At 43.8% G+C, this 63,519-nt stretch overlaps 2 protein-coding genes across 2 annotated transcripts; both read right to left on the minus strand.

Moving 5' to 3' along the window:
* Window positions 1–4,341: 4,341 nt before the first annotated feature.
* On the minus strand, window positions 4,342–21,702 carry LOC134405703 (vomeronasal type-2 receptor 26-like). The gene is made up of 5 exons (XM_063136947.1): window positions 21,457–21,702; window positions 19,852–20,706; window positions 14,150–14,377; window positions 6,106–6,127; window positions 4,342–5,252 (listed from the first exon to the last, which is right to left on the minus strand). The coding sequence occupies exons 1-5, from the start codon at window positions 21,700–21,702 to the stop codon at window positions 4,342–4,344; spliced, it is 2,262 nt and encodes a 753-aa protein (XP_062993017.1).
* Window positions 21,703–32,460: 10,758 nt separating this feature from the next.
* On the minus strand, window positions 32,461–45,358 carry LOC134405704 (vomeronasal type-2 receptor 26-like). Its single transcript, XM_063136948.1, has 6 exons — window positions 45,068–45,358; window positions 43,381–44,235; window positions 42,318–42,454; window positions 41,739–41,949; window positions 34,036–34,129; window positions 32,461–33,371 (listed from the first exon to the last, which is right to left on the minus strand). The coding sequence occupies exons 1-6, from the start codon at window positions 45,356–45,358 to the stop codon at window positions 32,461–32,463; spliced, it is 2,499 nt and encodes an 832-aa protein (XP_062993018.1).
* Between the last annotated feature and the right edge of the window lie 18,161 nt (window positions 45,359–63,519).

The following is a 63,519-nucleotide window of genomic DNA, read 5'->3' on the forward strand; positions in this document are numbered from 1 at the left end:
AGTCAGGAAGTTTTTCCTGATGTCCAGCCGGAATCTGGCTTCCTGTAACTTGAGCCCGTTATTCCGTGTCCTGTACTCTGGGAGGATCGAGAAGAGATCCTGGCCCTCCTCTGTGTGACAACCTTTTAAGTATGTGAAGAGTTCTCCCATGTCTCCCCTCAATCTTCTCTTCTCCAGGCTAAACATGCCCAGTTCTTTCAGTCTCTCTTCATATGGTTTTGTTTCCAGACCCCTGATCATCCTGGTGGCCCTCCTCTGAACACTCTCCAGCTTGTCTGTGTCCTTCTTGAATTGTGGAGCCCAGAACTGGACGCAATACTCTAGATGAGGCCTGACCAGGGCCGTATAGAGAGGAACCAGTACCTCATGTTATTTGGAAGCTATACTTCTATTAATGCAGCCCAAAATAGCATTTGCCTTTCTTGCAGCCATATCGCACTGTTGGCTCATAGTCAGCTTGTGACAACCTTAGCCCTCCTCCAGTCACCCGGCACCTCACCCATCTTCCATGATTTTGCAAAGATGATCGACAGCAGTTCTGAGCGTTCTTCTGCTAGCTCCTTCAATACTCTAGGATGGAGTTCATTGGGCCCTGGAGATCTGAACTCATTCAAGGAAATTAGGTGTTCCTTGACCATTTGTTTATCAATCTCAAACTGCAATCCTGCCCCCTCAACTTGTGCTTCACTCTTTCCAGGGGGGTCATAGACCCGCTTTTGGGAGAAGACTGAGACAAAGTAGGAATTGAGCACTTCAGCCTTTTCTTTGTCATCTGTTATCAATTTGCCACCCTCATTAAGCAGTTGAACCACCATTTCTTTCTTCTTTTACTACTCACATATATGAAGAAAGCCTTTTTAGTGCTTTTAGCATCCCTCGCTAATCTCAGCTCATTCTCAGCTTTAGCCTTCCTGACAACATTTCAGCACTTTTGTGCCACCTTTCTGTACTCTTCTTTTGTAGCCTGGCCTTCCTTCCACTTCCTATATGTATCCGTTTTTGTTTTCAGATCATCTCTAAGCTTTTTGTGGAGCCATATTGGTTTCCTCTGTTGTCTTCTATCTTTTCTCCTTATTGGAATTGTTTGTAATTGTGCCTTTAAAATTTCCTTTTTTAAATACTCCCATCCATCCTGCACTCCTTTTCTCATTAGGCTCATTTGCCACGGGACCTTACTTATCATAGTTCTGAGTTTATTAAAATCAGCTTTCCTAAAATCCAGAGTACGTGTACAGCTACACTCAACTTTTGCTTCCTTTATAATCAAGAATTCAAGTATGATATGGTCACTTTCCCCCAGAGTTCCTGTAACTGCCACTTTAACCACTAAGTCATCCCTATTGGTCAATATCAAGTCAAGTATTGCCGATCCTCTAGTCCCTTCCTCCACTTTCTGTAGGAGAAAGTTATCACCCACACATGTCAGGAATTTCTTGGAAGGGCTGCTTTTGGCAGAATTTGTCTCCCAACAGATATCAGGGTAATTGAAGTCCCCCATCACTACTACATCACACTTCCTTGAAACAGAGGCAATTTGTTTCTCAAAAGTTTCGTCCTCGTCTTCTCCTTGACTGGGTGGTCGGTAGTAGACTCCGATTATCGTGTTCTTTTTATTCCTTGCCCCATTTATTTTAATCCAGATGCTCTCGATGGGGTTCCTAGTCTGATCTGCCTGTATTTCTGTGCAGGGATAGGTATTTTTAACATATAGTTAGAGTGACCATATGAAAAGGAGGACAGGGCTCCTGTATCTTTAACAGTTGCATAGAAAAGGGAATTTCAGCAGGTGTCATTTGTATATATGGAGAACCTGGTGAAATTCTCTCTTCATCACAACAGTTAAAGTGCAGGAGCTGTACTAGAGTGACCTGGTTTAAAAGAGGGCAGGTGACCTGCAACTTTAACTGTTGGGATGAAGAGGAAATTTCCCTGGGTTCTCCATATATACAAATGACACCTGCTGAAATTGTCTTTACAATACAACTGTTAAAGATACAGGAGCCCTGTCCTCCTTCTCATATGGTCACCCTACATATAGTGCAACTCCGCCTCCCTTTCTATTTCTTCTGTTCTTTTTGAACAAGTTATATTCTTCAATTGCTATATTCCAGTCATGGGAGTCATTGCACCAAGTTTCAGTTATACCTATCAGGTCGTATTTGCCTTCATGTAATAAAAGTTCAAGTTCGTTCTGTTTGTTTCTTATACTCTGGGTATTAGTAAATAGACATTGAAGACCATGTGTTTTATAGTCTGGCTTTGTTCCTACATTGTTGTAGACACTATTTGGGGGCACTATTGGAGCTGTTCTCTGCACTGCGTTGCATGGGCCTTCATCCATTTTTGCCTTGAAGTTTACATCTCCCGCCCCCATAAGATTCAGTTTAAAGCCCTCCTGATCAAGTTCTTCATGCTGTGGCTAAACACATTTTTCCCAGCCCTTGTGAGGTGCAACCCAACCCTTGCCAGCAGTCCCTCTTACAAGTAGCATAGCCCGTGGTCCCAGAATCCAAAACGCTCATGTCAGCACCACCTTCGTAGTTAGTCATTCATATGGAGTATTCTTCTTTCCTTTTCTAATCATCTTCCAAGAACCGGGAGGATGGATGAGAAAACTACCTGGGCTCCAAAGTTCTTCAGTTTCCTTCCCAGAGCTTCAAAGTCTGAAATGATTTCTTCGTAGTTCCGCTTGGTGACATCATTTGTTCCCACATGGATGAGAAGAAAAAGGTATGTGTCCATGGGCTTTATGAGCTTTGGTAACCCTTCAGTCACATCTCTAATCTGTGCCCCAGGGAGACAGCATACCTGGCGTGTCCATGGGTCTTCACGACGTACTTGGGTTTCAATCCCATGCAGCAGTGAGTCTCCCACAACGACTACTCTTCTCTTCTTCTTGGTCAACCTACCTTCTGCCTCTTGTTCACTGTTACATGGTGTCTCCTGTAATTCTTCCTCTGCAAACTGTCCTCCAGTGGCATCCTCCAGTAGCTGAAAGCGGTTGCTTAACTCTAATGGTTCTACCAGTGCAGAATGCCTTCTAGTTCTTCTGCTCCTAACTGTCACTCTTTCCAGGGAGTTTCCTCTTCATTGGCTTTCCTCACCTCAGAATACTCCACTTCTGCTTCAGCTGGCTGTTGCTCTTCAATCTCATGTGCTTCTTGTTGCTGTTGCAGTTCCACCATTCTGTCTAAGAACTCCTCATCTTCTTATATTCCTTGGAGGGTGGACACTCGCCGCACAAGTCCTCTCACTTTTTCTCCCAAAAGTGCCACCAGCTTGCACTTGTTGCACTTGTACGCCATGCCAACCTCAGGCTGGAACACGAACATTGTACACACTTTGCAGGTCACCAGCACTAGGGACTCCTTTCCGTCCATATTGTCTATTTCTGTTTTGTTTTTCCTTTCTTGTTATAGTGGAATTGCCTGTGCTTTGTCCTATCCTCTCTGAAGGTACACAACTATATGAGTATGTCTTAAGAGAGAGAAAAAGATTTATTTTATTTTTATTTGTTTTTGTTTTGTGTTTTTTGGTTTTTTAATTTTTTCTTGGTTTTTCCCCTTTGCTTTTTTCTTAGAGAACTCCCCCTTGTCCTCCCCTGCCGAACTCCCCCTGTCAAACTCCTGTTTGCTGCCCCTGCTGGAGACTGAACGAGGAGCCTCACACACATAAACATAGGCTTTCCCCAAAGCAGCCGAGGAGTCCATTCCTTGGTCATTTCTGCCATGATGTCCTCTGTACGTGGTGCACGTGCAACATTCAGTGGAAGTTTTATGAAAGTCAATGTCATCAGAGTATGCCCAAACACAAGGTTACTGCTCATTCTCAGCTACTGCATTTCCTATGTCATTAGGGATGGAAGAACTGAGAAAAAGGTCTGACTCACTAAGCACAAACCACTAGGAAGTTATTCTCTGAATTCCACATTGAAATGGTGTGCATAGGCCCACCTTCATGCCAACATCACATATATCAGTCCAATAGAGTAGAAGAAAAATTAAAGCAACCAGAAGATTAGGACAGTGCAGGGACTAATTCTATCCTTTTAAAAACCTAAAGGTATCCAAGAAGCTGAAGCCTCTTCCTTGATATATTTCTTCTCTTTTCACTCCTTTTGAAACTGGAAAGAAGGTCCCCCCCCCCGTTGCTGAATTATAAACACATAAATATCTAATACATTATTATTTATTATTTCTTGAGTACATACACCTTGCTAAATGCTTAACAAACACAAAAGTAGAAACGGCATTGTCTATGGGCTTAACGTTTTTTAAAATAGTAAAAAAGACAATACCGAAGAAGAGGGGGGGAAGAAATTGGGGGAAGAAAGGGGAAAAGTCAGTACTTACGACCCTTCTTGCTTACTAGCTGGTCTCTGGTGTTCAGCTCAGGCCTCAGAACAATAATATAGAATTTGGGGAGAAAGATGCAACCTAATAAGCCAGCACTAGAGAACAAGATGGAGAAGATCTCCACGGCCACCATGTATTTCCCCTTGGTGCTTAGGTAGGTGGGAACAAAGGACACCCAAACACTGCAGAACACCAACATGCTGAAGGTGATCAGCTTGGCTTCATTGAAAGTATCGGGCAACTTTCTGGCAAAGAAAGCCACCGTGAAGCTGACAATAGCAAGAAAACTGATGTAGCCCAGGACAAGGTAGAACATGATGTCTGAGCCTTCGTTGCATTGCACTATGATCTGCCCAATCTGGGAGTGCATGTCAAACTCTGGGAAGGGGGGCGAGATTACAAACCACACTGCACAGATGCCAGCTTGAATAAGAGAAGGGAGAATGATGACTGATACTGCCAGTTTCTTCCCAAACCATTTTCTCATTCTGTTTCCGGGCTTTGTGGCCATGAAGGCCAAAACCACAGTGATGGTTTTGGCCAACACACAAGAAACTGCAATGGAGAAGACAATGCCAAACACAGTTTGCCTCAGAAGGCAGGTCACCATCCCAGGCCTCCCAATGAACAAGAAGGAGCAGAGGAAGCAGAGCAGCAGAGAGCAGAGCAGGGCACATGTGATGCTCCAGTTGTTGGCTTTGACGATGGGAGTATTTTGATGTTGAATGAAGCTCCACGACACCACAACTGTGATTACAGAAAGGAAAAGAGCCGAGGAAACAAGAACTGCCCCCAAAGGCTCCTCATAGGCTAAGTAACTTATGACTTTAGGAATACACTGGTCCTGTTTCTTGTTTGGATACTGATCTTCTGGGCACTTCTCACATTGGTCTGCATCTGAAAGTCATGAGAAAAGTCTCATTATTTTCTGGTTATACAATATTCCCAGTTCTTAGTTGACATTTACTAATTCGAATGGTGACAAACAAAACACATTATTGGGCTTAGACAACAAAGGTGTAGTATTCAATTTCACCTTCAACTAATTATTATTATTATTATTATTATTATTATTATTATTATTATTATTATTATTATTAAAATTTATATACCGCCCCATAGCCAAAGCTCTCTTGATGGTTTACAAAAGTTAAATTAATGGTTATGCTTTCCAATAAACAAAAACACAATCTCTCTCTCTCTCCCTCTCCCTCTCTCTCTCTCACACACACACACGTAAAAATGACACAATTACAGTAGACACACATTTTAAAGTTCTGGTACATTTTCCATGTAAATCGAGATTCCTTGACTTACCTATCATTTTTGAAATCATTGCTTTAGCACATTGAACACAATCATAGCAACAGATTTGTTGTCCCTGTTGGATCAACATGCTCTGTCCATGGCGGCAGCTCTTGACACAGGTAGAACTGGGCAGCATCTAATGGTAACCACAAGGAAGGACATTTGGCTAAGCTAGTTTGTCCTCATTGCTCTAATTCTCAACTACATCTTTTTTGCCCTGCAACATTGCAACACCTTGTGACCAGCATCTCAAAATGTGAAGATGTCAAGGATGTACCACCTGAGAAACACACACCACCATAATTCCTGATGATAATTCATCTCACCCACCTTGTCACTCACTCTCTTCCCCAAACACATAGGTGGACAACTGGCAAAAACTAGCTCTTGCCACTCACTCACTTGCTCTCTCTTTTCAGGTGGTGGTGAGGACTGGGCTTACTGGACCTAATTCTCACAGCCAACTAGAAGGAGAAGACAGGTGAGTTTACAAGCACTACTTTGCTGCTTCACCTGGTGGCTCTCGGGTAACTGAAAGGTGGTGATAATGGCAATACTATTGACAAAAAGGAGTCCCCATTCCCATAGCAAGAAGAGTAGGCCCACAAAACCCAAGTGATCCTCAGCTCTTGGTGTTGGCTGTGTAAGATCTAATCTCATGATTTTTATCTCTGAAACTAGAATTATCACTCCAGTTCCAATGATGGAGTGGACGATATGCAACCACCACTTCTGAGTTGCATATTGTCCATTCCATCATTACAGTTCTTCATCCCAATGATGTAGTTTATTCCATTGTCTGTGCCTCTGAATCCCAAATAACATGTTCTTCCTTGAGTGTACAGAAGGCCAATCCATACCAAGTCCATGCATGTATATTGCCATCATATAAAATGTGAATTGTTCGATTGTACATCAGAGCATTGAGTTTCTTCCCTTCTAAGAGCATACAGATGTTATCTATTCCATGCTAGAGCTTTGGGTATTATTAATCTTATCTGGGTGCACCTATGGGAAGTAGAGTAGGGGTGCAACTCTGATGCATCTCAGAGTTTATAATAGTCATGAGGGTTTTAAGGCAAAAAGATGGGTTATAAACATTTTAATAACTATTAAAATAACTCCTTTGCTGAGGTAACTGCACTGGCTGCCTATTTGCTATTGGGCGAAGTTTAAGGTTGCTTTTATTAGCGTCAAAGCCCTAAACAACTTGGGACCAGGATACTTGAGAGAGTGCGTTCTTCCTTTCCAACCTTCCTGGTCATTGAGTTCTTTAGAGAGCATGCTTCTGTTGGTTCCAGATGGATCTACGGCCCAGTTGGAGTTCACCAGGAGAAGAGCCTTCAGTGTGGTGGCCCCTTTTCTTTGGAATTCCATGCCTCTAGTGTTCAGGCAGGCACCAACACTTTGCTGCTTCTAGTACCTCCTGAAAACAGCTCTTATCCAGGAAGCATTCCATAACTGACCAGCCACCATTTTTATTGGTATTCAGTTTTGAAATGAACAATTTTAATATGCTGTTTTCATTTTTTTAAAATCTTTTTACTGTTTTTTATTTATTATTTCCACCACTCCAGAATATTTTTTTAAATATGGAATGTTATATAAATATTATAAGTAAGTAAAAAAACATATCCACTTGATAACAGCGTATGTGTGACTTTGGCTCTGCACTATTGAGCATCATTTAAGATGTGTGTGTGATGGGGGAAGGAAATAATGTGAAACATTTGAATTATACATTCTGAAGCACCTAGAAAGCATCACATTCCTATATATCTGAGATCCAAATACCTACAATTTAGCTGCTTCAAAAAATGATTGTAACTTCACAAGCATTTTAATATGAATGGACCTGATACCCACTTTGCAAACTAATCTGCAAATGGGGATACAATTATCCTTTATTTTTCACTCTGCTCCAAATTTTGTGTTGCAGTCCTCCAATCAAAACAGTGTGTACAGAAATGTATACATTCATGAAAACAGCATACAAAAAGTCATAGTGGGGAAATTTGTGTCAAATATGTGCACAAAATTTCTGAGAAAGTATTAGTGAAATAGATAGATTCATCCGTTCCTAATCCTAAGAAGCCGGACTGAGAACACCTCAAAATTAAAGAGAATTTGCCTTGTTTACCCTTGGCTTTGTGCTTGCTGCTTCGTTTGCACGATTGTTATGGGCTGCACTACATGGGTGCAGAGGGCAACCATGTGATTTGAATACTTCCCCTCTAAGTGTGCTCCATTCAGTTCCATTGAGACAGCACCATCTAGTGGTGGATGATCCCACTTTTTTTGGATATTATCACATTAAATGTGGTTCTTTTCATAGCGTGATTTTCAGGGAATAGCTCAGGAGACATCCTGGTGGTTGATGACATTGTGTAATTGACCCACAAACATCTCTGAGTGGCCATTCATGACCATGCAATAAATCACTCACTTAGAGGAGCCAGAAGTAGACATGAGCTAGCATTCCATTCTGTCTTTTTATCAACACATTATTTATTTATTTATTTATTTATTGCACTTATATACCACTCCCATAGCCAGGGCTCTCTGGGCAATTTACAGAAATTCTAAAATTAAGATTAAAACAAGTACACAAAATTTAAAATTCTAAAACACAGAACATACACACATAATGCATTAAAAACCATTAAAAAACTAAACATGTGGGTGATTAAGATGTGCCGCCATATGCCTGGGCAAAGAAGAAAGTCTTTACCTGGCGCCGGAAAGATAGCAGCTTTGGCGCCAGGTGAGCCTCGTCAGGGAGATCATTCCATAGTCTGTGGGCCACCACCGAAAAGGCCCTGTCCCTTGTTGCCACACTCCGAGCCTCTCTCAGAGTAGGCACCCGGAGTAGGACCTTAGATGTTGAACGTAGTGACCGGGTATATTCACGTCGGGAGAGGCGTTCCATCAGGTATTGGGGTCCCAAGATATGTAAGGCTTTATAGGTCAAAGGCAGCACCTTGAATTGGGCTTGAAAACATACAGGCAGCCAGTGCAAGCGGACCAGAGCAGGTGTTATATGGTCGAACCTTCTGGTTCCTGAAATCTGTCAGTGTATTCACTCTAAGTAAAAAGGATTTTACAGACCTGAATGGTAAGGGTTAACCAAGTTCCTGAAATGAAAAGAGCTAATTGCATCAGCCAGGGTGTGCTGATTAGCAGCACCTGGGATGTTGCTGGTCAGGTTGAAAATCCTGTGTATATATTCTGTAGGTAATGTTCATGTTGTGGTTGGGTAGTTGGTGGTGGATGGTTGTTAGAAAATATATTTATGATTAATTGGACCAGCAGACTCTGTGTCTTTCTTTGGACTGGAAGAAGGGAAGCGTGTATTCTGTCAGGTTATGGGCCCAGAGCTGACTTGAAAGCCCTGATTCTGTTTGAGTGGATCCACTGGTGAGAAGTGCTTAAGGCATCTTCTTGAGCTGTTGAAGGTTTTGTAACGAGGCCTGAGAACACCAGAAGATATGGAAGCTGAGGTAGCAGTTGCGGTGAGTGGAGGAATTCCTTTGAACAGACTAAATGAACATAACTACCTAATGTGGTGCATTAAAATGGAAATGTACCTCCGGAGGGAAGGTCTCTGGGATGCAGTCAGTAATCCTCCAGTAAACCCTACTGCAAGAGAGTTGAGAGCCGATGAAAAAGCTAAAGCATGTATAATTTTGGGTCTGGAAGACAGCCAACTTGTCTACATTCGTGGGTTAACAACATCCAGTGAATGCTGGAATGTTTTGCAACAGATTTATGTCTGTGACACTCCAGGCAGCAAGATTGCTTTAACCAGAAGGCTATACAAAGCTAGCTTGAAGCTGGGGGAAAGTTTATCTCAGCACTTGCAAAACATGAGAACTTTGTTTGCAGAACTGGAGGTAAGAGGAATGACTTTTTCAGAAGCAAACAAAGTATATATTATTCTAAGCTCCCTAGATGATTCTTGGAATATGGTTGTTGCCAGCTTAGAATCAATGCCAGAAAGAGAGCTTACTTTGCATTATCTTACTGGGAGGCTTCTCGAAGAGGAGCAGAAACGGACTGATAAAGTACAGGAATGTGCCCGTGCAAAAATAAGCTTGCGAGGAAAAAAAGACATGGAGGAGGCAGCGACCAGCGGAGGAGTAGAGAGAGCTCTGGCTGTAAAGCATTGCTACAGATGTGGATCAACACAGCATCTGAAAATAAATTGTACAGCTCAGCTGCAAGAAGGGGCTGAGAAACCCAGGAACCAGCGATTAACAAGAGGCAAACGTCAGCAGTTTGTTTCAGTGGTGAGAGCAGTTGATGAGCTGCAAAAGGAAACCTGGCTCCTAGACTCTGGATCCAGCCAGCATATCTCCAACAGAAAAGAAGATTTTGTGACTTTGAATCCAACTTCTAAAGACCATGTTAGTTTGGCAGATGGAAAGAAATCTGCAGTTCATGGTCAAGGGCAAGTGTTTGTGCCAAGCATGAGCAAAACATTTGATGGGGTATTACTGGTGCCAGGCTTAGAGTATAATCTTTTAAGTGTTTCCTCTCTTACACAGGATGGATATTCTGTGTTATTTAAAGGAATGTATTGCAAAGTAGAAAAAAATGGAATTCTCTGTGCGAAAGGTGTGTTAAAGGACAGGCTGTATGTCATGTTACCTAAAGAAAATATCTCTGATAATGTAAATACTGCAATGTATAACAAACCAGTGCGTGATAATTGTATACATTTACTTCACAGGAGGTTGGGTCATGCAAATTTCAGAGCTTTGGCCAAAATGCCTGAAATGTGTGAAGGGTTAAATATAAAACAGTGTGGCAAGTATTTGGATTGTGCTGCGTGCAAAGTATCAAAATCAAAGGCTTACCCTGTTAGTAAACAGAGTAATAGGTCAACGAAAAAAACATTTGAATTGGTGCATGCAGATTTAATTGGTCCTCTGTCACAAAGCCTAGGAGGGGCAAAATATGTGCTGGTAATAGTGGATGATTTTACAAGATATGGGTTCTGCTATTTGCTCAAATCCAAAAATGAAACGTTTGAGACATTTAAAAGCTGGGTTGCTTGGGTGGAGAGGAGGTTTTCTTACAAAGTGGCTCAGTTACAAACAGATAGAGGGGGAGAGTTTCTTGCAGGTGTTTTTCAAGGTTGGCTGAAGCGGCAAGGCATTTGGCATCGCAAAACAAACCCATACTCCCCCAGTGAGAATGGTGTGGCAGAACGGAGGAATGGTGTGTTACAAACCATGAAGGACTCACTGTTACAGGATTCAGGATTGTCAAGGCATTTCTGGGGGGAGGCTATCTTAATAGCGAATTATATACTGAATAGATTATGGAGTTCTGTCATGAACAACACTCCATATTATCTGCTGTTTGGAAAGAAAGCAGTGTTGTCTCATTTAAGAGTATTTGGTTGTTACGCATGGGTGCATATACCAAAGGGACAAAGAAGAAAGGGTCAGCCTAAGGCAAGGAAACTGAGATTCGTTGGATACCAACCTGGTTCTAAGGCATATAGATTTGCACTTAACAATGGGAAAGTTGTAATTTCCAGGTCAGCAGAGTTTGCAGAACAGGATGGTTGGGAGAGATTACATGCAAACACAGAGATAATCATGCCACTAAGTGATAGTGAGGAGACAGAACACAGTTTGCAGCGGTCACAAGAATCAGCAAAGAGTCCAGAAAAGAAAGCAGACATTCTAAGTCCTAAAGTAGAGAGAGAGGAGGGGCAAACTGAAATCTTTGTACCCAGACGTTCTGAAAGGGCAACAAAAGGCATACCTCCAGAGCGATTCACTGTGGGGGAAGTGAGAGTGTGTCATGTAAGTTATGAACCTCAATGTTTAGAGGATGTGTTGGAATTGCCAAAAGCTGAATCTAAAAAATGGTTTGAGGCAATGGATGAAGAAATGCATTCAATGGCAAAATACAAGGTCTTTACACCAACACAGTTGCCTAAAGATCAGAAAGCAGTTGGCTGCAGATGGGTATACAAAAAGAAAGTTCTAGTGTCTGGTAAAGTAAAATACAAGGCACGTTTAGTAGCACAGGAATTTACACAAAGAAAACACTTGAACTTTGATGAGACCTATGCACCTACTGTTAGGTCAGAGAGCGTAAGATTAGCTTTGAAATTGGCAGCATTAAAGAAATTTGAAGTCAATCATTTTGACATCACAACTGCTTACCTAAATGCAGAACTAAAGGAAAATATTTTCATGATGGAGGCTCCTGGGTATGAAAGTGGAAAAACAGGAATGGTGTATAAATTGAACAATGCCATCTATGGTCTAAAACAGTCAGCCAGAAATTGGAATCAATGTTTAGATGAAGTTTTACAATCCCAAGGTGTTAAAAGAAGCTTGTCAGATCCATGTGTGTATACCAAGGGAACAGGAGAAAAACAAATGATTTTGTTAGCTTTTGTAGATGATCTTTGTTTGATGGCGAGTAAAAAGGAACAAATTCAAGACTTTGAAAAGGAAATTGGTAAAGAATTTCAATTGAAAGATTTGGGAAATATTAAAAACTATCTTGGAGTTGAAATTGAAAGGGCACAAGATGGCAGTTTTCTGCTAAACCAAAAACAGAAAATTGAGCAATTATTAAAAGAATATAACATGGACACTTGCAAAAGTGTCCAAACTCCAATGGTAGTAGATTTTCAAAAGAATATAGGTGAAACATATTTTCAAGACCCAGACCTTTATCAATCTATCATTGGAAGTCTGTTGTACCTGGCACAATGGTCAAGACCAGACATATCCAATGCAGTAAGCATTCTGAGTAGATTGGTGGCAAAACCCACAACAAATGCATGGCAAGCTGTAAAAAGAATAATGAGGTATTTAAAAGGCACTCAGGACAAATGCTTAAAATTAAGTTCATCAGGAACACCAAATCTGGAGTGTTACGTGGATAGTGATTATGCTGGAGACAGAAGTGATAGAAAATCTACCACTGGCATTGTGGTAACATTTGCTGATTCCATAATTGGCTGGAAAGCAAGGAAACAAAATGCAATTTCTGTTTCTACTGCTGAGGCAGAATTTGCAGCATTATCTGAACTGTGTAACGAAATAGTGTGGTTCAAACAACTGTTGATAGATGTAAATGTGCCAATTGATAAACCAATAAAAGTAAATGAAGACAGCCAAACATGTATCCAGATGGCTAAAACTGAAACAATGCATGCCAGGAGTAAACATGTGGATATAAAATATTGTAATGTTAGACAATCTGTAAATAATGGACTGATAGATCTGGAATACTGTGAATCAGAAAATAATGTAGCAGATCTGATGACTAAACCATTATGTGCAAAAAGGCATCAAGAGTTAATTGAGAAACTGAATATGGTAAATCACAATATGTAAACTGTTTTGTGTATGTTCATTCAGGTCAGTAAAATGGAGGGGTGTCAATGTATTCACTCTAAGTAAAAAGGATTTTACAGACCTGAATGGTAAGGGTTAACCAAGCTCCTGAAATGAAGAGAGCTAATTGCATCAGCCAGGGTGTGCTGATTAGCAGCACCTGAGATGTTGCTGGTCAGGTTGAAAACCCTGTGTATATATTCTGTAGGTAATGTTCATGTTGTGGTTGGGTAGTTGATGTAGTCGGTGGTGGATGGTTGTTAGAAAATATATTTATGATTAATTGGACCAGCAGAGTCTGTGTCTTTCTTTGGACTGGAAGAAGGGAAGCGCGTACTCTGGCCGCTGCATTTTGCACGAGCTGCAGCTTCCGAACAGTCTTCAAAGGCAGCCCTATGTAGAGTGTATTGCAGTAATCTAACTTGGAGGTTACCAGAGCATGGACAACTGAAGCTAGGTTATCCCTGTCTAGATAGCAGCATAGCTGGGCCACCAACAAGAGTTTATAGAAGGCACTCTGTGCCACCAAGGTCGCTTGAGCCTCAAGTGACAATGATGGATCTAAAAGAACCCCCAAGCTACGAACCTGCTCCTTCAGGGTGAGTGCAATCCCATCCAGAACCGGTAGAACACCCCCCATCCTGTCACGAGAATCACTTACTAACAGCATCTCAGTCTTGTCTGGATTGAGTTTCAGTTTATTAGCCCTCATCCAGTCCATTGTCGCAGCCAGGCACCCGTTAAACACAACCACAGCCTCTCCTACTGAAGATGAAAAGGAGAAATAGAGCTGTGTGTCATCAGCATACTGATGACAGCACACTCCAAAGCTCCAGATGACCACACCCAGCGGCTTCATGTAAATGTTAAACAACATAAAAAGTAATTATGCTCCAGATAATTGTGAACTTAATAAATCACATTATTGGCTCTGTGTGTGTGTGTGTGTGTGTGTGTGTGTGTGTGTGTGTGTGTTGCCCAGGCTGAGGGGAGAGAATACCAAGCATACTTTGAGAAATAGGCATCTCTGACATATTGGAACATTATACAGGCTATGCTGATTGATGATGATGATGAAGGAAGAGGAGGAAGAGGTATGAAAGTAACACCCACCTGCTTAAACTTGGGGTTCCATGTAACAGCACTTGCATTGATTTTGAACTCTTTGCCTGCAGGAGCTTGAGGGTCCATCTCTCCAACTTGGACTCTCTGGAAGGATTGGTTGGGAAATGTGACTAGGTTGATGATATCAAATCCACTTGCAAGGTCCCACTTCTCATCGAAGGATATTTCTTCCTTTGCACTATTGTTAAATCTGATGTTCCTGAGAAAAGAGTGAAGCTAGATTGCAAGAAAATAAACAAAAAAAACAAATTAAGGACAGTCTTGGGGAAAGGGTTAGTATTCTGTCTTTGAAATTTTGCCTAGTTGTGTCCTGAGTAGGCATGTGCTCCGCTCCGATTAGGAGCGTAGAAGCAGTAGCGGATTGGCCTGCTCCGCCTTACTCAGAGGCGGAGTAGAAGCGGGCCGCAGACCCCTAGAAGCAAGGCGAAGAGAAGCGACCATTTTTCGGAGCTCCTAGTTCAGGCGGAGCGCTCCGATCGCCATCTTGAAAACATTTCGCCATAGGATTGCATTGCGGGAAATAATCGCGGATAACTACGTTGTTTTTGAAGCTATCGTTCTGGAAATTCTTGTGCACATAGAGTTATGGATGGGGGTCATTTTGGGGACTACTCTCACCTCTCTGCGTGGTGCAGGTCGCGTGCTAGAATTTTTTAAAAATCGGGTAAACAAACGGACAGCGCGGGTCAAACGGCGGTTTTCGCCCATAGGATTGCATTGCGGGAAAGAATCGGGGATAACTGGGTTGATTTTTAAGCTATCATTCTGGAAATTCTTGTGCACAGAGAGTCGTGGATGGGGGTCATTTTGAGACTACTCTCACCTCTCTGCGTGGTGCGGGTCGCGCGCTAGAATTTTTAAAAAAATTGGCGGGAAAAATACCTTTTTCAAAGGGCTGAGGGGCAGAGTCAGCTCCCGGTCATGATCACATGATCCCAAAGTTAGAGGAGGGCATAGGCAAAACGGGTAACTTGGGATTCTGGGAAACTTCTCTTTCTTAATCTGAACGGACTTTTCCCAGTGTTTTTTAACACAGTAGCCCCACCAAATGCACAAACACAACCTTCCCCACCCTAACTTTGGGGAACAACTGAAAAGATGTGGTGCAAGGGGATGAGCTCCCCTAGGGCATCTCATCGTGGACATGCCCCCACTCTCTCCTGTACTGGAAGGCCATCAGAGCCTTCCAAAGAGAGTAAAACGGTGGAGCAATGCCTATCATGAGTCGAAGTGAGCGTTTACTTCTTAGTGGTGGAGCAATGCCTATTATGAGTTGAAGTGAGCGTTTACCTCAGAGCTCTTGGTGAAGCAATGGCTGTCTTGAGTTGAACTGGCAGCTGCTTCCCTCTCCCCCGGGCACGTCCCCCTATTACTGGTAAAAGACAGATATAGCCTTTTTTAAAAAGTTCTTCTTGTTGTTTATTCAGCAACACTGCTGCTTTTAATTCCACCCCTCCTTCGTTTATTTATTTATTTATTTATTTATTCCATTTTATATGCATTACTGGCTTATCCTTGGCTCACTTCCTTATGCCCCCAGAAATGTCTGCTGCCTTCCCTCAATCCTCCCCTGCCCGCCTTGCAGGGATGTTGTGTGTGTCTGGCTTTGACTCAGGGGAGAAGTCCTTCCTGTGCTCAAGTTCCAAATCCATTTTTCAAGTGTGGAAGAAGATTCATATAGGTTGATCTCTACTCCCCAATTCATGGCATGTTGGGATTTCCTTTGAAATGGCCCCATTGAGAGGTCTGCAGGTTTAAGCCCCGCCAAAAAACAGGGGATGATGGGACTGCCTTGAGTCTCGGCATGCGGCGTATGTGTATCCCTGGATAAGCTGTCATGGTGGTGAGTTTGAGGTTTCTAACGTGCAAATTGACGGAGCTATGGAAAGGGGTGTGAATGGGGTGCCCGATTTTCAAAAATTCCCCAAAAATCAGGGGATGATGGGATTGCCTTGAAACTTGGCGTCCATGTGGACACATGGATAAGCTATCATGGTGCCGAGTTCTTGTGGAAATTCTTGTGCTCAGAGAGTCATGGATGGGGGTCATTTTGAGACTACTCTCAACTTTTTGCGTGGTGCGGGTCGCGCGCTAGAATTTTTTAAAAAATCGGCGGGAAAAATACCTTTTTCAAAGGGCTGAGGGGCAGAGTCAGCTCCCAGTCATGATCACATGATCCCAAAGTTGGAGGAGGGGATAGGCAAAACGGGTAACTTGGGATTCTGGGAAACTTCTCTTTCTTCATCTGAACGGACTTTTCCCAGTGTTTTTTAAAACAGTAGCCCCACCAAATGCACAAACACAACCTGAAATCATATACTAAGCCAATAATAAGAGATAGAAACACAGCACTGCTACCCACCCTAACTTTGGGGAACAACTGAAAAGATGTGGTGCAAGGGGATGAGCTCCCCTAGGGCATCTCATCGTGGACGTGCCCCCACTCTCTCCTGTACTTGGAGGGCCATCAGAGCCCTCCAAAGAGAGTAACCCGGTGGAACAATGCCTATCATGAGTCGAAGTGAGCGTTCTACTTCTCTTAGTGGTGGAGCAATGCCCATCATGAGTTGAAGTGAAAGTTCTACTTCTCGTGGTGAAGCAATGGCTTTCATGAGTCGAACTGGCAGCTTCTTCCCTCTCCCCCGGGCACGTCCACTCCCCTCTTACTGGTAAAAGACAGATATAGCCTTTTTTAAAAAGTTCTTCTTGTTGTTTATTCATCAACACTGCTGCTTTTAATTCCACCCCTCCTTTGTTTATTTATTGATTTATTCCATTTTATATGCATTACTGGCTTATCCTTGGCTCACTTCCTTATGCCCCCAGAAATGTCTGCTGCATGCCTGCCTGCCTTCCCTCCCTCCTCCCCTGCCCACCTCGCAGGGATGTTGTGTGTGTGTGGCATTGACTCAGGGGAGAAGTCCTTCCTGCACTCAATTAGACTTTTGGAAGTTCCAAATTTTGCAGCTTTAAGCCCCGCCAAAAAACAGGGGATGATGGGACTGCCTTGAGTCTCGGCGTGCGTATGTATCCCTGGATAAGCTTTCATGGTGGTGAGTTTGAGGTTTTTTTTAACTTGCAAATTGTCGGAGCTATGGAAAGGGGTGTTGGATTTTCATAAATTCCCCCAAAATCAGGGGATGATGGGACTGCTTTGAGTCTGGGCGTCCATGTGGACACATGGATAAGCTGTCCTGGTGCCGAGTTTGAGGTTTCTAACATGCAAATTTACAGAGCTATCCCAAGGGATGTGAATGGGGTGCCCGATTTTCAAAAATTCGCCAAAAGTCAGGGGATGATGGGATTGCCTTGAAACTTGGCGTGCGTGTGTATACCTCCATGAGGTGTCATGGTGCCAAACATGAGGTTTCTAACTTGAACAGAAAAAAAGTTGTATACTTTTTTAGCTGTCAATGCAACCCTTTGGGGGGGGAAAACGGAGCTCCGATCTGGATCCGGAGCTCCGATCTGGATCCGGAGCTCCGATCTGGATCCGGAGCTCCGAGCGGAGCGGAGCGGAAGTGGGCGGAGCGGGGGCGGGGCGAAGCGGGCCGCTCCGAAAATGGCGGATCTGGAAATGAAGCGGAGCGGGGGGTACGTGCACACCCCTAGTCCTGAGTATCATTTCTCAATGTATCAGTACTGCCTGGCATAAATCCACAAGATGACGTACTTTGCAGATACACCACTTTTATTACAAAAAAGTCTATCCAAGGCAGAAGGCAGTAAAATTAATGTTCCTAACCAGCGTTTGGGTTGCCTGACCCCGGGAGGGCCATTGTAGGTGACAGGGGAGGGGATGAGGAGACGTTCCTCAAGTCCTAGCATTGGTGGGGCTTTGTGGTGACACTGGCCAGAAGAGGGGCTGATGAGGCAATTTTAGCCTTTGGGGACCCTCATCCTGCCCTCTTTGAAGCATGGCTGCCGGCAGAGAAGCTCCCAGCAGAGCAATTCCTTTTCTGCTCCTGCTGCCAGGGGGAATGGCCTTCTCCTGGAGGCAGCAGTTTTTAGGTGTGGCAGAAGAGCAGCCAGAGCGTTGTTGCCCCTGTGTTTGGATCCCTACTCAGTGACCCCCTTAATTCAGCACTTATTGCGTGTCACATCAGGGTGTGCTTGGACACACCTGGCAAACCCTTGCAGCACGCCTATGTCTGGACACCAAGCCCACTTACCTACAGCACTTCTGCCTTGTTGGGATCCAGCTTAAGTTTGTTAATGCTCATCCAGTCTGTCAGGATCCGTGCTAGTGCGGAGTATTTGCAGGACCCAGGCCCACTGTCAGGAGCTGTTGTGCTGCAGAGTGCTTGCTGGACTTAGGCCCTTTGCCAGCAGTACTCCATGGGGGCTGATGTGGATCAGCTGGGAGCAGCTAGGGTAAGGGCTATAAGTCCAGCATTTCTGTTCTAGCTTTTGCCTCAGCAATGTGATCTTTTGGATCTGCTGTAGCCGGTTCCTGCAAGTTCAGGCCTTGCTGTGCCTGAACCTCTGTTTCATTGTGACCATGTCCCTTGCCTCTGGCCCTGCTGGAATCCTGCTGTTCTGAGACTCGGACCCCTGCTTGAACCCTGGTTTGCCTTTGGCCTCTGAAACCTGCTTCTTTCTAGACTTTGCCTCTGGCTCTGGCTCTGCTTGGACTTTGTGTAGCTGTGGCCTCAGAACCCTGCTATTCCTAGACTCTGCTTTTGTCTCTCACCCTGCTTAGACTTTGTGTACTCCTGGACTCTGAATCCTGCTCATGCCTGGACTTTGCTTTTGCCTTGGGCTCTGCCATACCTTGCTAGTATTATTAAAGTAAGACCTTTCCAGACTACCTGTCTTGTATGGGGCTCTGTTATGTTTTAGTTCTCCCGGATCCCAGCGGCCTAGCCCTAGAGTCTGGCTGCCCACGCCTCGGATCATTACACAGTCCATTGCTGAATGCAAGAACTTCGACAGCTTCACCTGACTTTCATGACATTGGGCATGTGCAGACAACACACTAAGCCACGGTCGGGCTGCTAGTGCTTTTGCAGCAAATGCTAGTGAATGTGTTTAAACCATGGTTATGTAAACACCAGGGTTAGTATTGGTTCACATGACATGCTAAGACATAGATCACATAGCATGCTAAGCCTTAATTTTTGGCTCAAAATGCATAACTAGCATGGCTTAGCATGTCAACTCAACTGGGTCAAAGAGATGTAGAGGTGTATGTCCACCACATACTAATGGCTCTGATGTCCAAATCACTGGATAACCAGCAGTTTTGCATAGATGTTAAAATGCATGAAAGACAAGATGGTCACCTGTGGGATGATCTAGAGCAAGTTTCAAGGGCACAAGGCACAAGCAACTGGGACAATGTCTTGGAACTGACCCTGCAACAACTATTTGAACCTCACTTCACCACCCTTCAACTCCCAGCTCACAGAATTGGTTCAGAAGAATACCATGGTTAATAGTACAATAAGCCATTGAGAAGGTTACACCCCCATTATCTGTTTCCTGCCCTTTTATTGTGGTGACAAAGGCTAAACCAGGCCTAAAGCTGGATTGGAATAGATTTAAATAATCATTTCATTTTCATCCAAGGAAGCCTGGAATTGGACAGTTCCCTTGATTTTTAAATAGATTTTTGCTCCCCCTCCCCTTGTTTTTAATGGTTCTACATTATTTTACGTTTTATGATTATGTTTCATTGCTGCAGCTACCTGCCATGGCTGAACGTTCAGAAGGCTCCATTTACCCCCATCTCCCATTGCTCTCTTCAGGGCTCTCGATGAATCCATGGCATGGAGAGCATGTGCTACAGCATAAACAGCATTGTAGATACTGTAGCTCCGGCCGGACATCCCCATTTCAAACCAAGGTCCAGGAAGTCTTCCCAGCTTCTCCTCCCCAGTGCAGCTTTTCTTGTTTGGCACATAAAGGTTATATTGTGGAAGCGAACAGAGAAACGCACTAATCCAGAACTGCTGGATGAAATAAATCGTTGACTGAAATGGATTGATGCTCTCAAGAAAGTCCTGAAATCCTGGCACCAGATTTGTATGGAATGTAAATGACAAGGTGCCGTTGAAAGTCCTTGTGGTGAGCATTGCCCCATTGGATACAGCAGTGAAATCCCATTGAGCAGTTATGATCCATACCCTTTCCAATGGGCGCTTATGAGAGAACTCAGCTGAGAACAAAACAATTCGTAAACCCTCCACAGACTGACCATCTCCATACACAAGGATCACATTGACGTCACTCAAAAAGAGGGTATTACTAATCGGCAACAATTTTTCTTTGATTATCTTATTTGGTAAATATGTTGTCACTGTTGGGATCACTTGAGTCCAAGCAATGCAGATAGTGTTTTGCAGGAGCCTTGGTCTCAGGGTCCGAAGGAATGTTTCTCCGCTGTCATCCTCCGAGACAATGAGGCCAATCCAGTTCCATCCAAAATGCTTGAGCAGCCCAACAATCCCGACATACTGAGGATCTTCATTTGGGACCATCCGGTAGAAGGAAGGGAACTGAATTTTTTCACTCAGCACTGGATCAAAGGAGCCATAGCTGAGCTAGTAGGAAAGATACAATGAGTGAGTGAATAAATGAATGAATGTGTGAGTGAATGGCATTCATTTTTTTCTCCTTTTTGGAAAGTGACACTGGACATGCGAGGGAAATGTGCTGGATTTTAAAAGCTCAGTCAACTAATTTGGCTGTTTTCATATTTGAGACCTAAACCATCATTTTTCCTGCATGTGGGAGCCACTTCTTTTGTGAATACTGTTTGGTCACTAAGCTTTACCACCTCTCAGATCCCTCCCCTTCATCGACCCTGTTCAGAGGACATGCTAAGCCACGGTGGTTAAGCATTTTTGAACTCAACATTATGGCTTAGCATGCTGGGGGATCCATGTCTTAGCGTGTCATGTGAACCAATACTAACCCTGGTTTAAACACATAACCAGTTTCAGTGGCTTCCCAACCCCAATTAACACTTGCTTCCTCTGTGCCACAAGAGTGTCAGCGAGTGAATGAGTCTTTGTGTGTGTGTCTGCCTGCCTGTGTGAGTTCCCTCATAAAATGAATCATTACATGCCTTGCATGCCAAAGGTCCCATATTTCATCAACCCCCATTCCCCAAACTTCAAGATATCTAACAGTGTCCTCTGTCTCCTCCCCCTTCCTTCCTTCTTTTTGGCCTCACATTGTTAAGAACACCAACACTCGCCAATTTTGTAAAGGCAACTTCAATACCTCTTCAAAAATTGAAATGAACCTCAAGCCCACAAAGGTAGCCTTCCTCTGCTCTTCACACATACCTGTGGAATCTTGAAGATATTTAAGACGTTGGCCATCTGGATGGATGTTTGGGAGTTGATCCCACCAAGGGCAGCCATGGGTTCCTCTCTCCTGTTACATTTGTAAGTAGAAGGATTCCTCAGTCCTCTGAATAGCAGATCCAGAGTGGTCCAGTAAGTCCTTATTGCATTGAAAAAATTGTCATAGATGTTGGCTCCCAGTGTAATGTTGGGTAATAACTTGGCGTCTTTATTGATCTCACCCATGGCAAAAACAAAAGCAAGGACATGCTGGTAGTTTTTAGGGATCATCCTGAAATAAGATTTTAATGTAGACTTTGATCATTACATCACGGAATCAAGTGTGTTACAACTTACATTATGATGTATCCATCTGTGGTGAGGGTGGGCAACTACTGGTCCTCCAAATGTGGGCCAAAATATACCACTCTTATCAGCCCAAGTCATTTGTAAGTGATCATGGGAGTTTTAGGGCAAAGCAATTAAAGTCCATAAGTTGCCCTCCCCTTGTCTAAGTAAATGAGATGTTGCTGCAATAATTAATCAATTAATTTTTATTAAAAAAAATAAACACAGCTTGCCATACTGGTAACCTTCTTAGGCAATGTAAACCGCACAGCCAGTAGGATGAATTGGCTCCCGTGTTTGGTTTGGATACAAAAAACCCAAGTTCTCCAAGCCTCTTTTCTTTTGTAAAGTTTACTAAGGCTTAATCTACACCTGGAAGCCTTTCAGGAGTGGGAAGGGATGGTCATTGGGATTTGCGCTTCTGGGATCATTCCTCAGGGGCCACACATCAGCGAGTTTTCACGGAAGTAAAGGAGGGCTACTCTGGGGTGCAATTGTTTTTTTAAACGTGGAGGCATTAGCGCAACAGTGCGGGTATGATCCTTCGCGAAGGTCCGTTTCAAAAAACACACACAATGAAGAAAGATGGAGAGAATGCTCTCCCTCTCACCCCTGATGCCCGTGGACTCTGCCTGCACAGCTCCTTGCCTGTTTCCTGAGCCCTGCTACTCATGGGGAAGACAGAGGACCAGAGGAGAGAGAGCCACACTGCCTGTGAACCCTGGGATTGTTCCAGGACCAGAAAAACCCCCCAGGACAAAAGCAATCCTAGATATCCCGGAAGAACTGACTGGTCATTCCCGGTTCATCCCAAGAACAGCTGTGCATCATTTGGACCTGAAGCGATTACCTTGAGTCCACCCCAGGATAAATGGCAGTTGTAGATTAGGCCTATGTGTGCTTGTGTATAATGCTACCTCTTGGGTTGTTGTGAGGATATATTGTTATTTCAAAGTTTCACGAAGAAGCATGGAATAATACAAAGAAAGAAGTGGCTAGAACACAACCCACATGGTGGCTGGCAGATTAAATCATTCTTCTTGCCCTTCTTTCTATCTAATGGTTGATCTGCCCAAGGGTTGAGCAAACCAAGGAGAAACATTTCTTTCCTTCTCTCCTTCTGCTCCTCTCCTGTCTCTCTTTAAGACTCAACTTCTTTCCACCTGCCTTTTTCTCCTTTACTCATCTCTCACTACACGTCCTTTCCTTTTTCTCTCTTCCCTCCTTGCTCTTTATTATTACAAGAGTTACAAATATAAGAATTCGGCAGAAATTTCTGCTCAACCTGTAAACACTCCCCCCCTCCAAAGTGCAGAAAACTCTGTTTGTACTTTGTGAAGTGACATGCTCGTGGGTGCTTAGATGGATAGGGATAAAATCAACTTGGTGTCTTTGTGTTTGTAACAACTTGCGCACAGGAAGCTTCCTTACACGAACTCAGAACATTGGTCCATTGAGCTCAATATTGACCTCATCTACACCATGCAGGATATTGCACTATGAAAGTGGTATATAAAAGATAGGATCAAAACTACTGCTTTATAGCGGTATTGAAGTGCACTGACAACTGTTGGGTCCCATGACACATACCAAATACCACTTTCATACCACTATGTAGTGCTTGGTGTGGCTCCTGCCTTTTATATACCACTTGCATGGTGTCGATGAGCCCATTGTCTATATGTTGACTCACAACTGCTTTCCAGGATTTCACAATGAAACCACACCCTTAGGTTTGGAATGGTTAAAGTACACAGAGCCTGACTGATTTTAAAAACTTTGCTGAGTGCCTCAAACCTGACATATTGAACCAACTCTATTATGAATCTGTGGTGTTATTTTTCTCATCTATACATCACATTACTGGCTGCCATCTGCCCCAAGAGGAGCTAATCCGATTTCAGGAAAATCCATATTTTAAAGGAATCATGTCAAAACTCATCTTCATGCCCAATATTTGCTAATGCTCACTGAATACAGACTGCTTAAACCCATGGAACCACAGAGCAATTGCAGCGTGCAAAGTGTGTCACTCAATGCATACAATGTGTAAATGGGAAGTAAAAAAAAAAGACCACTTGAATTCAAACATGAAACTCCACTGCCCAGTGCAAAACACGTAGCTTATCAATTCATGCATATGCAATGCAGACATTACTTGCTTGAAGTCAGTGGGTGGGTTAGCTGGCAGTGCCCTGTTTCCTACCAGCTAAAAGCAGTATAAAGGTAATAAGTAGGGATGTGCTCCGCTCCGATTAGGAGCGTAGAAGCAGTAGCGGATTGGCCTGCTCCGCCTTACCCAGAGGCGGAGTAGGAGCGGACCGCGGACCCCCTAGAAGCAAGGTGAAGAGAAGCGGCCATTTTTCGGAGCTCCGAGTTCAGGCGGAGCGCTCCGGTCGCCATCTTGAAAACATTTCGCCATAGGATTGCATTGCGGCAAATAATCGCGCATAACTACGTTGTTTTTGAAGCTATCATTCTGAAAATTCTTGTGCACAGAGAGTCGTGGATGGGGGTCATTTTGAGACCACTCTCACCTCTCTGCATCGTACGGGTCACGGGCTATATTTTTGTGAAAATCGGGTCAACCGCGCGGCTCAAACTGCGTTTCCGGCTTTTCGCCCATAGGATTGCATTGAGGGAAAGAATCGGGGATAACTGGGGGGGGGTTTAAGCTATCATTCTGAAAATTCTTGTGCACAGAGAGTCGTGGATGGGGGTCATTTTGAGACCACTCTCACCTCTCTGCATCGTACGGGTCACGGGCTATATTTTTGTGAAAATCGGGTCAACCGCGCGGCTCAAACTGCGTTTCCGGCTTTTCGCCCATAGGATTGCATTGAGGGAAAGAATCGGGGATAACTGGGGGGGGGGTTAAGCTATCATTCTGAAAATTCTTGTGCACAGAGAGTCGTGGATGGGGGTCATTTTGAGACCACTCTCAACTTTCTGCATCGTACGGGTCGCGGGCTATATTTTTGTGAAAATCGGGTCAACCGCGCGGCTCAAACTGCGTTTCCGGCTTTTCGCCCATAGGATTGCATTGAGGGAAAGAATCGGGGATAACTGGGGGGGGGTTAAGCTATCATTCTGAAAATTCTTGTGCACAGAGAGTCGTGGATGGGGGTCATTTTGAGACCACTCTCAACTTTCTGCATCGTACGGGTCGCGGGCTAGAAGTTTTTAAAAAATCGGCGGGAAAAATACCTTTTTCAAAGGGCTGAGGGGCAGAGTCAGCTCCCAGTCATGATGATCCCAAAGTTGGAGGAGGGCATAGGCAAAACAGGTAACTTGGGATTCTGGGAAACTTCTCTTTCTTCATCTGAACGGGCTTTTCCCCGTGTTTTTTAACACACCTCGCAGGGATGTTGTGTGTGGGGTGCCCGATTTTCAAAAATTCGCCAAAAATCAGGGGATGATGGGATTGCTTTGAAACTTGGCGTGCATGTGTATATCCCCATGAGGTGTCATGGTGCCAAACATGAGGTTTCTAACTTGAACAGAAAAAAAGTTGTATAATTTTTTAGCTTTCAATGCAAGCCTATGGGGGGGGAAACGGAGCTCCGGATCCGGAGCTCCGGGTGGAGCGGAGCGGAAGTGGGCGGAGCGGGGGCGGGGCGGAGCGGCCCGATCCGAAAAATGGCGGATCTGCAAGTGAAGCGGAGCGGGGGGTCCGTGCACACCCCTAGTAATAAGCCTGAATCTATGGCCCTTTCTACACCTAAGGATTATCCCAGGAAAATGGAGGGATCATCCCTGCTTGCTCCCAGGACCCCCTGTGTGTCATTTGGATGCACAGGGACGATCTGGGCATGTTCCCAGGAGGAAAAGGAAGGTGTAGAAATGGCCTATATCAGCATGACAAAAACAATAATGGGAGAGGGGAGGAAGAGGGAAATATGTATTTTGTTGAGATGACGATGATCATATAGTCCAGTAGAGCATTTCAAAGAAAAAGAAAAAGGAAAAGAAAGAACTACTCACGCGCCACCATAGGAGGAAACTGGATTTTCAACAAACCCAGGCGGAATCACTTTAACAAGTGTAAGAGATAGAAATTCACCACTGGTAATCTCATCTGTCTGACTATATGAATGACTTTGAGTTGTTGTCCGCCATCTACAGATGGTGGAGTTCAGACTCTTGCTAGAAGAGCCCATTGTCTATATGTTGACTCACAACTGCTTTCCAGGATTTCACAATGAAACCACACCCTTAGGTTTGGAATGGTGAAATTACATGGAGCCTGACTTATTTTAAAAACCTTGCTGAGTGCCTCTAGCCCATCATATTGAACCAACTCTATTATGTATGTATGGAAGTGGGTTTTTTATTATTATCTATGCATCACATTACTGGCTACCATCTGCCCTAGGAGGAGCAAATCTGATTTCAGGAAAATCCATATTTAAAAGGGATCATGTCAAAACCCGTCTTCTTGCCCAATATTTGCTAACACTCACTGAATACAGACTGCTTAAAGCCATGGAACCACAGAGCAATTGCAGTGTGCAAAGTGTGTCACTCAATGCATACAATGTGTAAATGGGAAGAAAACAGACCATTTTAATCCAAACATGAAACTCCACTGCCCAGTGCAAAACACATAGCTTATCAATTCATGCATATGCAATGCAGACATTATTTGCTTGAATTCAACGGGTGGATAAGTTGGCAATGCCCCATTTTTTACCAGCTAAAAGCAGTATAAAGGAAATTAGCCTGAATCTATATCAGCATGATAAAAACAAAAAAGTGTGAGTGGGGGAAGAGGGAATCACTTATTTTGTTGAGATGACAATGATCATTTGGCCCAGTAGAGCATTTCAAAATGAAAAGAAAATGAAAAGAAAGAACTACTTACAAGACAGTTGTAGAGGAAAATGGATTTTCAACAAACCCAATCAGAATCATTTTAGCAAGTGTAAGAGATACAAATTCACCAATGATAATCTCATCTGTCCGACTATATGAATGACTTTGAGTTGTTGTCTGCCATCTACAGATGGTGGAGTTCAGACTCTTGCTAGACGAATCCTGTAGCAGCAGTAAAATCAAAGTGAGTGCAAAAAAATCTTGCCCGAACTCCCGGCTGCAGATCTCCATGGCCACCTATTCACTTGCCCAACTAGCGTTTGTCCTGGTAAGAGTTACAGTCAACTTTACTGCAGAAGGATGAAGAGATTTCACCTATGCACCAATCGAGGCCTCTTTGTCTAACAGAAAATGTATCAAAGCTCAAGTGGACACAGTATCAAATTGACATTCCTGGCGAGGGTGGTGCATGTGATTTGGGATGAGGTCTTTATACACTGTGCACCAAATAAACACATCAAAGCTAAAATGGGCAGGTTCGGAATGGATTTCACACATGGCTTTTGGTTGCCAGTGGGGTTTTCAATAATAGCAGTGCTGATCACAGTAATTTCCTCTCTTTTTAAATGTTAATTACATGGCAAATCATTGTTGTTCCAATCTGCTCAGGTCTTGACACAAGCAAAGATAACATTTCTCTGTAATCCCACAATACCGCTGCTATTCTATAGGAAATCATACTTTAAAAAAGGATACTAATGTCTCTTGGATAGTTGGCCCTAACAGAGGAATTGGGACCTGACCAGTGGGAGGACAGAAAAGTCAACTTAATAAATCACATTATCAATCCACATGTGGCCAGCCTAATCTCCCATTTATTTATTTATTTATTTATTTTTACAACATTAATATACTGCTCCCATTTGAAAATTTAAGGGTGGTGTACAAGACAAAATAAGATAAAAACGGAATAAAACACTTCAAAATAGATTTTTTTTAAAGAAAATTTACAATGACCTATGGCTGGTGATTAAGGAAAGGCTTCTTGCAATAATGACGTTTTCAGGAGGCGCTGAAAGGAATACAAAGTTCCATAGTAAGGAGCCACCATGCTGAAGGCTCTTCTACTCATGGACTCCAATCAGAGGATGGGTCTTTGTGGAACCACTAGGAGCATGCCCTCGGATGACCTCAGTGACCAGGCAGGTTGATAGGGGAGAAGGTGTTCTCTCAAGTATGCAATCTATTAAAGAGTATATCAGGGATAGGGAATTGTGGGCCCTCCAAATGTTGTTGGACTTCATCAGTCCCAGAAAGCATGGTCAATGGTGCAGTCCCTCAACATCTGGAGAGACATATGTTGACTACCCTTGCAGCAAAAGACTGAACAAGGGGCCTCACACATGTGCTCTGGCACCGAGCCATGACTCCTTCCTCTGAACCAGTATGCGCCCTCACACACATAAACATAGGCTCTCCCCAAAGCAGCCAAGGAGTCCATCCCTTGGCCATTTCTGCCATGAAGTCCTCTGTATGTGGTGCAGGTGCAACATCCAGAGGAGGTTTTATGAAAGTCAATGTCATCAGAGGACGCCCTACCACAATGATACTGTTCATCTCAGCTGCTACGTTTCCTATGTCATTAGGCATGGAAGAGCTGAGAAACATATCTGACTCACTAAGCAGAACACACCAGGAAGTTATTCTCTGAGATCCACATTGAAATGGTGTGCATAGGCCCACCTTCATGCCAGCATCACATGTATCAATCCAATAGAGTAGAAGAAAAATAAAAGCAACCAGAAGATTAGGACAGTGCAGAGACATGTTCAATCCTTTTAAAAACCGAATGGCATCCAAGAAGCTGAAGCCTCTTCCTTGATATATTTCTTCTCTTTTCACTCCTTTAGAAACTGGAAAGAAGGTTTTGTTTTCCCCCTGTTGCTGAATTATAAACACACATAAAGAGCTAATAAATTATTATTTATTATTTCTTGAGTTCATACACCTTGCTAACTGCTTAACCAACAGAAAAGTAGAAATGGCATTGTCTATGGAATTAACATTTTTTTAAATAGTCAAAAAGACAATACAGAAGAAGAGGGGGGAAAGAAATTAGGGGAATAAAGGGGGAAAGTCAGTACTTTTGACCCTTTTTCCTTTCTAGCTGGTCAGCTCAATAATGTAGAATTTGAGGAGAAAGATGCAACTCAAGTCAGAGGGCCTGTTCAGACAACATACTAAGCCATGGTTAGGCCATTAACCCCTTTGCAGCAAATGGTTAGTTAGTGTGTTTAAACTGTGGTTGTGTAGCAACCATGCTTAGGAGTGGTTCACATGGCACACTAAAGCATGGTTCACATGACATGCTAAGCCATAACGTTTAGCTCAAAATGCTTAACCACTGTGGTTTAGCGTGCCATCTGAACAGGGTCAAAGCGAGCTTCAGGATGAAATTTGGGACACTTCTGTGAGCTCTGGTTTTTCTGATTCACTCTTATGTACCCAGGCTAAGTGCCATTGAGATTAGGGGTGTGCACGGACCCCCCGCTCCGCTTCACTTGCAGATCTGCCATTTTTCGGATCGGGCCGCTCCACCCCGCCCCCGCTCCTCCCACTTCCGCTCCGCTCCGCTCGGAGCTCCGGATCCGGATCGGAGCTCCAGATCCAGATCGGAGCTCCGGATCCGGATCGGAGCTCCGTTTCCCCCCCATAGGGTTGCATTGAAAGCTAAAAAAGTATGCAACTTTTTTTCTGTTCAAGTTAGAAACCTCACGTTTGGCACCATGACACCTCATGGGGGTATACACAAGCACGCCAAGTTTCAAAGCAATCCCATCATCCCCTGATTTTTGGGGAATTTTTGAAAATCGGGCACCCCATTCACACCCCTTTCCATAGCTCCGTCAATTTGCACGTTAGAAACCTCAAACACGCCACCATGAAAGCTTATCCAGGGATACATACGCATGCCGAGACTCAAGGCAGTCCCATCATTCCCTGATTTTGGGGGAATTTATGAAAATCCAACACCCCTTTCCATAGCTCCGTCAATTTTGCACGTTAAAAAAACCCCTCAAACTCACCACCATGACAGCTTATCCAAGGCAGTCCCATCATCCCCTGTTTTTTGGTGGGGCTTAAACCTGCAAAATTTGGAACTTCCAAGACTCCAAGTGAGCGCAGGAAGGACTTCTCCCCTGAGTCAAAGCCACACACACACAACATCCCTGCGAGGTGGGCAGGGGAGGAGGGAGGGAAGGCAGGCAGGCATGCAGCTGGCATTTCTGGGGGCATAAGGAAGTGAGCCAAGGATAAGCCAGTAATGCATATAAAATGGAATAAATAAATAAATAAACAAAGGAGGGGTGGAATTAAAAGCAGCAGTGTTGCTCAATAAACAGCAAGAAGAATTTTTTAAAAAAGGCTATATCTGTCTTTTACCAGCAATAGGGGGACGTGCCCGGGGGAGGGGGAAGCAGCTGCCAGTTCAACTCAAGACAGCCATTGCTTCACCAACAGCTCTGAGATTGAGAAGTAAATGCTCACTTCAACTCATAATAGGCATCGCTCCACCACTAAGAAGTAAACGCTCACTTCGACTCATGATAGGCATTGCTCCACCGTTTTACTCTCTTTGGAAGGCTCTAATGGCATTCCAGTGCAGGAGAGAGTGGGGGCACGTCCACGATGAGATGCCCTAGGGGAGCTCATCCCCTTGCACCACATCTTTTCAGTTGTTCCCCAAAGTTAGGGTGGGTAGCAGTGCTGTGTTTCTATCTCTTATTCTTGGCTTAGTATATGATTTCAGGTTGTGTTTGTGCATTTGGTGGGGCTACTGTGTTAAAAAACACTGGGAAAAGTCCATTCAGATGAAGAAAGAGAAGTTTCCCAGAATCCCAAGTTACCCGCTTTGCCTATGCCCTCCTCTAACTTTGGGATCATGTGATCATGACTGGGAGCTGACTCTGCCCCTCAGCCCTTTGAAAAAGGTATTTTTCCCGGCGATTTTTTAAAAAATTCTAGCGCGCGACCCGCACCACGCAGAGAGGTGAGAGTAGTCTCAAAATGACCCCCATCCACGACTCTCTGTGCACAAGAATTTTCAGAATGATAGCTTAAAAATCAACCCAGTTATCCCCGATTGTTTTCCGCAATGCAATCCTATGGGCGAAAACCTCCATTTGACCCGCGCTGTCCCTGTTTGTAATGTTTGTTTACCCGATTTTTTAAAAAATATAGCACGCGAACCACATGACACAGAGAGGTGAGAGTAGTCTCAAAATGACCCCCATCCACGACTGTCTAAGCACAAGAATTTTCAGAACGATAGCTTAAAGCCCCCCCCCCAGTTATCCCCGATTCTTTCCCGCAATGCAATCCTATGGGCGAAAAGCCGAAAATCACCGTTTGAGCCGCGCTGTTGACCTGATTTTAAAACAATTCTAGCACGTGACCGGCACGATGCAGAGAGGTGAGAGTAGTCTCAAAATGACCCCCATCCACGACTCTCTGTGCACAAGAATTTCCAGAACGATAGCTTCAAAAACAACGTAGTTATCCGCGATTATTTGCCGCAATGCAATCCTATGGGCGAAATGTTTTCAAGATGGCGACCAGAGCGCTCCGCCTGAACTAGGATCTCCGAAAAATGGTCGCTTCTCTTCACCTTGCTTCTAGGGGTCCGCGGTCTGCTCCTACTCCGCCTCTGGGTAAGGTGGAGCAGGCCAATCCGCTACTGCTTCTACGCTCCTAATCGGAGCGGATCACATGCCTAATTGAGATATCCTTCTTCCATGAATTTCTCTAAACTCCTTTGAAATTATTTTACAATGTGAAAAAACTCACAGAAAAATGGTTTTACAAAAATTCTTGGTCAAACGGGCAAGACTGCCTCATATATATACATGTATTCCTGGCGATTCACTATGGATGTTGGGATCCTTTGCACAATCCCTTTTGAGCTTGTGGAATGGCTAGAGAGAGGTCATCAAACCCTGTGTGGTTTCTGGACACTCAGTCAAGTACCTGGCTAGTTTTAATAATGGTGCTCTTCCTTCAAAATGGATGCCAGTCATTTATGCAACTTTCCAATTTTCCATGCAGCTTCCCCAAGAGATGCATCTGCATTCAAGCCAGGCCCCTCAATTCTACACAACACCATGGGACAGCTTAAACCTTGAAAGACGTGGGAAAGATTCCTCTCTGAAAATTTGGATACATGCTGCCAGTCAGTGTAGACACTTCTGAGCCAGATTCACCAATGGTCTGACTCAGCGTAATGCAGCTTTGTAAACCTGCACGTACATAGCAGTATTCCTCCATTAATTGTTGTAAACTGCCCAGAGAGCTTCGGCTGTGGGGCAGTATATAAATGTAATAAAATAAATAAATAAATAAATAAATACGAAATCAGCTATGGGGAAAGGGTAACGCAGGTACCCCCATTTTTTACCAAAAGGGTCACCAAGATGCTCTCTGCCATGCGGATAGTTTGTAAATGGTAATGAAATAGTTGGAGAACATTTAAATACAGCCCAACCACCACTAATATGTATGTGGAATCAAAGAAGATGCTTGAGAGCAGTTACTCCAGGAAGGGAAATACAGCAAGAATAAAATGTTCAAAGAGTCAAGCAAGAGAATTCAATTCTTTCACAGCTGCTCTACCTCTCAATATATAATAATATAGCATTTGGGGAACAGATTCAACCCAGTAACCCAGCCTCAGATGGGCAACATAAAGGTGAGCTTCTGCTATTGAGCAGTATAAAAATGCAATAAATAAATAAATAAATAAATGATGTCTATGGCTACAAAATAAGGTTTGAGATCACCACTTCAAAGCTGTTCATTCTTTTTCCTCACTAAATGCTGTCTAGTGTTTAACTCAGGTTGAAATATAATAACGTAACATTTGGGAAGAAAGATACAACCTAATAAGCCAGCACTAGAGGCCAAGATGGAGAAGATCTCCACGGCCACCATGTATTTCCCCTTGGTGCTTAGGTAGGTGGGCACAAAGGACACCCAAACACTGCAGAAGACCAACATGCTGAAGGTGATCAGCTTGGCTTCATTGAAAGTATCGGGCAGCTTTCTGGCAAAGAAAGCCACAGTGAAGCTGACAATAGCAAGAAAACTGATGTAGCCCAGGACAAGGTAGAACATGATGTCTGAGCCTTCATTGCATTGCACTATGATCTGCCCAATCTGGGAGTGCATGTCAAACTCTGGGAAGGGGGGAGAGATTACAAACCACACTGCACAGATGCCAGCTTGAATAAGAGAAGGGAGAATGATGACTGATACTGCCAGTTTCTTCCCAAACCACTTTCTCATTCTGTTTCCGGGCTTTGTGGCCATGAAGGCCAAAACCACAGTGATGGTTTTGGCCAACACACAAGAAACTGCAATGGAGAAGACAATGCCAAACACAGTTTGCCTCAGAAGGCAGGTCACCATCCCAGGCCTCCCAATGAACAAGAAGGAGCAGAGGAAGCAGAGCAGCAGAGAGCAGAGCAGGGCACACGTGATGCTCCAGTTGTTGGCTTTGACGATGGGAGTATTTTGATGTTGAATGAAGCTCCACGACACCACAACTGTGATTACAGAAAGAAAAAGAGCCGAGGAAACAAGAACTGCCCCCAAAGGCTCCCCATAGGATAAGTAACTTATGACTTTAGGAATACACTGGTCCTGGTTCTTGTTTGGATACTGATCTTCTGGGCACTTCTGACATTGGTCTGCATCTGAAAGTCATGAGAAAAGTCTCAGTGTTCCCTGTTCTTAGTTGACAACTACTAATTTTAATGGTGACAAACAAAACACATTATTGGGCATAGACAACAAAGCTGTAGTATTCAGTTTCACCTTCACCTGTTTATGGTTTTACATTCCAATACACACAATCACACACAGACAGACAGACACACACACACACATGTAAAAATGACAGAATTACGGTAGACACACATTTTAAAGTTCTGGTACATTTTCCATGTAAATCGAGATGCCTTCACTTACCTATCATTATTGAAATCATTTCTTTAGCACATTGAGAACAATCATAGCAACAGATTTGTTGTCCCAGCTGGATCAATATGCTCTGTCCAGGGTGGCAGCTCTTGACACAGGTAGAACTGGGCAGCATCTAATGGTAAATACAAGGAAGGACATTTGGGTAAGCTAGTGTTTCCCCACTGCTCTAATTCTCAACTACACCTTTTTTTGCACTGGAACTCTGCAACACTTTGTGACCAGCATCTCAAGATTTGAAGATGTCAAGGATGTGCCACCTGAGAAAGATCCATTACCATAATTCCTGGTGATAATTCATCTCACACACCTTGTCACTCACTCTCTTCCCCAAACACAAAGCTGGAGAACTGGTAAAAACTAGCTCTTGCCACTCACTCACTTGTTCTCTCGTTTTGGGTGGTGGTGAGTAGGGCTGTGCTCCGCTTCGCTTCAGGTCAGAGAAGTTATAGCGAGGCAGCCTGATTCGCCTCTGGAAAAGGCGGAGGCGTATCGGTTTGGGGGGCTGGGGATCGAGGTGAAGAGGATCACCTCGATCCGGAGCTCCAGAGGCCGGTACGTGGGGGTGGAAAGGGACTCATCTGGCACTGCCACCGCCGCAGTCCCTTTAGTGAAGGCGATGTAGCCAGGTAAGGGGGCAGAGAGGAGGGAGGCTTACTTTAATTGAGGCCCCGGTTGAAGCCAGAAGTGAAGGCCGCTGCCTCTTCCAGTGTCAAGCCGGGGCCTCAATTGAAGCCTTTGGTGGACAAAGGTAAGGGGCAGGGGGGTTGGCCTCCCTGGCACCGCCGGCATCCCTGCAGCAACGGCGGAGCCAGGTAAGGGGGCAGGGAGGAGGGAGTCTTAGAATCATAGAATAGCAGAGTTGCAAGACCCAAGATCCTTCTCGTTTGTAGTATTGCTAAGCCAAGTAAGCCATCTTGTATCTGTGCCTTTGGTTTCTATTTCCTAGATGTAGAACTTGGCATTTATCCCTATTAAACTTCATTCTGTTGTTTTCAGCCCAGCACTCCAGCCTATCAAGATCACTTTGAAGTTTGTTTCTGTCTTCCAGGGTATTAGCTATCCCACCCAATTTGGGTCATCTGCAAATTTGGTAAGCGTTCCCTGCACCTCCTCATCCAAATCATTAATAAAAATGTTAAAGAGCACTGGGCACCTGGACTGAGCCCTGCGGTACCCCACTCGTTGCCTCTCCTCAGTTTGAGAAGTTTCCATTGATAAGTACTCTTTGAGTCCGATTTTGTAGCCAACTGTGAATCCACCTAATAGTTGTTCCATCTAGCCCACTTTTAGCTAGCTTGTTAATCAGAATGTCATGTGGTACTTTGACAAAAGCTTTGCTGAAGTCAAGATATATGACATCCACAACATTCCCACAGTCCACAAGGGAGGTTATCCTATCAAAAAATGAGATCAAATTAGTCTGACAGGATTGGTTCCTGACAAATCCATGTTGGCTTCTAGTAATCACTGCATTGATTTCAAGGTGTTTACAGATTGACTTCTTTATAATCTGCTCCAGAATTTTCCCAGGGATGGATGTCAGACTGACTGTAGTTCCCAGGTTCCTCCTTTTTTCCCTTTTTGAAGATAGGGACAATGTTAGCCCTCCTCCAATCGGCTGGCACCTCACCCATTTTCCACGATTTTGCAAAGATAATAGACAAAGGTTCTGAGAGTTCTTCCGCTAGCTCCTTCATTACCCTAGGATGCAGTTCATCAGGCCCTGGACATTTGAACTCATTCAAGGAAATTAGGTGTTCTTTGACCATTTCTTCTTCAATCTCAAACTGCAATCCTGCCCCCTCAACTTCTGCGTCACTTTTTCCAGGGGGATCATAGACCCGCTTTTGGGAGAAGACTGAGGCAAAGTAGGAATTGAGCACTTCAGCCTTTTCTTTGTCATCTGTTATCAATTTGCCATCCTCATTAAGCAGTTGAACCACCATTTCTCTCCTCTGTCTTTTACTACTCGCGTATCTAAAGAAAGCCTTTTTAGTGCTTTTAGCATCCCTCACTAATCTCAGCTCATTCTCAGCTTTAGCCTTCCTGACGCCATTTTGGCACTTCTGCGCCACCTGTCTGTACTCTTCTTTTGTAGCCTGGCCTTCCTTCCACTTCCTATATGTATCCTCTTGTGTTTTCAGGTCATCTCTAAGCTTTTTGTGGAGCCACACTGGTTTCCTCTGTTGTCTTCTATCTTTTCTCCTTGTTGGAATTGTTTGTAACTGTGCCCTTAAAATTTCCTTTTTTAAATACTCCAGCCCATCCTGCACTCCTTTTCTCATTAGACTCACTTGCCACGGGACCTTACTTATCATAGTTCTGAGTTTATTAAAATCAGCTTTCCTAAAATCCAGAGTATGTGTATGGCTACACTCAGCTTTTGTCTCCTTTATAATCAAGAATTCAAGTATGACGTGGTCACTTTCCCCCAGAGTTCCCGTAACTGCCACTCTATCCACTAAGTCATCCCTATTGGTTAATATCAAGTCAAGGATTGCCGATCCTCTAGTTCCTTCCTCCACTTTCTGTAGGAGAAAGTTATCACCCACACATGTCAGGAATTTCTTGGAAGGGCCGCTTTTGGCAGAATTTGTCTCCCAACAAATATCAGGGTAATTGAAGTCCCCCATCACTACTACATCACACTTCCTTGAAACATTGGCAATTTGTTTCTCAGAAGTTTTGTCCTCGTCTTCTCCTTGATTGGGTGGTCGGTACTAGACTCTGATTATCATGTTCTTTTTATTCCTTGCCCCATTTATTTTAATCCAGATGCTCTCTATATTCCAGTCATGGGAGTCATCCCACCAAGTTTCAGTTATACCTATCAAGTCGTATTTGCCTTCATGTAATAAAAATTCAAGTTCATTCTGTTTGTTTCCCATAATCAGGGCATTAGTATATAGACATTGAAGACCATGTGTTTCGGGTGTGGTGAGGACTGGGCTTAATGGACCTAATTCTCACAGCCAACTAGAAGGAGAAGTCAGGTGTGTTTACAAGCACTACTTTGCTTGTTCATCCGGTGTGTCTCGGGTAACTGAAAGGTGGTGATAATGGCAATACTATTGATGAAAAGGAGTCGCCATTCCCATGGCAAGAAGAGTAGGCCCACAAAACCCAAGTGATTCTCAACTGTTGGTGATGGCTTTGTAAGATTTAATCTCATGACTTTTATCTCTGAAGTTGAATCATCACTCCGATTCCAAAGCTTCTTCATTTATCACCCATACCACCACTTCTGAGTTGCATATTGTCCACTCCATCATTACAGTTCATTATCCCAGTGATGCAGTTTATTCCATTGTCTGTGCCTCTGAATCCCAAATAGCATGTTCTTCCTTGAGTGTACAGAAGGCCAAGTCCATGCATGTATATTGCCTACATATAAAATGTGAATTGTTCGATTGTACATCAGAGTGTTGAGTTTCTTCCCTTCTAAGTGCATACAGATGTTATCTATTCCATGCAAGAGCGTTGGGTACTATTAATCATAGCTGGGTGAACCTATGGGAAGTAGATTAGGGATCCAATGCTGATGAAGAGTTTCTAATAGTCATGAGGGTGTTGGGGCCACAGGATGAATTATAAATATTTTAATAACTATTAAAATAACTCCTTTGCTGAGGGAACTGCACTGGCTGCCTATCTGCTATTGGGCCAAGTTTAAGGGTTCTTTTTATTAGCATCAAAGCCCTAAACAACTTGGGACCAGGGTACTTGAGAGAGTGTGTTCTTCCTTTCCAACCCGCCTGGTCATTGAGGTCATTAGAGAGCATGCTTCTGTTGGTTCCACATGGATCTATGGCCCAGTTGGAGTTCACCAGCAGAAGAGCCTTCAGTGTGGTGGCCCCTTTTCTTTGGAATTCCATGCCTCTAGGGTTCAGGCAGGCACCAACACTTTACTGCTTCTGGTGCCTCCTGAAAACAGCTCTTTTCCAGGAAGCATTCCATAACTGACCAGCCACCATTTTTATTGGTATTGTTTTGAAATAAACAATTTTAATATGCTGTTTTCATCTTTTTAAAATCTTCTTACTGTTTTTTATTTAATATTTTCACCACTCCGGAAACTTTTTTAGATATGGAACGGTATATAAATATTGTAAATTAATAAAAAACATATCCACTTGATAACAGTGTATGTGTGACTTTGGCTCAGCACTATTGAGCATCGTTTAAGATGTGTGTGTGTGACGGGGGAAGGAAATAATGTGAATCATTTGAATTATGCATTCTGAAGCACCTAGAAAGCATCACATTCCTATATATCTGAGATCCAAATACCTACAATTTAGCTGCTTCAAAAAATGATTGTAACTTCACAAGCATTTTAATATGAATGGACCTAATACCCACTTTGCAAACTAATCTGCAAATGGGGATACAATTATCCTTTATTTTTCACTCTGCTCCAAATTTTGTGTTGCAGTCCTCCAATCAAATCAGTGTGTACAGAAATGTATACATTCATGAAAACAGCATACAAAAAGTCATAGTGGGGAAATTTGTGTCAAATATGTGCACAAAATGCCTGAGAAAGTGTTAGTATTGCAGGAAATGAAATAGATAGATTCATCCGTTCCTAATCCTAACAAGTCAGATTGAGAAGACCTCAACATTAAAGGCAAATTGCATTGCTTACCCTTGGCTTTGTGCTTGCTGCTTCTTTTGCATGATTGTTATGGGCTGCACTACATGGGTGCAGAGGGTAACCATGTGATTTGAATACTACCCTTCTAAGTGTGCTCCATTCAGTTCCATTGAGACAGCACCATCTAGTGGTGGATGATCCCACTTTTTTGGCTATTATCACATTAAATGTGGTTCTTTTCACAGCAGGATTTTCAGGGAATAGCTCGGGAGACATCCTGATGGTTGATGACATTGTGTAATTGATCCTCAAACATCCCTGAGTGTCCAATCATGAGCGTGTAATAAATCACTCACTTAGAGGAGCCCAAAGAAGACATGAGCTCACATTCCATTCTGTCTTTTCATCCACACATAAAAAGTAATTATGCTCCAGATAATTTTGAACTTAATAAATCACATTAGTGTGTATGTGTGTGCGTGTGTGTGTGTGTGTGTGTGTGTGTGTGTGTGTGTGTGTGCTTTGCCCAGGGTGAGGGGAGAGAATAACAAGCATACTTTGAGAAATAGGCATCTCTGACATATTTGAACATTATACAGGCTATGCTGATTGATAATGATGATGGAGGAAGAGGAGGAAGGTGTATGAAAGTAACACCCACCTGCTTAAACTTGGGGTTCCATGTAACAGCACTTGCATTAATTTTGAATTCTTTGCCTGCAGATGATTGTGGGTTACCAGAGCATGGACAACTGAAGCCAGGTTATCCATGTCTAGATAGCGGCATAGCTGGGCCACCAACAAGAGTTTATAGAAGGCACTCTCTGCGACCGAGGTTGCTTGAGCCTCAAGTGACAATGATGGATCTAAAAGAACCCCCAAGCTATGAACCTGCTCCTTCAGGGTGAGTGCAATCCCATCCATAACCGGTAGAACACCCCCCGTCCTGTCAGCGGAATCACCTACTAACAGCATCTCAGTCTTGTTTGGATTGAGTTTCAGTTTATTAGCCCTCATCCAGTCCATTGTCGCAGCCAGGCACCGGTTCACCACATCCACAGCCTCTCCTGCTGAAGATGAAAAGGAGAAATAGAGCTGTGTGTCATCAGCATACTGATGACAGCACACTCCAAAGCTCCAGATGACCACACCCAGCGGCTTCATGTAAATGTTAAACAACATGGGGGACAAAACCGACCCCTGCGGGACCCCATACTTGAGAGTCCACAGGGCCGAGTAATGTTCCCCAGCACCATCTTCTGTATCGGACCCACCAAATAGGAGCGGAACCACTGCAAAGCAGTACCTCCCACTCCCAGCTCAGTGAGTCGTCCCAGAAGGATACCATGGTCAATGGTATCAAAAGCCGCTGAGAGGTCGAGGAGAATCAACAGAGTCACACTCCCTCTCCTGTCTTTCTCCCAACATAGGTCATCATACAGGGCGACCAAGGCTGTTTCCGTGCCAAAACCAGGCCTGAAGCCTGCCTGAAATGGATCCAAATAATCAGTCTCATCCAAGAGTGTCTGGAGCTGGCCCACAACCACCTGCTCAAGGACCTTGCCCAGAAATGGAACATTTGCCACGGGCCTATAGTTATTAGGATTTTCCGGGGTCAAGGAAGTTTTCTTCAGGAGTGGTCTCACTACCGCCTCTTTCAGGGGCCACTCCCTCTCACAGAGAGGCATTAATCACTTCCTTGGCCCAGCCAGCTGTTCCATCCCTACTAGCTTTTATTAGCCAAGAGGGGCAAGGATCCAGTACGGAGGTGGTCGCACGGACCTGTCCAAGCACCTTGTCAACATCCTCGAGCTGTAGCAACTGAAACTCATCCAAGAAAACAGGACAAGCCTGCGCTCTGGATACCTCACTAGATGCAACTGCTATAACACTGGAGTCTAAGTCCTGACAGATGACAAAGATTTTGTCCTGGAAGTGCCTGGTCCTCAGAGAGTTCTACAATACCCTTGGGGCCTGCATCTAATAGCCCCTGAAGAACTCTGAAAAGTTCCGCTGGGCGGCAGATTGATGATGTTATAGTGGCTGCAAGATATTGCCTTTTTGCTGCCCTTGCTGCCTTTGAATATGCTGTATTGTACGCACTTACCAGGAGTTGATTACATCCATTCATGGAGCTCGCTTCCATCTGTCCTCAAGCCGTCTCCTATTTTGATTCATCGCTCTCAGCTCTGGGGTATACCACGGAGCCGTACGAGCTGTACTCAGGAGAGGGTGCTCGGGAGCAATCCTGTCAACCATCCGGGTCATTTCTGCATTCCACAGGTCTACCAGGGAGTTGACAGGACAGACAGCCCTATCAGCCGGAAAACTCCCCAGAGCCCTTTGGAAACCAATTGGATCCAATAGTCTCCAGGGTTGGACCATCTTAATGGGTCCCCCACCCTTGCAGAGGGGAAAAGCCACTGTAAGTCTAAACCTCAGCAAGCAGTGATCTGACCATGACACGGGGACAGATGTGAAGTCCCCCACTTTCAGATCACCATCTCCCAGTCCAGTTGCAAAACCCAAGTCTAGAGTATGCCCTGCTACATGCGTTGGTCTAATGGAATATTGGGAGAGCCCCATGGTTGTCATGGAGACCATGAAATCCTGAGCTGCCCCGAATAAGATGCCCTCAGCGTGAATGTTGACATCCCCCAGAACCAACAGTCTGGGGGCTCTCAACAGCACATCTGAGACCACCTCCGTCAGCTCAGCCAGGGGGCCTGTTGAGCAGCAGGGTGGGCAGTACACCAACAGGATCCCTAATCTCTCCCGTTGGCCCAACATAAGGTGCAAACACTCCAGACCAGTAGTCACATGGACAGGGAGCCTGTAGAGGGAGGTGGAGATCCTATAGACCACAGCAACCCCCCCTCCCCTGTCCTCAGGTCTTCCTTGATGCTGAACCATATACCCCGGTGGGCATAGCTGGGAAAGACTAACTCCTCCCTGTTCACCCACCCAGGTCTCGGTTATACATGCCAGATCAGCTGCCTCATCTACAATAAGGTCGTGGATGAGGGAGGTCTTGTTATGCACTGATCTGGCATTTAAAAGCAGCATCTGGAGGCCCGAGGGCTGGCTGATAGGGCAACCAACAAACCTGCAGGTGCGAGGAGGGCCGGAACATGGGACAACCATTAACTGTCTGCTCCGTGTTCCCCTAAACTGGCAAGTCCTTCTCACAACGCCATATCTCCCACTGCCCATCACTACACTAACAGGCGCCCACTCAGATTCCCCCACTTGGCTCAGTATCCTCCCTCCCAGGCACATAGCATAAACCCCACAAAGAAGCAAAGGAGACAGAGAGAAAATAGAAGAGCAGCAACAGGCAGGCAGGCGATATCCGTTTTCCTGAGTGGTGGGAAGCATACTTTGAGAAATAGGCATCTCTGACATATTTGAACATTATACAGGGTACTCTGATTGATGATGATGATGAAGAAGAAGGAAGAGGTGTGAAAGTAACACCCACCTGCTTAAACTTGGGGTTCCATGTAACAGCACTTGCATTGATTTTGAACTTTTTGCCTGCAGGAGCTTGAGGGTCCATCTCTCCAACTCGGACTCTCTGGAAGGATTGGTTGGGAAATGTGACCAGGTTGATGATATCAAATCCACTTGCAAGCTGCCATTTCTCATTGAAAGATATTTCTTCCTTTGCACTATTGTTAAATCTGATGTTCCTGAGGAAAGAGTGAAGCTAGATTGCAAGAAAACAAACAAACAAAAATACAAATTAAGGCCAATCTTGGGGAAAGGGTGAGCATTCTGTCTTTGAAATTTTGCCAAATTGTGTCCTGAGTACCATTTGTCAATGTATCAGTACTGCATAAATCCACAAGATGATGTACTTTGCAGATACGCCACTTTGTTTTTTAAAGTCTATCCAAAGGCAGAAGGAAGATCAACAGTAAAATTAATGTTTCTAGCCTGCATTTGGGTTGCTTGACCATGGGAGGGCCATTGCAGTTAAGGGGCAAGGGGATGAGGAGGCCCTCCTTGAGATGTTCCTCAAGCCCTAACATTGGTGGGGCCTTGTGGTGTCACTCACCAGAGGAGGGGCTGATGAGGCAATATTAGCCTTCGGGGATCCTCATCCTGGCCTCTTTGGATCATGGCTGCCGTGACAGAGTCTCTCAGCAGAGCGATTCCATTTTTGCTCCTGCTGCCAGGAGCAATGGTGCTCTCCTGGAGGTAACAGTTTTTAGGTGTGGCAGCAGAGCAGGCAGAGGGTTGTTCCCCCCAATGTTTGGATCCCTACTCAATGACCCCCTCAATTCATCACTTATTGCTTTTGACATCAAGGTGTGCCTGGATCCCTTAAGCATACCTATGTCTGGACACCAAGCCCACTTACCTACAGCACTTCTGTCTCATTGGGATCTAGCTTTAGTTTGTTAATCCTCATTCAGTCCATTACTTAATCCAAGAACTTCCACGGCTTCACCTGACTTTCGTGGAATTGGGCCTGTGCAGAAAATACACTAATCCATGGTCAGGCTGCTAGTACTTTTGCAGCAAACACTAGTGAATGTGTTTAAAGCATTTTTATGTAACCACCAGGGTTATTATTGGTTCATAAGCCATTCTAAGACACAGCTCACATAGCATGCTAAGAGACGTAGAGGTGCATGTCCTCCACATACTAATGGTTCTGATCTCCAAATCCCTTCCCATAGATATTAAAATGCATGGGGGACAAGATAGTTACCCATGGGATGATCTAGAGCAAGTTTCAAGTGTACAAGGAGAACGCAACCTGGACAACCTTTTGGAAGTGACCCTGCAACAACTTTCTGGACCATATTTCACCACGCTTCAACTCCCAGCTCACAGAATTCGTTCAGAAGGATACCATGGTTGATTGTATAATAAGCCATTGAGAAGGTTACACTCCCATTACCTCTTTCCAGCCCTTTTATTATGGTGACGAAGGCTGAACCAAACCTGAAGCTGGATTTAAACGGTTTTAGATAATCATTACATTTTCATTCAATGGAGCCTGGAATTGGACAGTCCCCTTGATTTTTAAATAGCCTTTTGGTTTCCCCCCTTGTTTTTAATGGTTCTACATTATTTTAGGTCGTATGATTATGTTTGATAGCTTCAGCTACCTGCCATGGCTGAACTTTCAGGAAGCTCCATTTCTCCCCCTCTCCCCTTGCTTTCTTCAGGGCTCTCGATGAATCCATGGCATGGAGAGCATGTGCTACAGCATAAACAGCATTGTAGATACTGTAACTCCGGCCAGACATTCCCATTTCAAACTGAGGTCCAGGGAGTCTTCCCAGCTTCTCCTCCCCAGTGCAGCTTTCCTTGTTTGGCACATAAAGATTATATTGTGGGAGCGAACAGAGAAACGCACTAATCCAGAACTGCTGGATGAAATAAATAGTTGATTGAAATGGATTGATGCTCTCAAGAAAGTCCTGAAATCCTGGCACCAGATTTGTATGGAATGTAAATGACAAGGTGCCATTGAAAGTCCTTGTGGTGAGCATTGCCCCATTGGATACAGCAGTAAAATCCCATTGAGCAGTTATGATCCATACTCTTTCCAATGGGCGCTTATGAGAGAACTCAGCTGAGTACAAAACCATTCGAAAACCCTCCACAGACTGACCATCCCCATACACAAGGATCACATTGATGTCACTCAAAAAGAGGGTATTACTAATCGGCAACAATTTTTCTTGGAGTATCTTATTTGGTAAAAATGGTGTCACTGTTGGGATCACTTGAGTCCAAGCAATGCAGATAGTGTTCTGCAGGAGCCTTGGTCTGAGGGTCCGAAGGAAAGTTTCTCCGCTGTCATCCTCTGAGACAAGGAGGCCAATCCAATTCCATCCAAAATGTTTGAGCAGCCCAGCAATCCCGACATACTGAATTTCTTCATTTGCGACCATCCGGTAGAAAGAAGGGAACTGAATTTTGTCACTCAACACTGGATCAAAGGAGCCATAGCTGAGCTAGTGGGAAAGATACCATATCTGATTGATTGAATGAATGAATGAGTGAATGGTATTCATTTTTTTCTTCAATGGAAAGTGACACTGCACATCCGAATGGAATATGCTGGATTTTAGAAGCTCAGTCAACTAATTTGGCCGTTTTGATAAATCATCATTTTTCCTGTGTGTGGGAGTGGTGATGTACAAACCACTTCTTTTGTGAATTCTGACTTGTCACAAAGCTTTACCACCTTAGAGATCCATCCCCTTCATTGACCCTGTTCAGATGACATGCTAAGCCACAGTGGTTAAGCATTTTTGAGCTAAACATTATGGCTTAGCTTGCTAGGTTATGTATGTGTTAGCATGTTGTGTGAACCAATACTAACCCTGGTTTAAACACATACCCATGGTTTAAACAAGTTCACTAGCATTTGCTGAGGAAATCTAGAGTCCACCTGTGTGATTGCACTTATGAAGAAGAGAAAGTTCTTTGCATGTAGAAGGTGCCTAGTTTCAGTGGCTTCCAACCCCAATTAACACTTGCTTCCTCTGTGCCACAAGAGTGTAGGTGAGTGAGTGCACCTTTGTGTGTGTCTGCTGGCCTGTGTGAGCATGAGTTCATTCATTAAATGAATTATTACATGCCTTGCATTCCAAAGGTCCCACATTTAATCAACTCCCATTTCCCAGACTTCAAGATATCTGAAGGTGTCATTTTTCTTTCTTTCTTCCCCCCCCCCCCGTTGTTGAGAACACCAACATTAGGTTGGAAGCCTCAATACTTCTTTAAAAATTCAAATGAGCCTCAAGCCCACAAAGGTAGCCTTCCTCTGCTCTATACACATACCTGTGGAATCTTGAACATATTTAAGATGTTGGCCATCTGGATGGACGTTTGGGAGTTGAGCCCACCAAGAGCAGCCATGGGTTCCTCTCTCCTGTTACATTTGTAGGTAGAAGGATTCCTCAGTCCTCTGAATAGCAGATCCAGAGTGGTCCAGTAAGTCCTTATTGCATTGAAAGCATTGTCATAGATTTTGGCTCCCAGTGTGATGTTGGGTAATAACTTGGCATCTTTATTGATCTCACTCATGGCAAAAACAAAAGCAAGGACATGCTGGTAGTTTTTAGGGATCATCCTGCAATAAGATTTTAATGTAGACTTCGATCCTTACATCACAGAATCAAGTGTGTTACAGCTACATTATGAAGTATCCATCTGTGATGAGGGTGGGTAACTACTGGTCCTCCAAACGTGGGCCAAAACATACCACTCTGATCAGCCCTGTTCAATTGTAAGTGATCATGGGAGTTTTAGGGCCAAGCAATTAGAAGTCCATAAGTTGCCCATCCCTGATCTAAGTAAATGAGATGTTGCTGCAATAATTAATGATTTAAAAAAACCAACACTACTTAGCTAGGGTGACCATATGAAAAGGAGGACAGTGCTCCTGTATCTTTAACAGTTGTATTGAAAAGGGAATTTCAGCAGATGTCATTGGTATATATGAAGAACCTGGTGAAATTCCCTCTTCATCACCATAGTTAAAGCTGAAGGAAATATACTAGGGTGACCAGATTTAAAAGAGGGCAGGGCACCTGAAGCTTTAACTGTGGTGTTGGAGGAAATTTCACCAGGTTCTTCATATATGCAAATGACACCTGCTGAAATTCCCTTTTTAATACAACTATTAAAGATAGAGGAGCCCTGTCCTCCTTTTCATATGGTCACCCTAGGTTAGCCTTACTGATGATACAAAGATAACCGTCTTAGGCAATTTAAATAGCACAGCCAGTAGGATGAAGTGGCTCCCATGTTTGGTTTGGATATGAAAAACCTAAGTTCTCCAAACCCCTGTTCATTTGTAGCCTGGAGAAGAGAAGATTGAGGGGAGACATGATAGCACTCTTCAAATACTTAAAAGGTTGTCACACAGAGGAGGGCCAGGATGTCTTCTCGATCCTCCCAGAGTGCAGAACACGGAATAACATGCTCAAGTTAAAGGAAGCCAGATTCCAGCTGGACATCAGGAAAAACTTCTTGACTGTTAGAGCAGTACGACAATGGAATCAGTTACCTAAGGAGGTTGTGGGCTCTCCCACACTAGAGGCCTTCAAGAGGCAGCTGGACAACCATCTGTCAGGGATGCTTTCGGGTGGATTCCTGCATTGAGCAGGGGGTTGGACTTGATGGGCTTGTAGGTCCCTTCCAACTCTGCTATTCTATGATTCTAATGTACACCTGGAGGTCTTCCAGGAGTACAGAGGGATGATCACTGGGTTTTCCGCTTCCAGGATCATGCCTCAGGGGTCAGACACCAGTGAGTTTTCCCAGAAGTAAAGCAGAGCCATTCTGGGGTGCAATTGATTTTTTACAAGCAGAGGCATTTGCACAACAGCACTGGAATGATCCTGCGTGAAGGTACATTTAAAAAACACACACACACCAAACTTGGTGCTGGAAAGCACTGAGAGCCCTGACAAAGATGGCAAAAATGCTCTCCCCCTCACACCTGATGCCCATGGACTCCTTGCCCGTTTCCTGAGCCCCACTACTCATGCGGAAGAGGGAGGACACCAGGAGGCAGAGCCACACCGCCTGTGAACCTTGGGATTGTCCCAGGACCAGAAAAAAACCAGGACAAAAGCAATCCCAGATATCATGGAAGAACCGAGTGGTCATTCTCGGTTCACTCCAAGATCAGCTGTGCCTCATTTGGACCCACAGCAATGACCTTGAGTCCACCCCGGGATAAATGGCAGGTGTATTTTAGGCCTAAGAGTGCTTGTGTAAAATGCTACCTCTTGGGTTGTTGTGAAGATATATTGTTATTTCAAAGTTTTCCAAAGAAGCATGGAATACAAAGAAAGAAGAGGCTAGAACACAACCCGCATGGTGGATGGCAGATTGAACCGTTCTTCCTGCCCTTTTTTCTACCTAAGGGTTGAGCAAACCATGGGGGAACATTTCTTTCCCTCTCTCCTTCTGCTGCTCTCCTGTCTCTCCTTGGGACTCACCTTCTTTCCACTGGTCTTTTTCTCCTTTACCCCTCTCACACTTTAACCACCTCCTTTCCTCTTTCTCTCTTGCTATTTACTGTGTAATCTGTACAGCACCATGTACATCGATGGTGCTATATAAATAAATAATAATAATAATAATAATAATAATAATAATAATAATAATAATAATAATCTCTTCCCCTCTTGCTCTTTATAATTACAAGAACAATACAAGAAATTGGCAACAATTTCTGCCCCACCTGTAAGACTGCCCACCCACCCACCGCCGTGCAGAAAACTCTGTACTTTGTGAAGTGACATGCTCGTGGGTGTTTAGATGGATAGGGATAAAATCAGCTTGGTGTCTTTGTGTTTGTAACACCTTGCACACAGGAAGCTTCCTTACACGAACTCAGAGTATTGGTCTATTGAGCTCAATATTGGCCTCATCTACACCATGCAGGATATTGCACTATGAAAGTGGTATATAAAGGGCTGGAGTCACACTACTGCTTTAGAGTGGCATTGAAGTGCACTGACAACTGTTGGGAGCCGTTGACACATACCATATACCACTTTCATACCACTATGTACTGCTTGGTGTGGCTCCTGCCTTTTACATATCACTTCTATAGTGCAATATCCTGCACGGTGCTGATGAGCCCATTGTTTATATGTTGACTCACAGCTGCTCTCCAGGATTTCACATTGAAACCACACTGCTACGTTTGGAAGGGTGAAAGTACACGGAGCCTGACGGATTTTAAATTTTTTGCTGAGTGCCTCAAGCCCGTCATATTGAACCAACTCAACTATGTATGTATGGAAGTGGTTTTTTTTCCATCTATGCTTCACATTACTGGCTACCATCTGCCCCAGGAGGAGCTAATCCGATTCCACGAAAATCCGTATTTAAAAGGAATCATGTCAAAACTTGTCTTCTGGCCCAATATTTGCTAACACTCACTGAATACAGACTGTTTAAAGCCATGGAACCACAGAGCAATTGAACTGTGCAAAGTGTATCACTCAATGCGTACGATGTGTACCTGGGAAGAAAACAGACCACTTGAATTCAAACATGAAACTCCACTGCCCAGTGCAAAACACATAGCTTATCAATTCATGCATATGCAATGCAGACATTATTTGCTTGAATTCAGCGAGTGGGTTATCTGGCAGTGCCCTGTTTCCTAACAGCTAAAAGCAGTATAAAGGAAATTAGACTGAATCTATATCAGCATGACAAAAACAAAAATGAGGGAGTGAAGGAAGAGGAAATCACTTATTTTGTTGAGCTGACAATGATCATTTGGCGCAGTGGAGCATTTAAAAAGAAAAAGGGAAAAAAAGAACTACTTACAAGCCATCTTTGGGAGAAACTGGTTTTTCAACAAACCCAGGTGGAATCACCTTAGGAAGTACAAGAGATACAAATTCACCAATGGTAATCTCATCTGCCTGACTATTTGAATGACTTTGAGTATTTGTCTGCCATCTACAGATGGTGGAGTTCAGACTCTTGCTAGAAGAATCATCTAGCAGCAGCAAAATCAAAGTGAGTGCAAAAAAATCTTGCCCAAACTCCCGGCTGCAGATCTCCATGGCCACCTATTCACTCACCCAACTAGCCTTTGTCCTGTTAAGAGTTACAGTCCACTTTACTACAGAAGGATGAAGAGATTTCACCTATGCACCAATCGAGGCCTCTTTGTCTAACAGAAAATGTATCAAAACTCAAGTGCACACAATATCAAACTGACATTCCAGGCGAGGGTAGTGCATGTTGTTTGGGATGAAGTCTTTATACACTGTGCACCAAATAAACACATCAAACTTAAAATGGTCATGTCTGGAATTGATTTCACACATGGCTTTTGTTTGCCAATGGGGTTTTCAAAAATTGCAGTGCTGATCACAGTAATTTCCTTTTTTTAAAAAAATGTTAATTATATGGCAAATCATTGTTGTTCCAATCTGCTCAGGTCCAATCTGGATAGTTGGCCTAACAGAGGAATTCGGACCTGACCAGTGGGAGGAAAGAAAAGTCCACTTTATATTGCTATCCTTGTTGACTATGGACTAACCTTTCTAGAGAACAGAGAGCCCAGGATTGTTTATTCTAACTAGCAATGGCTCAGGAAAAAGCATCTCACTTAGGGTGACCATATGAAAAGGAGGACAGGACTTCTGTATCCTTAACAGTTGTGTTGAAAAGGGAATTTCCACGGGTATCATTTGTATTAGGGCTGTGCATTGCTTTGGGTCCAAATCCTGAATCCGAGGTGAATTAGGATGATTCGCATTGTTTTGAAACAGATCTGAAGAGAAATAAAACATGTCCACATCAGTCCAAAGTGGATCAGCATCTTCTGAATCATTTTGGATGGATTCAGATTGATTTGGACACTTTCCCAAGCGCAGACAGACATCAAAAATTGGCACGATAGGGCTTCAATAGTGCTTCATCTGTACAAAGCGTGAAGCATCTCAGTTCAACCACTGATTTTGAGGATTTTTTTAAAAATTGATGTTTTAAATTTAAGTTTTTGCAAATACACTGTCATTGTTAAAGATAAAGAGAGGAAACGTAGCACCATGATAGGTCCTAAGTTGTCCTGCTTAGGCTGTAGGATGCTCTACGTGCAGATCAGGTATATACAGGGGGACAATCAATCCAGGCCGAGATCAGAGCACATGCAGTCAATCAGTCAAGAGGGTCAGGCAAAAACTAGAATAGCCACAGTAACAGGTAAAGATCAGTACGTTACACAGTCCAGAGGAAGAGTTGGTAGGCAGTCCAAAAGGTCAGTAAACCGGGTATCAGGAAGCACGGTTCAAGGTAGGATGGACCAAAGTTGTTCCAAAACTGGCTGATTCCAAATGCCGGCTTTTAAGCCCAAAGCCTGTTGGACCCCACCCAGAGCTCAGCTGCAGTAATCAAAGTTCTCCTTTCAGAGCCCTACTGAAGAGACCTTTTCTGCAGGCAAGTACTCTGTCACACATGAGTCTTACTAGCCTGTCGCTTGAGGCGACGTCGCTCCCCGGGGGTCAGAGGGGTGTTCAGCCTCTGCCTCAGAGGCAGAGTCCCTTTCTCCTGGCAGCGATGGTCCTGCAACTACCTCCCATGAGGGCTCTGGCTCCTGTGGATCTGATGGTGGTCTTTGGTCTGGGGCTTCAGCTTCTTCTCTAAGGAGCACTCCTCAAGTAGGGGCATGACATAAGTAGGGCTTTAGGCATGCCAAGATTGAAGCATATTGGTTCATCCCTTGTTTTTTTGGGAGGATTTTTAAAGTTCCAACTCAAACCTCATTGGGGTCTAGCACCTTGAGAAGTAACCACGTTTCCCCAAAACGAAATGAAATTACAGATACAGGCATAAAAATTAGCACCATAATAGGGCTTCAGTAGGGCTTCAAGCCATTCCAACTTTGAAGCAGATGGGTTCAACCCTTGTATTTTGATGGAATTCTTATAAATGTGTGCTTTATTGTATACTGCTTGTGCACAACACACAGCAGACACACACACACACACAAAGTAGAAGACAATGAGAGTCTCAGCAAGACAGGGGATTAAGGAGATGCTTTGCAATCCCTTTTTCCTATTAGAAACAGGCAGGCGGCTATTATTATTATTATTATTATTATTATTATTATTATTATTATTATTATTATTTGTGCTTACCAGGGAGTAAGTTAACTCTGAAGGACCCTGAAACTATCTTCCTCCTAGCCTCCTATTAAGGGGATGCCAAAGCATCTTCTTGGCTCGCCGCTCTGACCATGTTACTCCGCTTCTATGTCTTCATTGGCTTCCAATTCACTTCAGAATCCAATATAAACTTCTCCTGTTAATCTTCAAAGCTTTTCACGGTCTAGCTCCTTCCTATCTCTCCTCTCTCATCTCACACTATTGCCCCGCTCGTGCTCTTCGCTCCTCTGATGCCATGTTTCTCGCCTGCCCAAGGGCCTCTACTTCCCTTGCTCGGCTTCGTCCATTCTCTTCTGCTGCCCCTTACGCCTGGAACGCTCTTCCAGAACATTTGAGAACTACAAGTTCAACCGCAGCTTTTAAAGCTCAACTAAAAACTTTTCTTTTTCCTAAAGCTTTTAAAACTTGATGTTGTGCAGACTTCTACTGTTACTTTCTACTGTTAGTTTTACCCTACCCTGTGCCTGTTTACCCTACCCTGCACAACTTGATGTTGTGCAGACTTCTACTGTTACTTTCTACTGTTAGTTTTACCCTACCCTGTGCCTGTTTACCCTACCCTGTACCTGTTTGCATTCTCTTCCCCTCCTTATTGTTTTACTATGATTTTATTAGATTGTAAGCCTATGCGGCAGGGTCTTGCTATTTACTGTTTTACTCTGTACAGCACCATGTACACTGATGGTGCTATATAAATAAATAAATAAATAATAATAATAATAATAATAATAATAATAATAATAATCTCTAACTGACTATATTTTGAACCATTCAGGACCAGTTTGTTTGCTTTCTGCCAGCCTCTCTGGGCCATCCTGTCTCTCTGACCTCCTGGTGCCTGGGAGATGTAGATGGGCTGGGTGGGTCAACCCCACAAGCCTAAGGCATACTTGCTCCCAGTGCTTCATGGGCATAGCTGACTGCTGCCTCTCCTCCTCTGTGCCTGCCTCACAGGGCTGTTGTTTGCTTTCTGTTGGGATCTCTGTGCCCACCCACATAGCTTCCTCGCTGCCTGGTGTGTGTTTCTGGCTTTGAATCGAGACAATCCTTGGCTCACTTACTCATGCCCGCATAGCTACCTGCTACCTACCACCTGCCTGCCTGTGCACTTCCCCAATATTACTGCATGGTCCTGCCTTGTAGGGCTGGTTTGACTCAATTTCTGAGGCATATGGCTCCCAGCCAGGTAATGTGTGTATTGCAGGCAGGCAGCTTTCCCTGTTTCTTGTCTGAATGGGTACAGTCTCAGGGATGTATTAGCTTCAGAACACACCAAAGAAGACTCAAGTAGGGGAGATTTGCACTCCAAAAACATAGAGAGATGAGGGAAGGAATAGTGCCAACTTCATTACAGACCTTAAATTGAGCTTTGCTTTGAGTGGTTGCTCTGTTTCTGGAAAAATTGCATTTTTAGCAGTGGATTGTAGAAATTCCACTGGACAGATGTATCTGAAATTGGCACCAATTTCATCCAGGGCATCAGTAAGGCCACCAACTTTCATATTTCTATGTTAAAAAATATTTTTTTTTAGATGTTTATTTTTCCCAATGCAAGTCTATGGGAACTTGAAAAAAAGAATGATTTTGCGATCCAAATCTCAATTCAGATTTAGATCCAAGGCGAGGCGGACTGAGTCCAAATTGATGCGAAGCGAATTGGGGTGTGTGTGCACAGCCCTAATTTGTATGCATGCAGCATTCCCTCTTCATCACAATGGTTAAAGATACAGGAGCCCTGAACTCTTTTTCATATGGCCAGCTTTCTCACCCATGTATTTATTTATTTACGTTATTTATATACTGCCCCCAATTGAATTTTTTGGGAGCGCTGTACAAGATAAATTAATATAAAAACAGAATAAAACACTTTTAAAATAGATTTTTTTAAAAGCAAAATTTACAGTGAACTATGGCCGGTGATTAAGGAAAAGCTTCCTGGAATAATGATGTTTTCAGGAGGCGCTGAAAGGAATAAAAAGTTGGTGCCTGCCTGACCTCCAGAGGCAGGGAGTTCCATAGGAGGGGGGCCACAATGCTGAAGGCTCTTCCCCTGGTGGACTCCAATCAAAGGATGGGTCTTTGTGGAATCACCAGGAGCATGCCCTCAGATGACCTCATTGACCAGGCAGGTTGGTAGGGGAGAAGGTGATCCCTCAGGTATGCAATCTATTAAAGAGTAGATCAGGGATAGGGAATCATGGGCCCTCCAGATTTGTTGGACTCCATCAACCACAAAAAGCATGGTCAATGCTGCAGTCCCTCAACATCTGGAGAGACATATGTTGACTACCCTTGCAGCAAATGCTGGAGACTGAAAAAGGGGCCTCAAACTTGTGCTCTGCCACTGAGCCATGACTCCTTACCCTGAGCCAGTATGTGCCCTCACACACATAGATTAGCTCTCCCCAAAGCAGCCAAGGAGTCCATCCCTTTGTCATTTCTTCCATGACGTCCTCTGTATGTGGTGCAGGTGAAAGCCAATGTCATCAAAGGATGCCCTACTACAAGGTTACTGCTCATTCTCAGCTATTGCAATTCCTATGTCATTAGGGATGGAACAGCTGAGAAACAGATCTTACTCACTAAGCACAAACCACTAGGAAGTTATTCTCTGAATTCCACGTTGAAATGGTGTGCATAGGCCCACCTTCATGCCAATATCACATGTATCAGTCCAATAGAGTAGAAGAAAAATCAAAGCAACCAGAACATTAGGACAGTGCAGGGTCCTATTCTATCCGGTCTAAAACCTAATGGCATCCAAGAAACTGAAGCCTCTTCCTTGATATATTTCTTCTCTTTTGACTCCTTTTGAAACTGGAAAGAAGGTTTTGTTTTTTTCCTGTTGCTGAATTATAAACACACATAACGAGCTAATAAATTATTATTTATTGTTTCTTGAGTACATACACCTTGCTAAATGCTTAACATAAAAGTAGAAATGGCATTGCCTATGGACTTAACTTTTTTTTTAAATAGTCAAAAAGACAGTACAGAAGAAGAGGGGAAAGAAATTAGGGGAAGAAGGGGAAAAAGTCAGTACTTACGACCCTTCTTGCTTACTAGCTGGTCTCTGGTGTTCAGCTCAGGCCTCAGCACAATAATATAGAATTTGGGGAGAAAGATGCAACCTAATAAGCCAGCACTAGAGAACAAGATGGAGAAGATCTCCACGGCCACCATGTATTTCCCCTTGGTGCTTAGGTAGGTGGGCACAAAGGACACCCAAACACTACAGAAGACCAACATGCTGAAGGTGATCAGCTTGGCTTCATTGAAAGTATCGGGCAACTTTCTGGCAAAGAAAGCCACCGTGAAGCTGACGATAGCAAGAAAACTGATGTAGCCCAGGACAAGGTAGAACATGATGTCTGAGCCTTCGTTGCATTGCACATTGATCTGCCCAATCTGGGAGTGCATGTCAAACTCTGGGAAGGGGGGAGAGATTACCAACCACACTGCACAGATGCCAGCTTGAATAAGAGAAGGGAGAATGATGACTGATACTGCCAGCCTCTTCCCAACCCATTTTCTCATTCTGTTTCCAGGCTTTGTGGCCATGAAGGCCAAAACCACAGTGATGGTTTTGGCCAAAACACAAGAAACTGCAATGGAGAAGACAATGCCAAACACAGTCTGCCTCAGAAGGCAGGTCACCTTCCCAGGCCTTCCTATGAACAAGAAGGAGCAGAGAAAGCAGAGCAGCAGAGAGCAGAGCAGGGCACACGTGATGCTCCAGTTGTTGGCTTTGACGATGGGAGTATTTTGATGTTGAATGAAGCTCCACGACACCACAACTGTGATTACAGAAAGGAAAAGAGCCGAGGAAACAAGAATTGCCCCCAAAGGCTCCTCATAGGATAAGTAACTTATGTCTTTAGGAATACACTGGTCCTGGTTCTTGTTTGGATACTGATCTTCTGGGCACTTCTCACATTGGTCTGCATCTGAAAGTCATGAGAAAAGTCTCAGTACTCCCTGTTCTTAGTTGACAACTACTAATTTTAATGGTGACAAACAAAACACATTATTGGGCTTAGACAACAAAGCTGTAGTATTCAGTTTCACCTTCACCTATTTATGGTTTTACATTGCAATACACACAATCACACTGTGTGGTTTACAAAAGTTAAAGTAATGGTTATTCTTTCCAATAAACACAAACACAATCACACACACACACACACACACACACACGTAAAAATGACTGAGTTACAGTAGACACACATTTTTAAAGTTCTGGTACGTTTTCCATGTAAATCGAGATTCCTTCACTTACCTATCATTATTGAAATCATTGCTTTAGCACATTGAATACAATCATAGCAACAGATTTGTTGTCCCTGTTGGATCAACATGCTCTGTCCAGGGCGGCAGCTCTCGACACAGGTCGAACTGGGCAGCATCTAATGGTAAACACAAGGAAGGACATTTGGCTAAGCTAGTTTGTCTTCATTGCTCTAATTCTCAACTACATCTTTTTTTGCCCTGCAACATTGCAACAACTTGTGACTGGCATCTCAAGTGGTGAAGATGTCAAGGATGTACCCCCCGAGAAACACCCATCACCATAAATCCTGGTGATAATTCATCTCACACACCTTGTCACTCACTCTCTTCCCCAAACACAGAAACGGTCCACTGGTAAAAACTAGTTCTTGCCACTCACTCACTTGCTCTCTTGTTTCGGATGGTGGTGAAGACTGGGCTTACTGGACCTAATTCTCACACCCACCTAGAAGGAGAAGACAGGTGAGTTTACAAGCACTACTTTGCTGGTTCTCCTGGTGGCTCTCAGGTAACTGAAAGGTGGTGATAATGGCAATACTATTGACAAAAAGGATTCGCCATTCCCATGGCAAGGAGTGTAGGCCCACAAACCCCAAGTGATCCTTGACTCTTCGTGTTGGCTGCGTAAGATCTAATCTCATGATTTTTATCTCTGAAGTTTGAAACATCCAATCCATCGTTACAGTTCATTACCCCAGTGATGCAGTTTATTCCATTGTCTGTGCCTCTGAGTCACAACTAACATGTTCTTTCTTGAGTGTACAGAAGGCTAAGCCATACAAAGTCCATGCATGTATATTGCCTTCATATGAAATGTGAATTGTTCGATTGTATATCAGAATGTTGTGCTTCTTTTCTTCTAAGTGCATACAGATGTTATCTATTCTATGCTAGAGCTTTGGGTACTATTAATTGTAGTTGTGTGCACCTATGGGAAGTAGATTAGGGATCCAACTCTGATGCATCTCAGACTATTATAGTCATGAGGGTGTTAAAGCCAAAGGATGGGTTATAAATATTTTAATAACTATTAAAACAACTCCACACTGGCTGCCTATTTGCTATTGGGCCAGGTTTAAGGTTTTGGTACTAGTGACAATGCCCTAAACAACTTGGGACCAGGATACTTGAGAGAGTGCCCTCCTCCTTTCCAACCTGCCTGCTCTTTGAGGACATTAGAGAGCATGCTTCTGGTAGTTCCACATGGATCTATGGCCCAGTTGGATTTCACTAGGAGAAGAGCTTTCAGTGTGGTGGCCGGAATCTATTTTAGATATGCAACGGAATATAAATATTGTAAATAAACAAACAACATATCCACTTGATAACAGTGTATGTGTGACTTTGGCTCTGCATTATTGAACATTGTTTAAGATGTGTGTGTGATGGGGAAAGGAACTAATGTGAAACATTTGAATTATACATTCTGAAGCAGCTACAAAGCTCTAAATGCAGAGCCTGAAGAAAAGATTTATATGAAGCAGCCACCTGGTTTTGAGAAACAGCCAGATAAGGTTTGGTTACTGAAAAAAGCTTTTTATGGTCTGAAACAAAGTGCCAGATGCTGGAACAATTGCCTAAATTCCACATTGGTGAGTGAAATGGGATTCAAAGAAAGCATTGCAGACCCATGCCTGTACACCAAGGGTACAGGTGCTGGCATTTGTTGATGATCTACTTTTAGCAGGTAGTTCCACAGGCCACATTCAAAAGCTCACAAGCCAACTGGAAAGTTTTTATAAGTTGAAATCTTTGGGTGAAGTCAATCATTATTTGGGTATAGAAATAACAAAAACTGATGATGGAAGTTATTTACTCAATCAAAAGCAAAAAATTGAAAACCTGCTAGATTTCTGTGGAATGCAAGATTGTAAAGATGTACAGAGTCCTATGGCCACAGATTTTCACCAAACTATAGGAAATGAGAATTTCAATGACCCTGAGTTATACCACTCAGTGATTGGAAGTTTGTTATACCTGAGTCAATGATCAAGACCAGATATAGCATGTGCAGTGGGTGTTCTAAGCCAACATGTGTCTAAGCCAACAACTACTGCTTGGCAAGGTGTGAAAAGAGTGTTGAGATATCTATAGGCTACTGAGAAACTCTGTTTATGATTAGAGTCTGCAGAAAACCAAATACTTGAGTGTTTTGTAGATAGCGATTGGGCAGGAAGCCTGGAAGACAGGAAGTCCACCAGCGGTTTAGTAATCAAGTTTGGGAACTCACAAGTTGGAAGTCAAGGTAACAAACTTTTGTGGCGACTTCTTCATGTGAAGCTGAATTTGCTGCTTTATCAGAGTTATGTGGTGAAGTGACCTGGTTTGTACAGTTGTTAAAGGATTTAACAATACCATTTTCTTTACCAGTGAAAGTGCATGAAGATTCCCAATCCTGTATTGCTTTAGCTCAATCTGATATGTTAAAATCCAAGACCAAACATGTTGCAATTAAATATTATAATGTTAAAGAGCACATCAGTCAAGGTTTCATCAAGTTGGTGTATTGTGAGTCAAACCAAAATGTAGCAGATTTGTTTACAAAGCCTTTGGTCATACAACATCATACAGAATTAATTGGTAAACTAGGTTTTGAGTTTTGCAAAGCATGAATGTATTTGTATCTATTGTATCATGTAGTTTTCTGTTGTTAAAGTTTGAAAGGGTGTCAGGGCTGAAAATTTATCTCCAGAAAGACAAGCCCTGGAAGAAAACTAGACTTGGCACAGAGCTTCATGCAGGTGTTGCTCCTCTGTGCTGGAACTGTGGAGGTCGAAGATAAGGAAAGAATTTCTCGCCTCATTCCTTAATTGAATTATTGGATGATGAAACTGTGTCATAATACTGTCTATGAAATGTATATATATATATATATATATATATATATAACGAACAAGTAGCAACGGTAAGAACAGACCACGGAACAACGGACTGGTTTAAGATTGGGAAAGGAGTACGGCAGGGTTGTATACTCTCACCTTATCTATTCAACTTGTATGCAGAACACATCATGCGACGTGCTGGGCTTGACGAATCCAAGGCTGGAGTTAAAATTGCAGGAAGAAACATTAACAATCTCAGATATGCAGATGACACCACTTTGATGGCTGAAAGTGAGGAGGAGCTGAGGAGACTTATGACAAAGGTGAAAGAAGAAAGTGCAAAAGCCGGGTTGCAGTTAAACCTCAAAAAAACCAAGATTATGGCAACTAGCTTGATTGACTGGCAAATAGAGGGAGAAAACGTGGAAGCAGTGACAGACTTTGTATTTCTGGGCGCAAAGATTACTGCAGACGCTGACTGCAGCCAGGAAATCAGAAGACGTTTACTTCTTGGGAGGAGAGCAATGACAAATCTTGATAAAATAGTTAAGAGCAGAGACACCACACTGACAACAAAGGTCCGCATAGTTAAAGCAATGGTATTCCCCGTAGTAACCTATGGCTGCGAGAGCTGGACCATAAGGAAAGCTGAGCGAAGGAAGATAGATGCTTTTGAACTGTGGTGTTGGAGGAAAATTCTGAGAGTGCCTTGGACTGCAAGAAGATCAAACCAGTCCATACTCCAGGAAATAAAGCCAGACTGCTCACTTGAGGGAATGATATTAAAGGCAAAACTGAAGTACTTTGGCCACATAATGAGAAGACAGGATACCTTGGAGAAGAGGCTGATGCTAGGGAAAGTGGAAGGCAAAAGGAAGAGGGGCCGACCAAGGGCAAGATGGAAGGATGATATTCTGGAGGTGACAGACTTGACCTTGGGGGAGCAGGGGGGTGGCGACAGCCGACAGAAAGCTCTGGCGTGGCCTGGTCCATGAAGTCACGAAGAGTCGGAAACAACTGAACGAATAAACAACAAATATATATATATATATATATATATATATATATATATATATATGCACATATGGAATATTTTGCCTGCTGGTCGATGATGGTCGTGGTGTGTATGTCTCTCGTTGTTTAAGGAAGATTTTGTATAGGAACGTTAATATTATATGCCTCAGTAAACTCTATTGCTGAAGAAACAACTTATGTGAGTATTTCTTATGAGGAAGGCACAGAGGGCCTTGCTAGATGAGGCCTTAGCGCGCTTTGAGGCCCGGTTTCCCTGCTGTGCGTCCAGATGACGCACAGGGGAATCCGGGGTCAAGGCGCATTGAAGCCTCCCTGAGGCCGGGGCTGCGGAATGTCTAGCAAGGTCCATGGCTTTTTGCGGCTACTCACTTACTCACGAGTAGCCGGGAAAAGCCACGGACTGGGAACAGCGCTCATACGAGCGCTGTGCCCATCGGGGCAGGGGGGGGATCCCAGGGGGGGAAGGCTGGACCCGGCAAGAGAGGGGGATGGCGGAGGGTGACACGGGACAGGGAGGGATGGCGCAGGGCGACACACGGGACAGGGAGGGAGGGTGCAGGGCGACACGGGACAGGGAGGGAGGGCACAGGGTGACACACGGGACAGGGAGGGAGGGCACAGGGCGACACACAGGACAGGGAGGGATGGCGCAGGGCGACACACGGGACAGGGAGGGATGGTGCAGGGTGACACACAGGACAGGGAGGGATGGCGGAGGGTGACACGGGAGAGTGGGAGGGATGGCGGAGGGCGACATGGGAGAGTGGGAGGGATGGCGGAGGGCGAGACGGGAGACGAAGGGGGATGGCGGAGGGCGACACGGGAGATGAAGGGGGATGGCGGAGGGCAACACGGGAGAGGGGGAGGGATGGCAGGGAAAGAGTGGGCAGGGGACTTAATTAAAAAAAGGGTGGGGGGCTTAAGTAAAAAAAATCCCTTAACTTCTCCGGAGTCTTTGGGCCGCACGTGGCCCCTATAACAAAACAAAAAAATGACCGACGCTGCAGGGCTTCCGTAGTCCCGTTGGCCGTCTAGGAGGCAGGGCGGCGCACGCTAAAGTTAGCGTGCCGTCGCCCCGCCTCCATGCCAGCTTATCCAGCATGGTCTAGCAAGGCCCTCAGTCAGCCATGCAGGGAGCCAAATGCTGGAGCACTGCTGCTTAAGCTTTGCCAAAGTACGCAACAAAAGGATCACATTCCGAAATACCTGAAATCCAAATAGCTACAATTTAGCTGCATCAAAAAATGATTTGAACTTCACAAACATTTCAGTATCAATGGACCTAATACCCACCTTGCAAACTAATCTGCAAATGGGGATACAATTATCCTTTATTTTTCACTCTGCTCCAAATTTTGTGTTGCAGTGCTCCAATCAAAACCGTGTGTACAGAAATGTATACATTCATGAAAACAGCATACAAAAAGCATAGAGGGGAAATTTGTGTCAAATATGTGCGCAAAATTCCTGAGAAAGCATTAGCATTACAGGAAATGAAATAGTAGATTCATCCATTCCTAATCATAACAACTGAGATTGAGAACACCTCAACCTTAAAGGGAAATTGCATCGCTTACCCTTGGCTTTGGGCTTCCTGCTTCTTTTGCATGATTGTTATGGGCTGCACTACATGGATGCAGAGGGTGACCATGTGATTTGAATACTTCCCCTCTAAGTGTGCTCAATTCAGTTCCATTGAGACAGCACCATCTAGTGGTGGATGATCCCACTTTTGTTGTTGTTGATATTAGCACATTAAAAATGGTTCTTTTCATAGATGGATTTTCAGGGAATAGCTTGGGAGACATCTTGGTTGTTGACGACATCGTGTAATTGATGAATAAACATCCCTGAGTGGCCAATCATGTGCATGCAATAATCACTCACTTAGAGGAGCCCAAAATAGACACCAGCTGGCATTCAATTCTGTCTTTTCCTCCACACATAAAAAGTAAGTATGCTCCAGATAATTGTGAACTTAATAAATCACATTAATGTGTGTGTGTGTGTGTGTGTGCGTGTGTGTGTGTGTGTGTGTGTGTGTGTGCTCACACACATTGCCCAGAGTAAGGGGAGAGAATAACAAGCAGACTTTGAGAAATAGGCATCTCTGACATATTTGAACATTATACAGGGTATGCTGATTGATGATGAGAATGATGATGATGATGATGATGATGGAAGAGGAGGAAGAGGTATGAAAGTAACACCCACCTGCTTAAACTTGGGGTTCCACATAACAGCACTTGCATTGATTTTGAACTCTCTGCCTGCAGGAGCTTGAGGGTCCATCTCTCCAACTCGGACTCTCTGGAAGGATTGGTTGGGAAATGTGACCAGGTTGATGATATCAAATCCACTTGCAAGCTCCCATTTCTCATTGAAGGATATTTCTTCCTTTGCACTATTGTTAAATCTGATGTTCCTGAGAAAAGAGTGAAGCTAGATTGCAAGAAAACAAACAAACAAAAATACAAATTAAGGACAATCTTGTGGAAAGGCTTAGCATTCTGTCTTCGAAATTTTGCCAAGTTATGTCCTGAGTACCATTTGACAATGTATCAGTACTGCCTGGCATAAATCCACAAGATGATGTACTTTGCAGATACGCCCCCCTTTTTTAAAAGTCTATCCAAAGGCAGAAGGAAGATCAACAGTAAAATTAATGTTTCTAGCCTGCATTTGGGTTGCCTGAACATGGGAGGGCCATTGCAGGGGTTGGGGTTTGCATTGGTTGGGCTTTGTGGTGACACTGGCCAGAAGGGGGGCTGATGAGGCAATATTAGCCTTTGGGGACCCTCATTCTGCCCTCTTTGAAGCATGGCTGCCGGCAGAGAAGCTCCCAGCAGAGCAATTCCTTTTTTGCTCCTTCTGCCAGGAGCAATGGTCTTCTCCTGGAGGCAGCAGTTCTTAGGTGTGGCAGCAGTGCAGCCAGAAGGTTGTTGCCCATGTGTTTGGATCCCTACTCAATGACCCCCTCAATTCAGCACTTATTGCTTTTGACATCAGGGTGTGCCAGGGCACACCGGGCACACACCTTGGGCATGCCTATGGCTGGACACAAAGCCCACTTACCTACAGCACTTCTGGCTTGCTTAGGTCCAGCTTCAGTTTGTTAATGCCCAAGAACCCAAGAACTTCCAGAGCTTCACCTGATTTTCATGACATTGGGCCTGTGCAGACAGCACACAAAACTATGGTCAATCTGCTAATTATTTTGTAGCAAATACTAGTGAACATGTTTAAACCATGGTTATGTAACGACCAGGGTTAGTACTGGTTCACAAGCAATGCTAAGACATAGATCACATAGCATGCTTGGAGATGTAGAGGTGTATGTCCGCCACATACTAATTGCTCTCATCTCACACTATTGCCCCGCTCGTGCTCTTCGCTCCTCTGATGCCATGTTTCTCGCCTGCCCAAGGGTCTCTACTTCCCTTGCTCGGCTTCGTCCATTTTTTTCTGCTGCCCCTTACGCCTGGAACGCTCTTCCAGAACATTTGAGAACTACAAGTTCAACCACAGCTTTTAAAGCTCAACTAAAAACTTTTCTTTTCCTAAAGCTTTTAAAACTTGATTTTGTTCTGACTTTATAGTGTTAGTTTTACCCTACCCTGTGCCTGTTTGCATTCTCTTCCCCTCCTTATTGTTTTATTATGATTTTATTACAATGTAAGCCTATGCGGCAGGGTCTTACTGTTTACTGTTTTACTCTGTACAGCACCATGTACATTGATGGTGCTATATAAAATAATAATAATAATAATAATAATAATAATAATAATAATAATAATAATAATGTCCAAATTCTGATGTCCAAATTCCTGTATAACCAGAAGTTTCCCATTGATAATAAAAAGCATGAGGGACAAGATGGTCACCTGTGGGATGATCTAGAGCAAGTTTCAAGGGCACAAGGCGAAAGCAACTGGGACAACCTTTCGGAACTGACCCTGCAACAACTATCTGAACCACATTTCACCACGCTTCAACTCCCAGCTCACATAATTGATTCAGAAGGATGCCATGGATAATAGTATAATAAGCCACTGAGAAGGTTACACTCCCATTACCTCTTTCCTGCCCTTTTATTGTGACGACGAACGCTGAACCAAACCTGAAGCTGGATTGAAATGGATTTAGATAATCATTTCATTTTCATTCAAGGGAGCCTGGAATTGGACAGTCCCCTTGATTTTTAAATAGATTTTTTGTTTCCCTTACTTTGTTTTAAAAGGTTCTACATTATTTTAGGATTTATGATTATGTTTCATTGCTGCAGCTACCTGCCATGGCTGAACTTTCAGGAGGCTCCATTTCCCCCCCTCTCCCATTGCTTTCTTCAGGGCTCTCGATGAATCCATGGCATGGAGAGCATGTGCTACAGCATAAACAGCATTGTAGATACTGTAACTCTGGCCAGACATCCCCA

Source organism: Elgaria multicarinata, chromosome 11 (genome assembly GCF_023053635.1).
Source record: "Elgaria multicarinata webbii isolate HBS135686 ecotype San Diego chromosome 11, rElgMul1.1.pri, whole genome shotgun sequence".
Taxonomy (NCBI): domain Eukaryota; kingdom Metazoa; phylum Chordata; class Lepidosauria; order Squamata; family Anguidae; genus Elgaria; species Elgaria multicarinata.

Excerpts from the sequence above, each read along its gene's own strand:
- LOC134405703 (XM_063136947.1), bottom strand. The coding sequence starts at position 21,702 with ATGGGTGAGATCAATAAAGACGCCAAGTTATTACCCAACATTACACTG. Across the intron at positions 14,378-19,851 it reads TGAACGTTCAGCCATGGCAG|CTTCACTCTTTTCTCAGGAA; the intron begins GTAGCTGCAGCA and ends CTTGCAATCTAG. Across the intron at positions 5,253-6,105 it reads GGCTGTGAGAATTAGGTCCA|ATGCAGACCAATGTGAGAAG; the intron begins GTAAGCCCAGTC and ends CATGACTTTCAG.
- LOC134405704 (XM_063136948.1), bottom strand. The coding sequence starts at position 45,358 with ATGATCCCTAAAAACTACCAGCATGTCCTTGCTTTTGTTTTTGCCATG. Across the intron at positions 44,236-45,067 it reads ATATGTTCAAGATTCCACAG|CTCAGCTATGGCTCCTTTGA; the intron begins GTATGTGTATAG and ends CTTTCCCACTAG. Across the intron at positions 41,950-42,317 it reads CCTCATCAGCCCCTCCTCTG|GAACATCAGATTTAACAATA; the intron begins GTGAGTGACACC and ends CTCTTTCCTCAG.